This window comes from Erythranthe guttata, chromosome 2 (genome assembly GCF_056151865.1).
Source record: "Erythranthe guttata isolate IM_541 chromosome 2, IM_541, whole genome shotgun sequence".
Lineage (NCBI taxonomy): Eukaryota > Viridiplantae > Streptophyta > Magnoliopsida > Lamiales > Phrymaceae > Erythranthe > Erythranthe guttata.
In genome coordinates this window covers 5,796,616-5,868,704 of record NC_142534.1, presented here as the reverse complement: position 1 = coordinate 5,868,704, position 72,089 = coordinate 5,796,616, and the positions used below count along the sequence as shown (strand labels likewise).

Genomic DNA, 72,089 nt, shown 5'->3' with positions numbered 1-72,089 from the left:
AACATACCGAGATTAATGCAGTCAATTATGTCTCTCCTAGAAGTTGGTTAGCTACCTCTCATTTTGTTCTAGGATTCTTCTTATTCGTAGGTCATTTGTGGCATGCGGGAAGGGCTCGTGCAGCTGCAGCAGGATTTGAAAAAGGAATTGATCGTGATTTTGAACCCGTTCTTTCCATGACCCCTCCGTTTATTTCGACTATAAAAAAGCCACTTGATAATATTAGTACTATTAAAACAACAAATTCACAGATTTTTTATGACTTATCCTACGTGTCACAAGCATATATATTTTACAAATTATCACAAATCCAAGTTAGGAACTCGTCTAAATTAAAATCTGTTTTTCAATATCAAAGAATCCCCTTTTTTCTTAAGCCTGAAATAAAGGATTTTTTTGAAACACAAGAAATGGTTCATTCGAAATTAGGAGATAATAAACTTCCGAGTTATGAAATAAATCAATGGAAAAACTGGTTAAGAGGACATTATAAATATGATTTATCTCAGATCAGATGGTCTAGATTAATAGCAAAAAAATGGCAAAATAAAGTTCATCAGCGTCGTGTAATACACGTTTCCTCTATTTTCTTTGTGAGTCCACCCAAAACTCCAAAAGTCTAGCAGCGACGGCGGCCAAGAACACGAGCAACAATGGCGAGCGGTTCTCTTATGCGATGACGACTTATACATATTTTTTACATTTTATAAATGTACCCCTATATTCTTATATTTATAAATATAACCCTATAATTTTATATCTATAAATATCCCCTGCGTGTCCGTATCCTAGTTTTTTAGAAATGACGTATCACCGTGTCCGTATCCGCGTATCGTTGTGTCCACGTTTTTGTGTCCATGCAGCGTAGATAGAAAACATTCGATTACCTCCATCCACTATCAAAACTTCAATTAACTCCTTGAATTATATATATGATATACCTATCACATCCTTTATTTTAAAGCTAAATATCTCCTCCTTTATTTTCAAACCCAAACTTATGTAATGTTTTTTTTCTCTTTTAATTTCTACTCCTTTTTTGGCTCAATTTTCTAACAAAAATCATTTTTTTCTCTTAAAAATAAAATATGCCAAAAAACAAAATAGACTATTTATTTCTTTATCTTAAACTTTCACACATATACTATTTTAAAATCTTATCTAATTAAAGTCAAGTGTAGGCATTATATCCTATATGATATAACTTATTAGTTATTTAATAATTAATTATAACATCAATAGCTAAGAGAAAATAAAAATATAAAACCTTTTTGTGAAAGTGTCATGCATGTGTCTTGAATATGTCAAAAATAATCTTCTTATGTTTAATAAATATATTGGGCATGTCTCATACTTTTACTACTGGAAGTAAAAAGTTATGTGCTCAGATAAAATTAAAGAGTTACGCCACGAGAAAGGATTAAAAATAAAAATGAACAATAAAAAGTAGACAACTTATAGATGGCGTATCCATGATGTCCATAATCCAAAATACATCTTATAAACTTAGCCAAATACCCACTAAGTTTTGGATTGGAATAATAATAGAAATCCAATTTTCTATTTATGACAAATTAGATATATCACCTAAATAAGCTAAAAAAAATAATTTTTATTTGCAAACACTATAACTTATCTAAAGTTAATTTTGATAGTATTTGCAAATATCCCCAAATTTTTGAAATAACTATTTGTCCTCGGACTAACAAAGAACCTACTTTTTTAATTGTATAAAAATGTTTTTACCACCACTCAGTGGCGAATCCAGGATTTTTTGCCAAGGAGGTTCGAAATTGTAGAATACAAAATTTAAATATCACTTTATAAAAATAGTGGACCAAAAATTTACAATTTACAAATTTTGGGTGAATTGTGGAAATATTTAAAGAGAAAAAAGGTGAAAATGTTAAAAATAGAGGACCAAAAATTTACAATTTACAAATTTGGGGTGAATTGTAAGCCGGGGGCGGATATAGGGGGTGGCCAAGTATGCTATGGACCACCCCAAAAAATGAAAATAAATTTGGGTTAGTGGCAAAGATCTATAAGTTGTTAAATGAGGTCATGAGTTTGACTCCATTAAAAAAATATTGTTTAATTTTTTTGTCTAAATTTCTTTTGAGCCCTTCTCCCATAAACACATTATATTATATCTATATTATTATTTAGTCCACCAAAAATTCAAAATATACAAAAAAAGTCCTAAATTTTTTATTGTTTTTTTAGCCCCTCTCCCCAAAAACACATTATATTATATCTATATTATTATTTAAGTCCACCCAAAATTCAAAATATACAAAAAAAGTCCCAAATTTTTCTTCTCCTAATTTATCAAAAAAAAAAAAAAAATCATTTTTTCCCTTCTCCTAATTTACCCAACAAAAAAAGGTTCAAATTTTTTTTCCGGGGGCGCTGCCCCTGAACCCCCAAAAAATTAACCCCACTATACAGTAAATTCTTGGACTCGGCACAACTGCTTTCGTCCTGGATCCGCCACTGTTATAAGCTAATCAGCTTCATATAAAGAAAATGTTGGTTGATTGAAAACATTTTGACTTGCTTCAAACTGTTCCATCTCCGTCAATCGTTTGAAGCATATATTTATCGTCATTCAAGCCAGGTTTTTGATTATCCTTTCAATCAAACTTCTACTAAGTTTCACGAGAGTAAAATCAGTAACTGCAAAAAGAAGAAATAAAAAAAAAATCACATTGTGTACTTTTGTGTTATAGGATATTTCTAAATAAGTGCACAAATAGTGTCTAGTAATATCACCGAGAGATATGGTTTTGGGTGCATCAGGTAATCGACGTAGAGTCAAGAGATCGATGAAGGCAAAATTGATTACCTTTAAATTCCCTTGAACAACTAACAGTCCCTTCAATTTCTTATGTGGACGTTTTTCTGGATTCAAATTAATGAGAGTAAGTACCAAATAAAAGCTTAAAAATATAATTAGAAAAGTATGGTTGAAAAATAAGAGATTGATGTTGAAAGAGTTCTACACGGTTTGATTTGAATTTTGAACTTTCTATAATTAAAAATTTAGAGAAAAACATAATTAAAAAAATACCATTATTAGGTTTACTTACGTTACCCTAGCGTTTCTTTCTTTTATGCATAATGTTAAGTTTATATTTTTACACTTAATATCTTTTAATTGGAGCTTTTGGTGTATTTTATTGATAATTGATGCTTAAAGTTGTGATTTATTGTGTTTCATGCATAAAATGAAGAATTGAATAAAGTGGGGGTCAAACTGCAAATAAGAAGAAAATGTTGACAAAAAATGAAGAAGTCAAAAGTTAGACGGTCAAGATCTTGGACGACCGTCCGAGAAATACACTAGAAGTTGAGCAGAAAAATATTGGATTTCTCAAAAAATCATATCAACTGAAGCAACCGGAATCAGTTAAAGAGAAATGTGAAAACTCCTTAAACCGCATTTTCCCAAGGCCCGAGCATGTATTAATCATAGGGATGGGCATGGTCGGGTTGGGTAATTATTGGTCAATTTCCTATCCAACCTGACCACCCGATTTTGCTAAATAATGAAAACCATTACATGTCCGATCATGTATGGGTCAGATAATGGTTGGCAACCAACTTTATCGGACAAACAATGGGTTAGTCAGAGGTATTATCGATTATTTATTTATTTATGTTTTTATTTTTTTCTTATATAATAATTAAAAGTTTTTTCAGAAGATATTTAAAAATTTGGGAAAATTTCTATTTCAAAAACCTTAACTTTAAAATTTTGAGTCTTTTTATTTATCAAAATTCTACAATAAATATACAATGAAGAATATGACATAAGAATTATAAAATAGAAATAGTACGTACAAATTTATAAATTTGTGTTGTGAGTTTTTGAGTTTCAACCTTTTATATATTATTTCAACCTTAAGAAAATAAGAATTAAAAAAGTCGGTTGGCCGATATCACCCAACCAACCGACTTTTAAGTAAACTGAAAACCACCGACCAACCCATTTATATTTGAGTTGGTTAAAATTACCGGCCCGACAATCAAATTATCGGCCAAAAAAATTATCGATCGATAAAAGCTGATCGAAACAGGGTCAATTGGCCGATAAAATCGATCTATACTCATCCCTAATTAATCAGATTAAACTGCTTGTCATTGAATGTCAGCAGAATTTGAAAAATATATTTATTTGCAAACTCCAAGTGCTCTTCTCTTCTATATGGTAAATGATATATTTATGAATAGTGTTTTGACACACCATTTCTTTCAACTCACTTCAACAGTGATTATTTATATTTTAATAGAGCACTTTGAGAAATCACTTTTGATTCATTTCAATAATTGTTTCTACATAAATATTATATTTTATTACTCCCTCTGTCCCATATTATATGTCTTTTTAGAGAGTTTTTTTTGTCCTAAATTATTTGTCATTTTAGATTTTCAATGCACCATTAATTGCATTATTTTCAATTTTACCCTTTATCACTCCTAATTAGTTAGTTGCAAAATAATTAATGTCAAGGATATATTAGTATTTTCCTATGTTTTTCACTATAATCTATACACATTTATTGATTTTCTTAATATGTGTGCAACAACCCAAAACGTCATTTAAATTGGGACGGAGGGAGTATTATCTTTCCTGTATTTAATTATTTTTAAAGAAAATGAAAAACAATGTATTTGTAATTTCAAAACACTTTAATATATCTTTTTATCTTAAAAATCATATATTAATGATATTTTACTAAAAACACTATAATTAATAGGTTAATTATAAATCTGATAAGGGCATATAAAAAAAATCAGATTTTATAAATCCAAAAAATTCCAGGTGAAACTCTTGCTTTGGATTTTTGTGAAAAACTGAAGTTTGGAATTATCGCGAGTTGTGCTAAATCTACTGTTTTTGCAAAAGTAATTTTACCATTCCAATTTTTGGCTTGTCAAATATTTAGCAAGCGATACAATAGCTCTTGGAGCTCTTGTACGTGCTAAATTATACAAGTTTTGTGAGAGTTTAGCCAAACTACATGCAAAGACTAACAAAAAAAAAAAGAAATGAAAAATAATAATATTTTTGTGGCTGATAGTACTATAATTGTCAACCACAATAATATTAGTGAGGTTGTCACCAATATGACTGTCAACCACAATAATATTACAATATTAGATAGTAATATTATTACGTTTATCGGTCAACAAAGTAAACAAAATCAAATAATCAAAAATAATATTGATGTAGTTGACAATAATTTAGTAATATTATTGTGGTTTATAGTAAAATTACTGTCAACCACATTAATATTATTGCCAACGGTCAGCAACATAAAACTATAAAAAACATAAAAATTTAAATTAAAAAGAAAAAAGTCAACGCCATCAAACACAGAGAACTAAGAAAACTATGTGATCACATCATAGTTGTTGCAGTAATTTGAGAGTAAATATATCATGATCAAGAGAATCTGATTACATCATAGCTGTATGCATATGGAATAATAAAAACAAACAATCCCGGTAGGCTCAAAAGTTTCAAATTCCCACCTGAAGTGTTTTTCATATGGGATAATTAGCTGGACATGAATTTATATGGATGGAGATCTATTTTGTTAGATGATTATAAGTATAGGTTTCTTGACCAATAAATATAATATAAATTAAATTAAGGGATTATTTTGTAGACCCCCTCATTTCCAAATTATATAGAACTAACTATCAAGTGGATTACACTCTAGGGGAAACTCCCTTTATTTCGAAAATATTTTGACATATCCCCCTCGGCCACCCTGAAGTCCCTATAATAACCTTTTAAAATCAGTTTTAAACCCTAGTCACTCACAATCGTGTCTCTCTTCTTCTCCCAGATTCAAATCCCGCCTCCATATATCTCCAATCGGCGAAATTGCTTTCCGGAGTCATAATTCTCTCTCCGGTGGTCGGATTTCGATGGTTTAACTACCGTTGGATTCATCTCGCCGAACTCTTTCTTTTGGTGGCGATCTCATTCAGTTTGGAGCGTTGATATGTTTCTGCAATTTTTTCATTCAACGACGGTGGTCTTGCCGGAGGTGTATTTTATGTTCCACCAGTCGAAATTTGATGGGCTACCCACCGTTGGATTCCGCTCGTCGAGATCTATATTTTGATGGTAATTTCGTTTATTTTTATGTTTTCAGATTTATTTCTATAAATTTTTGCATTTGTGGGCGCGCGGAACCGTGGGTGGTTATTAGCGGCGGCTAGGGTTTTGTTAGAAGGCGAGGGGGATGAAGAGTCACTGTCTGTTTGATTTAAAATCTGTAGCATTTCCCAGCAATAACCTCTCTCTCTATCTCTCGATCTCTTAGTGTTTGTTGATTTATGAGTGTTTTGATGTTTCTTCAAATTTTATTGATTTGCACTAAAGTAATTTTTATTTTTATTTTTATTTTGGAATTGCAGCTTAATGAAAGCATTGATCCTCTCCTTGAAGGTGTCAAAAATTTGGTTGAAGTTATATTTGCTTCTAGTTACTGTGTTCAATAGACTGTATACATTACTATACTTTACTATACATTACTATACATATAGTAACATGTAGTTACATATGCATATATGTGTGTATTTTCTATTTGTATTTTACTGGTTTTGGGGTGATTTATAATCAAAATATTGAAATGTGTAAATTTTTGTGGGGGTTTATGAATTTCTTTTGTAAAACCCAGTATTTGTGTGTGTATACAATTGATCGACTAAAAATATAGGATAAAAAAACAAACATAACTATGAATTACCATAGGTACTATAGTTACATGTAGTTATTTTCAGTACAGTAAACATATTGTTTTGAAAATTAAAAAAAAAGTTAAAAAATTAAAAAAAAAATATATATATATATATATATATATATATATATATATATATATATATATATAAATTTAACAAACATGTTTATTATTAAAAAAAAAAAAAAAAAATCAGCGAAAATGATAAATGCAGGACCAGAAATGTTGAATGCAGTTTGGCCGAAAGTGCATATAAGGGTAGTATAGTACTCTCGCTTCTTCAGGGGGGGCATGTCAAAGGATGATTTGGGCTTGCGTTTATCCCTAGTTTATTTGGTGGCTGGGGTGGGGGGTATGTCAAATAACCCCTTAAATTAAAGGGGTTTTTGTGCATAAGGCCCCGACCAACCATCTTAATTATTCTTGGTTCACTGACTATATCTCTTTCGCCAATAAACTCATCCTTTTGATATGGCAAAAATTAATGTATGTGTCAAAATTACCCACAACCATTTACACTCAATTCTTAATGACAACCCCAATTTAATCAACTTAACCACAAAAATCCATTTTTGACCTTTTTTTTAAACATTTTTTTTTTCAGAAAATATTTTTTTGACGCCGGTTTCCGGCGTTGACGTTTCGAATTTTTTTTTTCTGGTCTATTTTTTTCGCCGCCGGTTTCTGGCGTTGACTTTTTCATTTTTTTTTCTTTTCTTCGCTTTTTCCGCCGGCCGGTTTTCGGCGTTGACTTTTTATAGTTTTTTTTAATTTGTTTTTAAACGCCCGCCGCTAGACGTTGATCGTAATTGTACTGTCACTGACAGTAAGTTAATGTAATTATATATAATATCATTGATAGTACATTAACGTAATTGTACTGTCGTTGACAATACATTTATGTAATTGTACTGTCACGACAGTACAATTAGAGTCAGCGACAATATTATTATTTTTTTTTGGTTTTTTTTTTTAGTTTGTTTGATTTGTTGATAAGTCAACGTAATTATATTACTGTCGTTGACAGTAAAATAACTGTAAACACAATAATAATATGTTTAACAACATCAATATTATTAGTTTTTTGGATTTTTTGTTTGGTTTGAGTTGTTGACGGAGTTACGTAATAATATTACTGTAAACACAATAATATTACTGTAGTTGACGGTAATATTAATGTTGTTACAGTAATATAAAATATTACTATCAATCACAATAATATTAATTTTTTTGGCTTTTTATTATGTTTACATTTGTTGAACGGTCAACATATTAATATTACTCTATTATACAATTATAATGACTTTTGTTGTGTTAATATTACTGTGTTAAACTGTAATATAGTTAATTTTACTGTGGTTACTAGTAATATAGTTAATATTACTGTCAACCCCAACAATATTGTTGTTTAAACCGGAGAGGGGGGGGGGGGATGTTAAAGATTTTGTTTTTTTAAAACAAAATTGAAAAAGTCAACGCCGCAAACCGACGTCAAAAAGATCAGGAAGAGGAAAAAAATCGAAAAAGTTAACGTCGGAGACCGGCGGAAAAATCAGGAAGTAAAACAAAAAAGTGAAGGCGGCGACAAACGAAATTGGACTCAAAATTGTGTTTTGAGTCAAAATTGAATAATTTGTGAAATTTGGGGTCAAATTGAGGTTAAATTAAATTAAATAATGAAATTGGAGCATAATAAATTGTGAGGGCTATTTTAGTCTTGTACAAACCTCTGGACAATGTGTGAACTTTTTTATAAAAAAGTGTTTTATCTGGACTATTTATGAATAAGTGCCCATTAATGGGTTTATTTGTAAAGTGTTATAAATTAAGTTATTAGTAGTAAATACCCTCGATTTATATTTATATAAAAATATTTAGTTATGAAAAATAAAAACAAATCTCATATTTGATATTTCACTCTACCCTCTTATAACCTAATCTATATCTCTCTCTCCCTTCCCTCACGCATGTCTCTCATTTTTTTTCTCTCTTTATATATATATATATATATATATATATATATATATATATATATATATATATATATATATATATATATATATATATATATATTTGGATTTTGCTTCTTGTAGAAGATTATATTTTTACATATTGCACTTACGTTTTTTTTTTTTTTGCCATGATATTATTTGCACTTTGCTTTTCATTTTTGCAGTTTGTGTATATGAAGGTAATTGTCACTTTGCACCCTTAAATTACATGCCATTGGCACTTTGCACCCTTAAATTAAAAAAATGGCAGAATGCACCCTTCAATTATATCTTGCTAGCACTTTGAACCCTAATTCATTTTTGGCTAGAAAAGTGACTTGCTACATGTTACGTGAGATTTGAAAAGGGGCAGTAGATTTATTTTTCTTTTATTTCTCACAAACTTCCTTTTTTTTTTTTTATATATATAGTTTCTTAGACAAGTACGAGATTAATGTCAATTACATCAATCCAACAATTAATTCAACCATCTCTTTGTGCCAAGGAGATAAACCAAACATTAGACTATTTATTTGTGGATTTTCTCTTGTCTTTTTAGCTAAATATCTACTACATAAGATTAATTATTAAATATAAAAAACAGATTTTTTTATGATAGTAATTACAGTGTGTTTTGATTATTCTATTTGTCATTTTAATGTTTCTCTTATTTTAGAAAAAAAAATGTGAATGCAAAATAGAATCAAGGTGTCTACTAAACCCAAAAGCTATGCTCGTAATTGCAGGAAAGGGGAACTTGCTTTGCGGGAATTAGCAATATTTTCACACACATTCACACCAGACTGTGTGCTTTCTTGTCTACCTCAAAATCTTCTTCACGATCTTTACATGCGTTTCTTGGATTTTACTAAAACCCTAAGGCATTTAATATTCTAACCAATTTATGTAACGAAAACAATAAAAGTAAACACTTTTTTTTACACAAATAACCATAATATATACATAATTCTCCTTTTAAGCCTGAAAACGAAAAATTAAGTTTTATTATCTGTTGAAAATACTATCAGAATGGTGAAAATTTATGGAATTGCAGATTGCATGACCTTTATTTGCATATAACATATGCTTGTTTTTAATTGAATAAGTATTTATTCTAGAATAAATAAAAATAAATTTATTAAAAATTGGAGTAAAGTATCTTCAGACTCTTGATAAAGAACAATGAACATTAGTTGTTCTTGGTCGGGTTTGGATATGTGAAACGGAGAAGATGAAATATATTTAAGTATGTGAGAAATAATGAAAGACCAATTCACCCCTCTTCAACAGGTATCAGATCACTTTTCTAACCAAAAAATGAATTAGGGTGCAAAGTGCCAAGCAAAATGTAATTGAAGGGTGCAGGAGCATTCTGCATTTTTTTCAATTTAATGGTGCAAAGTACCTATATCATGTAATTTATGGGTGCAAAGTGCTAAGTAGCATGTATATGATGTGTTTTTCGCTTCAAATATATTTTACACTTTTGTTGTTTTTATTTGTTATTTTATGTTATTTTTATACTTTGTTCCTCTTAATCTCAGCTCATTAAATAGCAAACTTCAAACATCAATTCATAATGCAAATTTCAAACAACAAAAATTATAAATTGACAATGCATAGAAATACACAAAATAGCTTTGAAATATGGAATTTATTAGCATAATAATGCATACCAAATTTCAACAAAAGTATAAGGCAACAAATAAAAATAATGTTTGTTAAACATAAATATCATGAATTTGTTTTTTAATCATATTCAATGGTGTTCTCATCGTTTAAATAACTTATGGATAAAAGTTTTTCAAAGGTCAATAATCCTACTTTCTGCAGTCTTTAACACTAACATGATTGTTGCAGGCATAATTGTCTTGCAATGTCGAAACAAAATCAATATCTTGAAGGTTCAATTTATCTATTTATGTTGGTTCTTCCACATTGTTTCTTGCTTCCGCGAACAGATTCAACATGATTCGATCACGGCTTTTCACTTTTTGAAGAGGACATTGATTCATTTATTTTTCTCTTCCCCTTCATCGAATCGACTGTTGAAATAAAAAAAAAATATTGCACGTGAGGTTAACACAAAAAATCCGTGTACATATAATCGCACATACATCATACAAAATGCATTTGGTAATATCAAATACAAATTGTAATAAGAAACATAATAATGCAATCTTAAAATCACAAACTGACTACAAATATTGTACCAAGACAAATGTAATCATTTTTATGACACTAAAGTGCAAATGAAATATATAAAAATAAAATACACTTTATATACGCAAAATACAAAATAAACAGCTAAGTGCAAATACTACTATACTAACAACAAAATACAAATATGTTAATAACAAAGTGCCAATTAAATCAAATCCAAACAAAAAACATGAAAATCATAAAAAAGTTGCAATCGCCATGAAAAAATAATGTAACAGAAAACAATAAAATCCAAACAAAAAATAATGTACCAAAAAAAGAAAAATCTAAACAAAATATAATATAAAGTGAAACAACAAACTTCAAACAAAAAATCAATGAGCTTCACAGGAAAAAAAGACAAAAAAGTTACATGGGATCAAAAAGCACAAAAAACTACAAAATCAAAAAAAATGTTGCAATCGACATCAGAAACTAATGCAACAAAAAACAGCAAAATGCAAATAGAAAATAATGTCACACAAAACAGCAAAATCCAAAAAAAAAATAAATATTCATTTCCGCATAATGCAAAAAAAAATTATTTGGGCGAAACCTTAAAATCTTCATATTTCAATACTTTGAAAAAAAATACATGGCCTTACGTGAATGAATCGCCAATAAGAATATTAAAAAAAATAAAAAAATTGTGCAATCGAAAATTATATGTACTTTGCCGATTCACACCATCTTCTCAAATGTTTTTATATGTTGTGATTTGCATCTACAAAACAACGAGAGTGTTACATAGTTTTGCATCGTTGTAGAAGAAGTGGGAGAGAGCTTAGTTTTTGGAGTTTCACGATCAATATAAATGCGGCCCTATATTTGCTAAAACTTATTTAGAGAAAGAGTTTTGAATATATGAATTTACGAGCAATTTTCCTATTTTTCTCAAAGGGCAAATTAGCCATATTAAACTATAGTGGGTCGTAACAATATTGGACTTATGACTTGAATTAATACATGGGTCCATTTGATATACTCCCCTTAAATGGAAAATATATAGGGATAGGTTCACCCATAAAAATCTTTCTTTGAGATACCCCTGGAGAGGCAAAAGTACCATTGTGCCCTTATTTGCAATTTTCGACCAACTGCATTCAGTATTTTCACTAACTGCATTTAACATTATGGCCAACTGTATTTAGCATTTTGGACCTGCATTTATCATTATTACAGATTTTTTAATAAAAAATTATAAATGTTTATTTTATTATTATTTTATTTTTAATTTTTTTAATTTTTATTTTTTTAATTTTTAATTTTTTTTAATTTTTATTTTATTTTAAAATAAAAATTAATTAAATTTTTTTTTTAATTTTTTTAGTTTAATTTTTTTTAAATAATTTCTAATAAGTTTCTTGTACAGAAAATGACTATATATGACTATAGTAGAGTACATGCTCTATAGTCACGTAGAGTTATATATCGTCATTTACCTTCTTTTTACCCCAAAGTTATATATAGTCATGTGTAGCTATATATAGTCGACCGATTATATAGACCACTAATTATATACCAAAAAGAACTTCATCGACACCAACAACAAAAATCACAATTTAAATCTTGATATTATAAATAAATTTGTACAAATATAGATCGAAATACACAATCACATGCATATGTTTTCAACAAAGAACAAATCATCATCATCAATTAGTACTGAGCAAAAAATTGAAAAAACACAATTATCAACATCACTATACATTAGAAAAAATGAATAGTTACATATAACTATATATTACTACATTTTATTGCACGTGACTGTATATATGACTATATAGTATATGACCACATGTGACTATATAAGACTGTATGTATATCCACATGTGACTATATAAGACTGTATGTATATCCACATGTGACTATATATGACTATATGTATATGACCACATGTGACTATATAAGACTATATGTGTATGACCACATGTGACTATATATGACTATATGTATATGACCACATGTGACTACATGAGTATAGTCATATATAGTATTGTTTGTAGTCTATAGTTTCAAATCCCATTTTTCAATACGACAACAACTCCGATTTATCAATTGCAAAAAAATATTTTGAATTGACGAACACCATGTCCTCTCGACAAAAACTTAGTGAATAGAAGTTGTTCAAACACCGAGACCTATGACAAAAAAAAAAACACCATTGTTAAACCAAATTAAAGAACCCATTGGTTCAAGAAGCAAATTAGATAAGAAAATCCATATGTAAAAAAAAATAATAGTAAAATAAATAAACATAAGAAAATAGAACTAGGTCTTGGTGTGATTAGAACATGTTCAGTAGCTTACTTGATCCATTCCATCTCATAAGTATCGAGAAACGGAGCCAAAATTTCTCTGCATTTGTAATGGTACTTATTCAGCCATTCCACTTCTTCAGGCACAAAGAGGCTAAAAATCCATCAATTTCGTTTGCTACAGTGCCTGAATTTCCAAAATATTAAAATAAATTAATTTCGAACGCATAAAAAAATGAAGGCATGGCAAAAACAGGGATGAACCTTGTTACAACTAACAAGTAATAAATCACATTTAACAGCAAATATATATTAACATAGACCATCTAAAAGGAGAAAAGAACCCAACATAGACCAACAGAGAAAAATACAATAATTGAAAAAGCAACAACAACGAAACTCCTTACGACAAAGATGAAAATCGCCAAACTCCGACAAAAATCTCGTATGAAATATTAATTGACTCAATTAATTTAATTTCTTCTAAACAAAACTAACAATTCTGAGATTTTAATCAAGTTGTACATTTTTTTATTTTTGGTATATTTAAAATGCATACATGATTTAATTATGCATTTAATATAAAATCTATAGTAAAAAAAACTTGTTAACTAACATTGGCATCGGAAACGTTGAGGTCCTCATCGGAGGCAACAACAGAGTCGAGGCTGTTACCCGCGTAGGTGGCAGAAGCGGCGGCGATGACCCGCGTCGCCTGAGGCAGGCCGACGATTTGACGGCGGTGAGGGCGTCAATACAGTGGATCTCATCCTACGATTTGACGGCGACGAGGGCTTCAATACAGTGGCGGAGGAAGAGGGGGACGATTTGACGGCGGAGATGACAGTGGCGGAAAAAGAGGGGAACAGAGCGGCGGTTTGCCTAATGAGAGAGAAAACATCGAGAAAGAGAAGACTAGGGTTTACACGGGAGTGGGGAGAGAATGCGTACAAACGTGGTGATTAAAAGCAGATTCTATAAGGTTAAAACATGTATATCAATTTGTCTAGGGGTGTCTACCTAATTAAGTTCAGAATTTGGGTTTTTGCCTTAGAGAGAAAAAACATTGGGCCTTCTCATATATATTTTCAAAACTAGGGGGTATCCCACATTTTCCCTTAATACATATATATATATATAATCTATTAATTGTGGACCTATAGAAATTTGTCCATTTTCATATACACCTGTCTTAGTGGAAATTTAAACTTAATATTTGTATTTGAAGCATAAGTGACAAATTTTGTAGAGTTACAAGATCTAGAAAGGGGTTTGATCGCTGCAGTCCAATTTATATTATGTGACATTTATAACCAATTGTAAGAATTATTTTAATCTAATGGATGACTATCTGTTACCTATTAACTATCCATAAAAGTATTCAAATACTTTAGAATAAAATAAAATATCTAGATGTTTTTTAGGGGCTTAAGATATAAGTATTTGGAGACAAAATTTATTAGAATTAAATTAAAATTGATTAATTAAATTTTTGCTTTATATACTTTATTAAATTTATCCCAATATTTATCTTTATACACAAAATTAAATTTACACCAAGTAATAGTTTTTATTAATTTTTATTCTTCATTTAATATATTCATTTTTGCATTTGACATTTTTGTTATTATCTTTTTACTTGAAACACATTTCTCTTTGTTTTTTTTTTATTTTAGTATTTTTTTCATTATTATAAAAGACTAATGTTCTCCCTTTTTTTCTACATAGTATTAAAGATTATGGAACAAATATTTTTTTTTTCCGACAGTGGTTACCTATAGGAACCCGTAGGAACCCATAGTAATATGTAGTCACCTATAGTCATTTGTACTCACACACTTCGAAAATCATATCTTCCTCTTTGAACTCTAGCCGCCAGCCAGTCATAAATACTCACAATAATTCATAGCCACTCGTAGTCATCCACGCTTATCTAAGAATAAAATCCTAGATCTACAACCACCGTCACCATAATCTCACCGCCACCGCCATAGCATCCCCAATCGCCGTAACCATCCTCACCATAACCGCTACCATCACTGCCCTAACTGTCTCCAAAACCACCCCCACCATATATGCCCACAACCTCCATAGCCACCGCCACTCATCATAGTTGCCTTCATAATAACTCCCACCACGCCTCGATAGCCGCTGCAATTTACCATACCCACCTCCATAACCACCCCCACCGCCGCCATAACCATCCCACCATAACTGGGAGTGAGCGAGATAGAGAGCAAGAGAACGAGAAAGGAGCAGAGAAAACGAGTGCAAGAGAGAGAATAAAAAAAGAGAAATAGATCTAAGTTGAAGAAACGTAAATATATATTACATTAGGCTATATTGGCAAATTGTGGATTAAAAAATTGGGATGTTGGTCATATTATATTTTAAAATAACGGTATATTTTAATAAAATATTTAAAGATTGTCTTTTAGTAATTAATTTTGGTACGAGGGACCCAAGGATATTAAACCTTTTTTTAGTAAGAATATAGACTAGGTTTAGAAAGATTGGGCTTGAAAAGTATGAATTGAAAAATGAAATTGATTTTATCGACGAATATATGCAATTTGCCAAAGAGTGGTTCTATTTACATCACATGAATTCCCACAGCACCACCAAAATTATCTTATATATAAAAGAAAGAAACGCTAGGGCAACCCTAGGAAACCCTAATGTCATATTTTAATTATTAGTTTTTTCAATTTTTATCTCCTAAATATTATTGAAGTTTTATTTTAAATTTTTATCTCTTAAATATTATTTTTAATTTTTATCAATTTTTATCTCCTAAATACTATTTTAAATATTATTTTCGAATTTTATCAAATTTATATCTCCTAAATATAATTTTAAATGTTATTTTTGATTTTTATCATATTTTTATCTACTAAATATTATTTGCAATTTTTATCACCTAAATTTTATTTTCGAATTTTATCAAATTTATATCTCCTAAATATTATTGTAAATATTACTTTAAATATTGTTTTCGAGTTTTATCAGATATTAATCTCCTAAATATTATTTTCGATTTCTATCAGATTTATTACTCCTAAATATTATTTTTTATTTATATCAAAAAAAAAATCTCCTATATATTATTTTAAATATTATTTTTCAATTTTTATCAAAATTTTATCTCCAAAATATTATTTTAAATAATATTTTTATTTTTATCATATTTTTATATCCTAAATATTATTTTAATTATTATTTTCTTATTTTATCAAATGTACTAGCCTTTTTTCCCCGTGCAATGCACGGGATATTATTTCAAAAGTTAAAAAAAAATAATCAATTTAATACATAATAAGAAAATATATTACACTAACATAGTAAAATACTAAAATTTCACAATGCAGTATTATTCATATTTTATATAGCATTAGTTTTTTTTAAACATACATATTAAGATTTATAATCCAAATATCTTATATATAAAAGAAAGAAACGCTAGGGCAACCCTAAGAAACCCTAATGTCATATTTGTAATTCTTTTTCAATTTTTATCAAATTTTTATCTCCTTAATATTATTTTAAATATTATTTTCGAATTTTATCATATTTGTAGCCCCTAAATATTATTTTAAATATTATTTTTTATTTTTATCAGATTTTTGTCTCCTAAATATTATTTTTTATTTTTATCAAATTTTTATCTCCTAAATATTATTATAAATAATATTTTTTAATTTTATCAAATTTATATCTCCTAACTATAATTTTAAATATAATTTTCAACTTTTAGCAGATTTTTATCTCCTAACTATTATTTTCGAATTTTATCATATTTATATCTCCTAAATAATATTTTAAATATTTTTTTCGAGTTTTATCATGTTTTTATTAGTTTTTTATCTCATAAATATTATTTTCGTTTTTTTATCAGATTATTGTCTCCTAAATAATATTTCGATTTTTATCTAATTTTTATCTCCTAAATATTATTTTAAATAATAGTTTTGATTTTAATCATATTTTATCTCTTAAATATTATTCTAATTATTATTTTCATATTTTATCAACTTTTATCTCATTAAAATTATTTGAAATATTATTTTCGATTTTTTATCAAATTTTTATCTCCTAACTATTATTTGAAATTTTATTTTCGATTTTTATCAGATTTGTATCTCCTAAATATTATTTTTTGATTTTTCTATCAAATTTTTATCTCCTAAATATTATTTTAAATATTATTATCGATTTTCATCAAATTCTCCTAGATATTATTTATAATAATCTGATTTTTGATTTTTACAGAAAAGGGTAAATAAATCTGATTTTCATCCCTAGCGGATTTTGTGACATCGTTTTACAGAATGTCTGCAACATTTGAATTTTAATTCTTCCATACCTAAGGCTTCTTCTTTTGGTAACCCGACTTTAGATTTTGTTTCTTATATTCTTCTTCATCCAATTTACTGTGTGGCAATTAGTTTACATTTTTTTCCATCATGGCTTATAGGTAATTTCAGTTTGTTAAATTATGTGTTTCATTAATTTATACCAAAGTTTTCAAATTTTATGTATAACAATTATTTCATTTTATATGTTATTGGACATGTTATTGAAAGGGATGATTTGAGAAAATTGACCAAAAATGGGCGGAGCCACAAGCTTATTGGAAGTCGACCTTCAAGACTTATTGTTTGTATGCGATATTTAATTTATTGTTTATATTTATTTTTGTTTCTTAATTTTTCAATTGTTAATTCCAGTGGAAAAACAACCTTAAAATGAGGCAGTGGAGAAGGGCTTAGTTCCGATGCAAGATGTATAGATCGCCTTTTACGATGGTATGTTGTCGATAGTTTAGTTTTGATTATGTTAACTTAGTTATTAAATTTAATTACTTTTAAGCTCAACATGAAAGACATAATTGATGATTTTTTTTCCTGGTTCAAATTTTCAATCTACTGGTATTAGCTGATTCAATTCATTTGGAAAATTATTCAACAGTAAAGTTATGTCCTTTTTTTTTGTGTGTAGTATGCTTAATAATGTTCCAGTATAATAGAATTTTGATCATACGATACATCAAACATTTGTTTATATTCTTACAACATCAAAACAATACAATTTGTTGTCCCGTGCATCGCACGGGTACAATTACTAGTAATTATAAATAAAACTATTCAAAAAGTCTAAAACTCTCTTAAATTTTAATATTGTAAATTTGCGGTCTTTCATCTAAGAGCCCCTAATTTTGAATTAGTCTTATTAACACATGTATAAATTATAGGGGTTTTTGTGCATAAGTTCACAACCAAGCATCTTTATTATTCTAGGTTTAGGGGCTATATTTTTTTTCACCAATAAGTTCATCCATTTAATATTTATCATAAGTAAATGAAACATTCATGTATATGCCAATATTACCCCCAATCCTTTATACCAAATTCTTAATTGTAACCCCAATTTAATCAATTATGTCCACAAAAGTCCAATTTTGACCACAAAAATCCAATTTTCACTTTTTTTTTCAAAAACTCTTTTTTTCAATTTTTTTTTTGCCGCCGGATTCTGGCGTAGACTTTTCGATATTTTTTTTTCTTCCGGATTCTGGCGTAGACTTTTTCTTTTTTTTTCTTTCTTTTCTTTTCTTCCGGATTTTTCCGCCGGTTTCCGGCAGTCTGCGGCGTTGACTTTTTTTTTTTTTTTTACATCTGCCGCTAAACGTTGACCGTAATTGTGTTGTTACTGACAGTAAATTAACGTAATTATACTGTTAATGACAGTTAATTAACGTAATTGTACTGCCGTTGACAATACATTTATGTAATTGTTCTGTCGTTGAAAGTAAATTAATGTAATATTTTTTTTTTTTTTTGTTAAGAAGTCAACGTAATTATATTATTGTCGTTGAGAGTAAAATAACTGTAAACACAATAATATTACTGTCAACAACATCAATATTTTTTTTTTTTTGTTTTGTTTGAGTTATTCACGGAGTAACGTAATAATATTACTGTCTATTATTGTAATATTACTGTAAACACAATAATATTACTGTGGTTGGCGGTAATATTACTGTTGTTATAGTAATATTGTTGTCAACCACATCAATATTATTATTTTGTTTTGATTTTTTTGTTTGTTTGAGTTATTCACGGAGTAACGTAATAATATTACTGTCTATTATTGTAATATTACTGTGGTTGACGGTAATATTACTGTTGTTATAGTAATATTATTGTCGATCACAGTAATATTAATTCTTTTGGCTTTTTATTATGTTTACATTTGTTGAACGGTCAACATAGTAATATTACTCTATTACACAATAATAATGAGTTTTGTTGTGTTAATATTACTGTGCTAGAGATTAATATAGCAATATTACTCTGTTAAACTGTAGTTTAGTTAATTTTACTGTGTTTAACAGTAATATAGTTAATATTACTGTCTATCACAGCAATATTGTTGTTTAACCGAAAAAAAAGTGACAGAAAGAAAGAAAAAAAAAATCGAAAAAGTCAACGCCGGAAACCGGTAAAAAATCCGGAAGAAAAAAAAATTTTGAAAAGTCAACGTCGGAATCCGGCAGGAAAAAAAATTTGATTTTTTTTTTTTTGAAAAAAAAAATTTTGGGTCAAAATTGAATAATTTGTGAAATTTGGGGTTAAATTGAGGTTAAATAAAGTTAAGGATGAAATTGGAGCATGTTAAAGTATGAGGGGTTATTTTAGTCCTTTACAAAAATCTGGACCATGTGTGGTGTTATTGGTAAAGGGGTTTTTTGTCTAGATTTCATTATGAATAAGTACCAGTGTTCTAAAAATCGGCCGCCTCTCCGAGGCGGAGGCGGTCCAAAACCTTTACGATTTTAGTGTAAAGGTTTGAAAAATCGGTTTTTTGCCTGTGAGGTGGTTTTAGGCGGTCTGAGTCGGTCCGACGCGGTCAAACCTTTAAGGCGGGTCAAACTCGGTGGCAAAAAATCGGTCAAAAATCGGCTAAAAATCGGTTTTTTTTTTTTTTTTTTTTTTTTTTTTTTTTATAATTCAATATAAAAGTTGGATTTTAATATGAGTTTATGCCTTATTTTGTTTATGTTAATTGTTATTGTTAAACAACTAATGATGTATGCCACGAATGTTCAAGAATAAATGTAAATTCAAAAAAATTGTTTTTTTATTTATATTTCATAAGGATATTTATGTATTATGATCTTATGATTATTAAACTTTTATTATGTTATTAGGATATATACATGATGGAGATATAACTATGTTTAAATATCTTTTTACATATGTTTGAAGTATTTATAAATAATATTTAGAAATATATTATATTAAATTTTAAAAACCGATTTATTTCCGATTTATCACCAATTAATCACCGCCGCACCGATTAATTGTGAGTCGGTACCTGACCGACTCGGACCCGATTACCGATTTTTACAACTTTGATAAGTACACATTGATTGACTTATTTGTAATGACCCCTATATTATATATAGAAAAGGGGAAATGTAGGATACCCCTAGTTTTGAAAATATATATGGATATATGGATAGGTCCTATGGATTTTCCTTTTCTATTTAAAAACTCAAATTATAATCTTAATTTGACAGAACCCCATGGACAAATTGAAATAATTGTTTTGCCCTTTTAGTTACAATTTAAAACACTAATATTTTCTCTCTCAACTCTCGTTCTCTTCTCCTTCCTCCCACCGCCGTTTTCCTTCCGCCACAGCCTTGTGCCGGCCATCGTTGCTGCTCCCAGCGCTTTGAACTATGTATTAAACCATCTACTTTTGTTTGAAATGTTTTCTACTTGTTGGTTTAGTTTCTTCTCTTTTTTTGGTTAGGGAAGTGGCTCAAATCAGATCTACTATTTCTTATAAAAAACCAGATCTACTATGTTTTTTAAGATCTGTGAACAATTAATATTAAAATCTTTATCTTTGGATTAATTTAATTTTTTATTTTGTTTGATTCTTATCTTGTTCATTTCTATTGTAAATTATATTTAATTTATTTTTTGTATTTAGTTGAAGATGATTCGAAATGCCTCAAGTGTGAGAGCTTTGTTTGTCTCTAGTAAAAATTTAATCAGTAGTGGTTATTTAGATGAGTGATTTGAGTCAGGTGAATATACAGTTATATTTAGTCATATACAGTCATATATAGTCATGTATAGTTATGGCTATATATAACTATACATGACTATAGGACTTGTAGTATACTATAGTAATTTGTAGTCGATTTTATTTCACTAAATTTATAAAAAGAAAAACAAAATCATGTTTTTTTGTATTTTTCATTTAATCTAACTCAAATGTTCCATTTTGGTCTTGGACTCGTATTTTTTTGTCGCAGGTTTTGCTTTTACAATCTTATTTAGTCATATGCAGTCATATGTTGTCATGTATAGTCATGGCTACATATAACTAACTATACATGACTATAGGACTTGTAGTATACTATAGTCATTTGTAGTCGATTTTATTTCAGTAAATTTATCCAAATAAAAATCATGTTTTTTTGTATTTTCATGTAATCTAACGACCATGTTCCATTTTGCTCTTTAACTCGTATTTTTTTGTCGCAGGTTTTGCTTTTAATATAATTTTATGACATGCAGAGAATAAGATGCGGTGAAGTGCCTTGTAAAGTTGGATTCATGCTACACTAGTCTAGACTTTATGTCACTATATATAACTATAGATAATTGTAGATAACTAGTCACATGTAGTAACATATAGCTATATGTATGCTATAGGTTTTTTAATGTACATTAATGCTTGTTCATATTTGAAGAATATATGCATGTGATTGTGTTTTTTTCATTTTTGTTTGTTAGTTGATTTATAATAGCAAGATCCAAATTTGAATTTTGTTAGTGTAGATCAGATGAACTTTGGGGTAAAAAGACAGTACACGACTATATATAACCATACATGACTATTGAACTTGTAGTACACTGTAGTCATGTGTAGTATACTTTCAGTACCGTAATTTTACCAAAATTTGAATTAATAAAAAAAATTAAAAATAAAATTAAAAATATAAAACATTAAACAAATTAAAAAAATAAAAATATTAAAAAACAATTTATAAAAAATACTATAATAATAAAAAAATAGTACAAAAATTATTAAATTAAAAATTATGATATATGCAGTACAAAAATACTAAATGCAGGTCCAAAATGATAAATGCAGTTGGACGAAAATTGTACATAAGGTCACAATAGTACTTTTGTCTCTCCAAGGCATATCTCATAGGAAGATTTTTAAGGATGGACATATCCCTATACATTTTCCATATGAAGGGTGCATACCAAATGGACCCTATATAAAAAGTACGTGGCACCTTAAACCCTAATCCTCCTTTAACTCCTTGTTAATTGACTCTTTTAGCTTTAATGTTAGGTTAATTATGACGTAATCTCACTTTGCACCCTTGAAAATAATAATAGCACTTTTCATTTCGAAGCAGAATAAATCATTCACAGTGCACACTTAATTGAATAATGAAGGATAATTCATCCCTCATTGGAGTTGAAATTTCCAAACTACGGGCTGCCAGAAGTTGATCCTACGACCTTGTACCAACTTACCACATCCGGAACCAGTTGAGCTATACTCCGCACATGTATGTAATTACTTATCGATATAAGAAAGGAACAAAAATTGGAGAAAAAAAATCCTAAATCCTAGTGAAACACCAATTTCTCAAAGGCTTCGGGCTATATGCAAGACTAATTCCACTTGTGCAAGACCAAATTAAAATTTTCAATGTATAAAACTTAAAATGTGCAATACCAAAAACTCAAAAACACAAAAAACCCTATCACAAAACCACAAGACCAACTCTCATCTTCTTCATCTTCCAAAACTTACAAAGCTTTTCTCATTCCTCCTCCATAAACCCACAAAACCTAAACATTTAAAATCATCAAAACTCAAGAAATCTTATAAAGATGGCAAGTATGGAGTCAGAAGACATCAAAATAGAAGATTCTACGGTGGAAGAACCCAAGAAAGCATGCATTTATGTGTTTTTTAGCTAGAATATCGTTTTCCAAAAAAAATCCCACGCAAACGCGGTCGACATGTACAGGTCGAATTTTATAGGTACAAGTCGACATTGAGATGTCGATTTTGGAGTACAAAATCGACACCTTAGTGTCGAAATTTAACTGTTAGCAAATTAGTCCAAATATACTAAATTTCGACATTAAGGTGTCGAATTTATGGACATATATTCGACACCATAATGTCGAAATTTAGTTGTTTCATATTTTTTTTAACTTTCTATATTCCAATTGCTTTTTATTTCAATATTCATTTATTTTTATAGCAAAAGGCGAATGCGAAGACGCGGTTTATTGTCCAGATTCATCCAAAGTTTCAAAAATATGTATAAGACATCAAGAACGTCGCATCAAGAGCGGCGGTCGGCGGCGGAGCTTGGGGGCAGAGTTTGGCGGCGGAGCTAAGGCAGGGCCGATTCTGAGGAGAGGCGAAGTAGGCGTTCGCCTAGGGCCCCCGGATTTTTATGAAAATTTAGGCCACAAATATTTTTATATACACTTTATATATTCGTACTTAATTGTTTAAAATTTATTATATATAATATTTTTGAACATCAATTCTGAAGTAAATTTAAAATCAATAATCAATAGATATTTTGACAATTTTCTTAATCTTGGGCCCCTAAATATTAAATTTAAAATGTGTTAAATACTTTTTTTATTCCTAAAATTTGAATCAGTATTCATGAGTTTATTCAAGTTCCTTTTTATAAAATATTTATAATGTCTATTTGTTGTAAATACTATATGTCACAGTAGGAAGTGAACCAGCAAATCATTCGGTTAATGTTGGAATTTTTCCATATTTTTAGTTCTTTTATATTAATGCATTTCAAAAAAATATCAGGGGCGCTACCCCCAAACCCCATCATCTTTTAGTTCATCACTTTTATGAAATGTTATTTATATTTTTTGAGTATATTCAATTCCGAACACCCTTATAAACAAATTGTTTTTTTTTAATAGGGGCCCCATCTAAATTATTCTTTAAATCTCGCTTAGGCGGATCATCCTCATGCTCGGCGCTCTTCCGGTGGTGCTTTCGTACTACTCGAGGGTGAAGTTGCTGGAAACCGACAAGTACACCACCTTGGTTGTTGTTACAGGGGTTAATTTATCACCGAAATTTTCCCTTGTACGGCCTGATTTGCCCACCAAACCAGTCAGCCTTCCTCACGATTTTCTTCGCACAAACACAAGTCTTTTCAGCCACGTAAACGAACACAAGAGTATGCAGCGGAAATCAAACACACAAGCACGTTTACGGGCAATGCTCAACCTTTATATTAATTCCCACAACGAATACAAAGGAGACTAAGGTGCACACACAAAATCCTCACTCAGAATTGCCCAACAATTGCAATCTGAACTCTCATATGCTAGATGATACTAGATGCCTCGGATTTGTGCACTCATAGCCAAATAAATACAAGGAAAAGGTAGTTTTCACACAAAACTACCTAAGGACACATGGCAGCATACAAACATGACACTTGGCTAACTATTACAAGTAATAAGGGGCAGTTTTCTTGCATTTTCAGGCCTCAACCGCTCCGTAACTTCCTCAAATCCGCCCACAAGGCTGATTTCCGAAGCCCAACTTGACCGTACGCGCCCGTGCGCGCCGAACGGCCCAAACAGCCCGGCCGGTTGCTAGGCAGCCCATCTGCCTTGCCTTTTCCGCACGTTCGCCTTCCTTTACCGATTACTTGCCAGTCTTTGCCCACACGGTCATCGGCACGCCCGCTCATCGGGCTGCCTTGCTTGCCTTGCCAATTTTGCCCACACTTGTCAAGTCGTGGTCGATTTTCCTCGAACGTTCGTTTGCCCACGTTATCGGCCACATGCCGATTATTGCCCACGCTTTGTCCGTCTTTGCTGCCGAGCAACGCCCGTGCCAGCCACAAGTACTTTCGATCACCGTTCCCACTTGAATCAAGCCGATCCTTGCTTTTCTCGGCCAAGCACCCCAAATGCTTGCCGATCACTCGACCACTCATTGGCCGATTGTGTGGCTGCCTTGTGCCAATCCCCACTTGGCACCATTTATCGGTCATGGCTCGGCCACACTCGAGCCATTACCGATATCACCGATTAAGGGGGTAACAGACCTCCCCCACCAACGGTGTTCGACGCCCTCGTCGAACCGACACCATCGGCTTCATCTGTTCCTCGTTTCCACTTGTCTTGCCACCGTTTTCAATTGTGCTTCAGCACCAGCACTACATCGAATCCCAACTCCCAAGTCTGATCCCACGAACATCCCACATGTTCTTTCAGCCCTCGGAAAAACGAACGCCAACCACGTTCAAACGGCAGCACCCAACCACAAGTGAAAATGCTAGCTTTTGGCACTACTAGCATTTTATCTCGATTGCCACACCGATCGAGAAAGGAGATCACCAACCCACGGAAATCACCCAAGCACGGCTTCCATTTCATCCACAACAGAAACCAGCCCAACAAAAACCCAACATGCCACAGAAATTCAGAGAATACCACATTTCGAACCCACGAGTTGTGCCACGCACGGCAGCAACTTGGAACAAAAGTAAGGCCACAATGCCCATTCATAAACCCAAATGAATACCTCAACTTGCCTTCTGCCCTCGTCCCATTTCTCGGTAATGCACGTACAAGCAAACCAGCCCGAGAATTCACCGTCTTGTTTCGAACGGCTGCAATTTGGCTCGATGACTCCTCGTCGTTCGATTCTGCCCCCAATTACACCGCAGCCAACATAGCCACCAGTTTCTTTCCCGCCTTTGCTTTTGTCACATACGAGCATTCGACAAAGCATGGACGCTCTTCGTCCATAATCATCAACCCTCCGAGAAACGGTATCACCGCAGCCTTGGCAGCAAGTAGGAACTCTTGCCCCAATATCACATCGAAATCATCTAGTGGTACGGCAGTCAGTCCGCACTGTCCTTTCCAAGAACCGATCACAAGATCGACATCGGTTCTGCCTCTCACCGGCCCCGCCTCTGAATTTACAGCCTTGACTTGGCTTGCATGTTTTGAGAGAGTCAAGCCCAGCTTCTTGACTTCTCTCTCGGCAACGAAGTTATGAGTTGCTCCCGAGTCAACCATTGCCTTCACTTCTTTGCCATTGATCAGCACCGAAGCATACATCAAGCCCTTGGTGCCGTTGGGTGCCTTGTCCACGACCAAAGCACTCAACAATTGGATCGGATTCGCACTCCTCGTCTCGTCCGACTCCTCACTATCCGACTCCCGCATCAAAGCATTCAACTTGCTCCTCTTAGGGCAGTCCCTCATTCGGTGGTTGCCATCACATAGAAAGCACCCACGGTTCTGTTTGTTGACGACGGGCTGTCCACCGGTCTTGGCATGCACCGTGGATCCCTCGCCATCACCGCTTTCTTTTTGCTTCCAATTTCGGCCACCCTTGCCACCGAACTTCTTCCCCTTGGACTTATCCCTCTTCGAGCCTTCCTTATCGGAATCATCGGCCCCCATCACCTTGTAATCGACAAGTCGGTCCGCTGCCGAGATAGCACTTGGCAGATCCTTCACACCTTGTCTCCGCAACTCAGTTTGGGCCCATGGCTGCAATCCAGCCATGAAGTTGAACAGCTTATCTTCATCGGACATGTCACGTATGTCAAGGAGCAGAGAACTGAATTCCTTGACATACTCCCTCACGGTTCCCTTGTGCTTCAATTGCCGAAGGGATTCCCTTGCAAGCCAGCCCACGTTGCAAGGTAGGAATTGCTCTTTCAACTCCCGTTTCAGCACCTCCCAAGTCTCGATCTTGACTCGGTTGGCACTTGCATCGTCTGATAAACGAGCACGCCACCACAATTTTGCATCCCCCACTAGATACATGCTTGTAATGGTAACTTTCTCGCGATCCGGAACCTTCGCTGCCTCGAAGTAATTCTCCATATCCCACACGAAGTTTTCGACTTCTTTGGCGCTGCGTACACCATCAAACGCAGTCGGTTCCGGCACACGAACCTTGGATCCCGATGTTCTGCCCTCAGAACTCGAGCCTTCATTACGAACAGCCCTCTTAAGTACCGCCAGATCTGTAAGCATCCCATCAAGCTTCGTCTCAACGGCATCAATGAGGAGTCCCATCTCCTCGGCAACGGACGTGAATCTGCCCTCCACAAATTCGGGCAGATCGTCCAACGATCTTGACAAACGATCGATATCTCGCTTCCCATCAGCAAGTCTTTGTAAGATCGGTGGATCCGTTGGATCTAGGGGCGGCCCAACCAAGGCTTCAAGACGTTGCAGTCTTGATTCCATCTCTAGCATCATCACACGAGTCGGATTTGGATTTGTCGAAGATCCAGAATCGTCAGCCATGCCGAACAGCAACACGTTCAGAACCCTTGAACCTGGCTCTGATACCAACTGTTACAGGGGTTAATTTATCACCGAAATTTTCCCTTGTACGGCCTGATTTGCCCACCAAACCAGTCAGCCTTCCTCACGATTTTCTTCGCACAAACACGCACAAACACAAGTCTTTTCAGCCACGTAAACGAACACAAGAGTATGCAGCGGAAATCAAACACACAAGCACGTTTACGGGCAATGCCCAACCTTTATATTAATTCCCACAACGAATACAAAGGAGACTAAGGTGCACACACAAAATCCTCACTCAGAATTGCCCAACAATTGCAATCTGAACTCTCATATGCTAGATGATACTAGATGCCTCGGATTTGTGCACTCATAGCCAAATAAATACAAGGAAAAGGTAGTTTTCACACAAAACTACCTAAGGACACATGGCAGCATACAAACATGACACTTGGCTAACTATTACAAGTAATAAGGGGCAGTTTTCTTGCATTTTCAGGCCTCAACCGCTCCGTAACTTCCTCAAATCCGCCCACAAGGCTGATTTCCGAAGCCCAACTTGACCGTACGCGCCCGTGCGCGCCGAACGGCCCAAACAGCCCGGCCGGTTGCTAGGCAGCCCATCTGCCTTGCCTTTTCCGCACGTTCGCCTTCCTTTACCGATTACTTGCCAGTCTTTGCCCACACGGTCATCGGCACGCCCGCTCATCGGGCTGCCTTGCTTGCCTTGCCAATTTTGCCCACACTTGTCAAGTCGTGGTCGATTTCCCTCGAACGTTCGTTTGCCCACGTTATCGGCCACATGCCGATTATTGCCCACGCTTTGTCCGTCTTTGCTGCCGAGCAACGCCCGTGCCAGCCACAAGTACTTTCGATCACCGTTCCCACTTGAATCAAGCCGATCCTTGCTTTTCTCGGCCAAGCACCCCAAATGCTTGCCGATCACTCGACCACTCATTGGCCGATTGTGTGGCTGCCTTGTGCCAATCCCCACTTGGCACCATTTATCGGTCATGGCTCGGCCACACTCGAGCCATTACCGATATCACCGATTAAGGGGGTAACAGCCAACAACGCCGAGAAGGCCAGAAAAGACATGGAGAAAGTCCTGAACGTGGAAATCACCATGCAAGAAACCACGACGACTAGTAAATCGAAATTCGGGCTATTTTCGAAGGAATTTGTACGCAGGTACGGGCTCCACTTGATTGGAACAGCAAGTACGTGGTTCTTTGTCGACATGGCTTACTACAGCCAGAACCTTTTCCAGAAGAAGATATATATTCAGCGCAGTGGGGTGGCAGCCCCCGGCAAAAACCATGAGCGCACTCGACGAATTATTCAAGATCTCGTTCGCCCAATTCTTGATCGCATTCTGCGGCACAGTTCCAGGATATTGGGCCACCGTACTTGTCATCGACAGAATAGGAAGATTCACTATCCAGATCATGGGTTTCTTCTTCATGACGGTGTTCATGCTAGCTCTGGCGATTCCTTACCACCACTGGACTCTGAACAAAACCGGGTTTCGGATAATGTACGGTTTGACTTTCTTCTGTGCCAACTTCGGGCCAAACAGCACCACCTTTATTGTGCCGGCGGAGATATTTCCAGCGAGGCTCCGATCGACTTGCCACGGGATATCGGCAGCGGCGGGGAAGGCAGGGGCGATTGTGGGAGCTTTCGGATTCTTGTACGCGGCGTAGAATCAAGACAAGTAGAGTAAGACAGATGCAGAATACCCTGCTGGAATTGGAGTAAGAAACTCTTTGTTTATTCTGTCGGGAATAAACGTGCTTGGATTGTTGTGCACGTTTTTCGTGCCGGAGGCGAAAGGAATATCGCTTGAAGAAATTTCCAGAGATGATGATGATGATCAAGAAGAACAAGATCATCAAAGCCCTGTTTAGGGTTTATCTTGCATGCAGATTAGTTGATTATTATTATTTCTAGTTATTTGATAGATTCAATTGTGTATTTCCAAAAATACAAATTAATGTATTCTTTATGTTATAATTTGCAAATTTTATTAGTTGTCGTACCTCAATTTTCTTTTTCGTTTCTTCCGAGCTTCTACCAAATTATTCGATGAATAACATATCATATACAAATTCTAAACTATAAGTTTTATATGATTTTTTACGTTTTTCTCGGGTTCACAGTAGATCATACACAACATAAAAATATGATAGACAATGTAACATGCATTCGAACAATATAACTACATTTTTTACTAGTTTGAGTAAAACATTGTTACTCCATAATTTCATAGCAATTGAATATTAAGTAAAGTATAAAACATAATAGTAAATTAAAGAAACAAATATAGAATAGTATTGTAATAACAAATTAAAACAAGTATAACTATACAAATAATAGAGTACACTTCATATCAAGAGATAGTGGTAGATGTAGATATGGGTGAAAATTGGAACAAAATTTCCAATTTCCGGTTCCAGGGTGCTTGTAGATCAACTGTAAAAATCCACTCCATTTAACCTTCTACAGGTGTAGCATAGAAATAATCATAAAATACAATAATTAAATGTGTCTTATAAGTATTTCGAAAGCGAAGGGACAAGTAAGTTATAATAACATAAAATGTTATAGTTTCATATATAAGGTGTGATGAAATTATATTTTGTGTCGTCCAAGTCAATGCATCCATGCAAAATGTGCTAGCACCATAAGTTAAAATAATGACTCCAAAATTATTCTAATCGTCAACGACATGAACAATGCTAGGGGAAAAGTGTGACGCTCACTATCGAAATACACTGTATATCTGTAGCGCAACTTTTGTGTAACTCTTTCAACGATCTTGTTCACTCTTTGTTCTTTCGTAAATCGAATTTTTATAATAGAAATGGCCACCCTTAAGAATTTAGCAACTTACAAATTTAAGGGGTGTTACATTCTCCCCTCATTGAAAGAATATAGCTTTAATCAAAAAAAAAAAAAAAGAATATAGCCCAAAGATTCTCACTGAATATTCTAATATAGGGAACATAGTTGTCGAAAATTGTCTTCTCGCACACTTGTGGCTTCTTCAACTTAACAAATTTCCCCGTACTACATTTGCAAAAAGAATTCTTCTACCCCATAAGATATTTGTTGCATATAAGAAGCGACCTATATTCATATGATAGGTTACTTTCATGGAATGCCATTTTGAGGCCTTAGACCTCGTTTGGTTGACAAGCTAAGATTAGCTAAGATAAGATTAAATAATCTAATGAAAACCCAATTATTTTATCATACCCTGGGACGTCCAACAAAAAGCTCCCTAAAAAGCAAGATAAGGTATGATAAGATAATATTTGCGGGTCGACCCGGTAAGTTATTGGGATACCAAACATCAAACAAAGTCCAATTATTTAGTTAATAACGGCTAATCTCCCCAACCCAACGAGGCCTTAGAGTAGAGGTCTAAAGTTCGACTTAGCATGTGAAAACAAACAATATGTTTCTGCAGAGCCTGGTGGTATATAATTACAAGTTACAAGTCAAATCAAATATCACAAAACGGCTTCATGTCGTATTGAAGTTAAGCCTATTTTAGGTAAACTCGAAATTATCGCAAACAATAAAGCACAGCATTTAGAACGTAGCTTCTTCAAAGAGCCCCATGTTCACCTCTGCCATTCATTTTGTTGCTCTAGTTTCATCTAACTTCAATAAGGACATTTACTACGTAATAATATGAAATAAAATAAAATATATATATATATTCTACAAAACCAAGACGAAAGCTTTCAAGAAAATATATTGACAGCATCATTAAAATGCGAAATAATGTATTTCAGGTAACGAGAAAAACTTTGCAGATAGTAAAATACCAAAACTACCCCCAATCAATGAAGGGCATGGCCGGATATCCACCTTCTGGAGGAGGCCACAGCGATGGAGGTAGGTTTCTAAGTGATGCTCCCGTTCGATTTCCAGAAAGTACAGCTGTCGTAAAATAGTTCTAATTGATCAAACAGAACTTATAACAAGTAGTGAGAGAAACTCGACACAGTTGAAAGGGTAGAAAAAGACACTTACCAGGCAGAGAAGCTTCCCTCTGAGACTGGATATTATTGACAAAACTTGTTCCTGCAAATTATTAAATACAAACATTGGCTACCATGTCGAGAAAATATATAAAAGCCGCATGGAAATAACGCAACGCATTCACTACCTTCCGTCCCTTGAGAACTCGTCATGTTTGGCAAATTCTTATTGGGATGATAATACTTGCAAGAATTTCCATACTGGCACGATCCCTTTCCGTTAAACAAATTAGTTAGTAATCAGATTCGACAGTGAGAAAACTAATTCACAAAACCTTCAGAATATGTATTGAATAACCACCTCGTGTTAAGTAAAAAAGAATAAGTTATTTTCATTAATACCAACAAGCACCATCACGTACAGAAAGTTTAGATCCGTTATTTTTCTGTGTGAAACGACTGATCAAATTTTCTAAATTGAACTAGTTGTTTTCCATCCCAAAAAAAACTAGATAAATTTCCGAAAGTATTCCGGCTGTGTAGAAATATTCTTGATAATAAGTCCCAAAAAATTATCGGCATTCCAATGTATAGATATCTAAAAACGGGCAAATCTAACTTCCATGAACAATCAAAAATCAATAAGCTGGTAGGATTAATCTCGGGGCGGATGGAGTAGAGGTTCCCCTCCGCCGATAATTCTCTGCATTCATTTTTTTACGAGTATTTCGGATAATTTGAATAGCATTTTTCCCCAAGTCAGAAAACATTGTAGATTAACGAGAGAATTCAATTCCGATCACCTCAAGAAAGTCGTATGTTCGACAGCCAGTTTTATAAAGAAGAAAATTTTAAACTACAATATCCAAAAAACAATGGAGCCTAGGTGCACAAACACACAAACACACACTACACACACACACAAAATGCATATGCATACCGTACGGACAAACCGATTGCAGACTCCTTTGCCGATAGACAGGGGATCTTGAACCTGATTCAAACCTGCTAAAATGATGAAGAGGAAAAGAAAAAACAAATTAAAAAAAAAAAAAAAATGCATGCTCGTAATGTGTTTGTGCTTGTGCCCCAATGAAATTTCTTTGAGAGACATACGTTGGGTGGAGGAGCGGAAGGAGTCGTACCAGAGGGCTTTGGCTCTCTGGTGGGCGACGCCTTGAAGGTGGCGCCGCCGTGCTCCGGGGGTGTCCTGGAATTGTTTGTCGCAGTAGTCGCAGACGTATTTACCCAACGGCATTTGGCTTTGCGAATAAATTTAAGTGCAGAAGAAACCGACTCAGCTGCGGGAGAAGAAAGCAGACTCAGTTGTTGCAGTATTCCGATCAAATTAGAAACGCCGTCGCCGCCGCCGAGAGAAGGATCCTCAGGATTATTTTACCAAATTCGGTGAAGAATTGCAAATTGCAGAATTAGCTGTGTCATCGTCTAATTTGCAGATCGGGTCACGGTCGGATCCATTCAACCGAGTTCGACCCGGGTTTTCTAATTTTCTTTTTATTTTTTTTTATTTTTTATATTATGCATATAAATACATCAAAACAAACATTTGCATCATTTAACCACATATCAAAAACTCTAATTTAATCCGAAAATCGTCCATAACAATAATGTATCTTATCAAAATTATCCTCGCCGTACAAACATAGAAATTAGTCTTAGAAAGTACAAAGTCGCAAAAAATCACGTACGTTTATCAAACACAAATTTTAAATATAACATATAATCATCATCATCATTCATCAATATCATTCGCATCTACATTGTCATCTCCATTTCCATCTATATTCCTCTATATCATGCTCATAGATAAAATTCGCATCAAGCCAATAAATTATGATTATTATTGTTTTGAAATAACCAATTCAATACAACTTTAAACTACTTTTAGATCATTATCATTAAATTTTAATTACACAAAAATAAACTTTGTGCACTTTATTTCCCACGTCTCTTGCAAATTCCTCTGGCAACATACTTTTAAGTTCATCAAAATCAAGCTTTCATTTCCTTTTCGACAATCCAATAATTGGTATTTCAAGGGATTCATAATGAATTGGATGATAGGGTCTTTTGGAATTTGTCAACCTAGCTAATTACAAGCAAATGGTATAAAGTTGATACTAAGAATAAAATATAAAAAATAATAATTTATTGAATATTGGAAAACTCACCTACTCTGCAATCGCAGTTTATAGTGAACATAGACAAGATCATTCAATTTTTGCTCATTTTTTTTTATTTGTGTGAATGTATTCAAATACATTCGAATTACGTTCGCATCCATAAAAAGAAGCAGTTTGACCAAAGATCTTTATATTGCAAATCTGCCACATCAAAACCAAATAAACTCCAACATTCATTTGTTAAATAAAGTACAAATATAAACTCCAACATCAAAACCAAATGAACTCCGACATTTGTATATTAATAAATTAAAACATGTACAAATGCAATAATTGTAAAAGTTAAACAGTAAATTTAAAAAAATTATAGCATCATAAATTAATATTTACTCAATCTAGTGATTTTACAATAGGTAAGCAGCACCTTTAGACGAGCAAAGTTCATCTCACGCTCTCCAAAAGTTCTTAACTCATCCGGTATTGTTCAGTTATCATCGCCTTCCCCTTTATCCAACACATTTAGCACTCCACGCACTATCTCAGATATTTCCATTAACAAGATTGGTCGTATTGAAAAGCAGGTTTGAAATAATATGTTATTGCATGAAGACATCATTGCAACATACGATCCCATCTACTGTCTATAATATCACTAGGTAGGATGGGTAGAGTATTTTCTTATGTTTAAAAATATTCATAATCCCCAAACGTGCCATGTGCATGCCCTCATATATATAAGTCAAGGATGGTTTCTCATTATGGTGAAACATGCGATCTCCCAAGTTCTTCTCATAGAATTCGTGATAAACTTAACATGCTTCTTAGCATGACTCAGTAAGTTTACTCGCAAAACATGATAAGAAAGATGTTTATAACCAAGACCCATATTAGCTATTTTATCAATAGCAATTTGAGAGTAAGGTGAATTGCAAGCATTAAATGGGATACATGCATCATAGACCCATAATGTAATGGTCTAATCAGTCTCTTTCCACCCTTCCTTACTTTGCATGCATGCTCTGATAGAAGGTTGTGAAGAATGAGTTACCTTTAGATCTTTTTGACAAAATGATTCAATCCCAGCAAATGCTTTTCCTTTTTTCCTTTGGCGGCTCGTTTTGAGAAGGAATGTCGTCACCTTCACTTGATGAGTCTTCAAGCACCTTGTTCTTCTCCCTTACTTTTTATACATTAGAATCCAAAAAACCTTTTCATTTCAAGCCGAACTTCTACGTCAACCTTATTGCAAGAAAAAGGGATTTTCTGGAGCTCTGAAAAGATGTTGTTTTATTTTGTTAATACATCCACCTTTTCTTTGTTGCAGAACAAACAAATCAATGTATTTTTTTCCTTTTGCATTTGTTCCCTCCAAAACATAATTTCATGTTGTGTCCTTTTTTTCATTTTTTTTTTTTTTGCGAATTGAAGTAAATGAAGAAGCTTGTGCTTGTGACGAAATTAAATTACTTTCAAACTCAACCATAATCTCTTAAAGGGGAAAAAAAACTTGAACAAAAACCGAAATCGAAAATCGAAAAGTCAGCAAACTTGAACCATATAAATTTCTTAATTATAAAGAGCTTTAATTAATTAACAAAATATACCAACGGATAATTTTAATGTTTAGTTCATAAAATAATCCCTCTCCTCCCATAGCCATTCACCCTCATCCTAATTTTCTATTTTTCGGCCGTATGGCTGCCATATACACCGGCTAACAAAGGACATAACTCTCGACCATCTGATGTGAGAAATATTTGTAGGTATTGCACCTGCAAACCCTAGTCCGCCACCAGAATGGTTTAATCCTTAACCGATTGTTCTGCCTCCTAAGGCATTAATTGATAATAAATATTTCTCAAACACTAGAGTGTTGGATTCCCTCCCTATCTTTTGACTCCCAAAAGTCCTCTCCCCAGGCTGCAAGGGTCTGGGTTTGGTATGTGCATGGGTTCGAAGTTGTAAACGCATTGTTTACAGAGACAAAGAGTAATTTGGTCTCCATTTCATCTACATTCTTCTTCACCTTGGCTCGTGCTTCCTCAATTGGTTCCATTTATTCGTACATTCTTTGCTTGCTTTCATTTCTTCATTTTCGCTATTTCTAATTCATCCCTGCATGGCCCGAACCTTGTTTCCCACTCGCGTATTTCTCGCTCTTCAATTTTGAGACGTTGTTGTTCCATTTATACATACCTATGAACTGCAGAAGTGATGTTCCGATACGGTCTTTCTGTTTCATCATCGGTGGCTTCATCCCCCAATGTCGGGGGAAACCAAGATCATTTATGGTTAAACCATTTTTCAATATAAACTCATGTGCTATATAATAGCTTCAATATCAACGTAAAGATCGACTTCATTGTAATCATTGTAATCTTGAGTCTGTCAGCCCTAATATCCAATGATAAGCAACATATGTTTGGTCATCATACACATAAAAACAATAATTCTCGCAAAATAGGTAACTCGTATGTTGGTTGATGTAATAGTCATCATCTTTCCTTTAACAAAAGTTGTCCAATAAAAGTCTTATTTCTACTCGTACGGAATGTACTTACTTGGGCAGATACCTAACAAGTCATTCTTAAATTGTATTGACCAATTATAATTGTGTTATCAACACAAAATTCAGAAGATAGTTCCCCACAACTTGGTCTCTCCAAGTACCTTTTAAGTATGAACCAATTGTCATGCCTCCTTCATCTTTCTGTTAGTTTTCAGCTATTGAGGTGGCACACACATCAAAATAGGTTGAGAATGCTTTAATTATAAATTTTTCTAATGGGTGACCGAGTCTGCATGAGACATATTCTCATATTATTGTTAAGTCAAATTTGCTTCAGAAGCCAGTGGTTGGATTGTTTGATCCACGTCAAGTTTTAATTGAGCCAGTATTGGTTCCGGGCCGGTTCTGATTCGGGACAGGCGGTTAGGGTCCAAGTTTCAAGTGAACGTGAACCGGACCGTGAATATGAAGGTTCAAGGTTGGTTCAAAACCGCCGGTCCGGTTTGACGATTACTCGCTATTATTAATTTATTTATTTTAATTATTCTTATTTGTATATAAATAATTTCGAAAAATATATTGTCTTTTAAAACCTCTTAAAAAAGTATTTATACTAATAAATATTATTTATTTATAATTGTAGAAAGTAAAAACTTAAAAGAAATATATAATAACTTGTAAAAAAATATTATTTATACTTGTAAAAACTCTAACAATAAATTTATATTTGTAAAAACACTAGAAAAAAAGTAGAAAGAAAGAAAAAGTTATATTTACTTTTTTTCATGTTGAACCACCGATTTGGAACCGCCGCTTCCGGTTCAACATTTTTATGAACCTGGACGGAATCGTGCTATCCTGTTCCGGTTCCGGTTTGCGTTGACCCGGTTCCGGTTCCAATTAACCAGAACATTGACACGAGCCGCTTCCGGTTCAAAACAGGAAACGTGATCAGGTCTAGGATTGAAGAATCTAAAGAAATAGATTTTTGGCAAAAAATAGAGTATGAAGGACATAACTCATGTTGTTCCCATTGTGAATTGTTGGTTCATTTCAAGAAGGACTTTCGAAAATTGAATAATAAACCAAAGGAGACAATGGTGAAAGACCGCAAATTATGAACCTTCGGAGAAAATGTTTTTTTTTTCACTTTCGAAGTGGCACTGTTGTTTCTATTCTTTGAAACAGTTTATAAAACATTGTTTACCGAATCGGATATAGTTTTACAAGTTTGGAGCTATTATGGTGGTATTTTTCAGAAGCGGGCTCAATATATATCAGTGAGGCATCTATATTCATATTGGATGGAGTCTTTCAGTCCGAATTTACAATTAGGATTGGTTGCTCTCGGCATATTAGTTTATGGAATGTCGGTATTTGGAAATGTAGGTGTTATGCAATTCTTAAGATCACCCCATGGTATCAAATAGTATAATCACAACGATATATATACCAGTATATATCGATCTTGTGTATTATAATGAAAGCTCAAAGCAAAACTAGCTTATGGGGGCAAATTATTGTACAAAGGTTGAACCTAAATATCAAGCAGACCAAGATCACAACGGGTTTATATGTTTGTTAGTTTCCACCTAGATTAGACCGAGTTAATGTGTTTTTTGGTTTCAACTTGATGAGGATTATGTAAAGTTAAATGTGGATGACTCTATAAAGGGTGGGTTTATGTGTTTGTTAGTTTCCACATAAATTAGACCGGGTTAATGTGTTTGTTGGTTTCCACCTGATGAGGATCATGTAAAGTTAAATGTGGATGGCTCTATAAATGGTGCAATACCGGGGAGATCATCAACGTGCTTTCATTTTGATTTTACAAGTTATTAAGAGCAACACAATACATTATATGTGGAAGTGCGGGCTCTATTGGAAGGGATTCAAATATGTCGTGCGAAAGGTTAATTTAGAGTTCCCATTGAAACCGACTCTCAACTCATTTGCGGAATGGTCACTAGTAGAAGTAACATATCATAGGACGTGAGATACCTACTCACAAACTGTCGTGGTCGGGTGAAAGATCAATGGAGCATTGTGCATATACATCGGCAGCAAAAATATGGTTGGGGCTCTTTTTCCTCATGTTCATCAAGGAAGACGCGAATATTCAATTATATATGGAATTACCTAATAGAGTAAAACATTTACTTTATTTAGATAAGATAGCAAAACAAGGTTTTAACGAGACTCTTTTGTAATTGTCCGTCATATTATATAATAGGGCGAATGGCAAATAGGCCCATCACATGGGACTTAAATGCACATTGGTCCACAAAAAAAACAGTCTTTCAAGTAAACTCATTCCCATGCCTTTAGTCTAAAATACCCTCCATAATATAATTCTTATCAATTCCATCAATTATGCTCTAACTTTCTTAATATTACACATTGACCCCGTATTTAAACAAATATATCACATTAACCCCCAAAAAATATTCTGTTGAAAAAATATTTTTTTTCTGAAATTTTTTTTTCCAGCCAGATTCCGGCGTTGACCGCCAGTCTCCGGCATTGACTTTTTTTTTTTTCTGAAAACCTTTTTTTTATTCTGAATTTTTTTCCGGCCGGTCAACCACCGTTGACCGCCGGTCTCCAGCGTTGACTTTTTTTTTTCTTTTTCCGAATTTTTTTTCTTAGAAAAAAATATTTTAATTAATATTACTGTCTTGGTTACTAAATTAATGTCTCAGACAATAATATTACTGTTTGGGACAGTAATATTATGAATATTATTTTCCCGAACAGTAATATTATTAATATTACTGTCTGAGACAGGACAGTAATTTAGCAGTCAAGACAGTAATATTAATTAAAATAATCTTTTTTAAGAAAAAATTCAAAAAAAAAAAAGGCAATTAACAGTTAAATAATTGCTGGAGACAGTAATTTAGCAGCCAAGACAGTAATACTAATTAAAAAAAAAGTCAATTAACAGTTAAATTACTGTCTCCGACAATTAAATAACTGCTGGAGACAGTAATTTAGCAACGAATACAGTAATATTAATTAAAAAAAAAAGCAATTAATAGTTAAATTACTGTCTCCGGCAGTTAAATTACTGTCTCTGACAGTTAAATAACTGTTGGAGACAGTAATTTAGCAGGCAAGACAGTAATATTAATGAAAATATTTTTGAAGGAAAAAAAAAAAAAAGGTCAATTAACAGTTAAATTACTGTCTCCGACAGTTAAATAACTGTTGGAGACAGTAATTTAGTAACCAAGACAGTAATATTAATTAAAATATTTATTTAAGGAAAAAAAAAAGTCAACGCTGGAGACCGGCAGTCAACGGCGGTTGACCAGCGGTCTCCGGTGGTGGCGGGTCAAATTGGGGTCAAAATTAAGATTAGGGTTAAAATTAGTTAATTGATGAAATTGAGCTAAATTGGGGTGTAAATCATGAAATTGAAGTTAAATTAAGTTTCAATGAATTGGGGGTAATTTTGGTATATATAAAAAGATTTTCTGTATTTTCAAATAAGTTTTAATGGGTTTAATTTATTTGATAGACATAAAAGTTGAATGTCCCTCTTTTTATTAAGTGCCCTGTCATGAGCCTATTGCCATTTGCCCTATATAATAAAGCTAACTTTTTGGCCAAAATAAATTAATTAACAAATCAATACTTAAATAGTGCATATATTGTTTAATGATCACAGATCATATATTTACTCAACGACAAGTTAAATATTTCCAATCTAAACTATCAAATATCAAAATGACAAAGAAAACAAGGGTAGCTTGCATTCATTGGCTAACAGTAGAAGCAGAATAAGTGATGACCAAACAGTGACTACAAAATAACATTATAGACATAATACAATTATTACCAACAAAATTTGCCTTTTTTCCATCAAATTATACGAATCTTACCAACCTCAGAGGACTCGGAAATGCACAGAGAAAACGAAGAAAAAGCTAACTTGTGCAAAATGTCTGCATTTCATTCGGTTTCAGCGCAGATTTACAATGTAAGTCCTAATGGCGTAATAAACTCAATCCGTTGAACATCATAGAGCATCGAGAGTATGTTTGTCGGTTGTTTAGCCTCCACTCTGAGTAGAGAATTGAGGAATTCGGCCAAGTGGAATAATCAGATCCTTCATTATCTCAAATTCTTCGACGTTAATCTGTGCACCTTCAAGGACCTAATTATTCATATTCACAAACCTCCGATAATCTCAGAATACAAAAGAGCAAAAAAAAAAAAAAAAAAAAAGGAAGAACGAACATATAATGCTGAATTATTTGCATATACAATATCAGTAACACCAATCTTTTAATGTCACTTATTGCCAGCCGACTCCGTCTCTATTTTCATGGAGAGATGATCGATTACAATGTTCGATATTCAGCAATCAAAACCTTAGAAAGTACAAACCAATAAACCTCTGCGAAGCTTCTTAAAAAAAATCTAACATGCACTAAAATCTTAATTTCAAGGCCTATAGCACTAATTATAAGGCTCAAGCAAAGCCTCGTTGCCCAAATAAACAATTTATATTTTACGCAAAGAAGCATAGACTCCAGAAAATAAATTCACAGAGTTAATGCTCAAAGAAACATGAACCCGGACGATCATTATCCCCACATTACGTAAAAGTAACATACTCAAATTCCCACTCCGAATCACGTTTCCCCGGAAATTAGAGCTCGAAGCCGAGCAAGTAAACAATTCTCATCATTCAAAAAAGCAACTTTATAAAACAAATGCGACAAGTTAGCAAAGTCATAAATAGTGAGGTCGGAATCTCAGTGCCTCACCTTGGGAAGCAGAATTCTTCGACCCGTCATGTATGGTGAGAGGGCGGGAATTCTACTAACGGAAAGAGCATCGAGAAACAAAAGGGCAATAACTTGCCACTGTTTCATTCTGAATCCAGGAAGTGCATCCGTAAAAGACATTGTGTCTAGTAAGCGTCCCTGCACAAGATTAAACAAATGCCGTTAAATCGAACTACGGCAAGATAATTATCAGATAAATTTTACGAACTATGACACAAGATACATATTTACATAGGTAAATTACAACCACCCCTAAGGTATGGTAAAATTACGGAAAACTCCCTCTTGTTTGGATTATTACATCTACCCTTCAACTATGAATCTTCTTACACTTCCACCCTTATGGTATCAAATTCAACATAATCATCTAAATTCTGTGGAATGTGCTCTAGTTTGTACTCGTTTTGTGTAAAAATACAGTTTCTGATGCACCACAATTTGATATATACAAGCCAAAAAACACATCTTATGATCCATCTTGCTTCATTATTTGGAGCTCGAATGAGATAAAACGGGTACAAAAGTGATAATATTCCATATAATCAAGAAGATTCCACAAAATTTGAAACCACAAGGGTGGGCGTGTAAAAAAATTTAAAGTTGAGAGGTTGTTGTAATTATCCAAACAGGAGGGGGGTTTTCCTAATTTAACCATACCACTGTAATTTACCCTATTTACTTTCGGTAACAAAAATCTCCAAAAACATACCATTCCTTGCTCGATAGTTGATACCGGTGTCGGAATCCTTATTTCGGAAACAAGTCCAGGCAAAGCCCGAGCTAGGCAGCCAGCTAGGGTATGCTTGACTTCGGCGGATCGACCATCTATAATAATCTTGGGTGGGTACTCCCTCCCATTGATCGACAAATAATCCTCGTGAAATCTTTCTTCCTTGCCATATATATAAGCTAAAGATGATGACGATATCCAGGCAAAGAGTGACATAAACATTGTCGAGAAAGGCGACAGCTGAAATAAATGTCAAATATTTTTGCCAGTAAGAGATCATTAAAACTATAAGGTAGAAATGTAAGAAGTGAAGTCGCTTTTAGTTAAAAGGCCAACTTACGGTTAAGTTAAACCCTTCTGGTGGACTGTCGTACCAAGAATCCTCAGAATCGAAGAGATCTTCACTTGAAAAGCCCGGTTTTGGAGGCCATTTTAATTCAATAGGGTCTACATCTACAACCTCACCGATCTGTTCATATTTAGCTTCATCTACTTCATGAGGTGGAGGCAATATTATCACACCTGCTTCAGATACTGTGTGGAAAATAAAATGAGAACCGAAACGAACAAGAATATCGAGAAACATTAAGGAATTATATGGTAAAGACTCCCTCGCCTGTCTAAAAAAGGAAAGGAAAAAACCAAACGAATACTTTAAATTAGAAATACGGAAATACCCCCTCGACACTTGTTTCTATTTTATAAATTGAAGTAGTATGAAACAAAAACAAACCTCGACTAGTATTCCCGCCGTACCTTGTAATATCTCAAAGGGGTATTTTCGCACTAAAATTATAATTAAAGCAAACCTCAAGTATTTTCTTGAATTCGCACTAAATTATATTAGTAAAATTCAAAACCGTGAAGAGGAGATTACCAGCATCGGATGCATCGGTTTTTCCCGATGCAACAGCTTCAGAAGCTTGGCTTAATGCCCTCGCACACGCTTCAGCGGACGTAAATCTATACGACTCGTCGCCCACATCCTCATCTGTCAAATGAGGCATCACCACAGCTCCTTTATTATCTCCGATTTCTCTGCACTCTGAAATACTTTTCCCATCACCATCACTTTTCTCGTCAGCCCAAGTAACCGAACGGGTTTCTTTCTTCGAATCTAAAGTCTTTAAAGATGACTTAAGTAACGTAGTGTCGTTTTGGCTAGGACCAGCCGTATCATCTAATACACTAATCTTCTCTGCCTTAACACTTTTCCTAATCATTTTTCCTTTTACTTTTCCTTTTGCTTCTCTCGGAACAGCAGTCTTTGAAACGCTATACTCGTCTTGCATAATAATCGTACTCGTGAAATTAACGTCAAACGGCAAAGTGTCCGCTAAATTCGGCTTAGCGTGATTGGATTCTGCGAAAAGCACAATACGAGATCAAAAACCGCATGAGTATTTCCCAACAACATAAACAAAACAAAAACGATAGCAAAAAATATTCAACCAAACCTGTTTTCTTCCTACTCGGTTGTTTCCTTTCCGAATTCTGATCTCTCCGGGGCACATAGCCGTCGATCGCGTTCGACGGACCAACCCAATCCTCCAACGACATTTCCCCGCTCTCCGTAACCGTTTTCTCCCGAATCGTCAACCCAGAAAACCCCAAATCGCCACTCTTGTCCAAACCCATAACGGAATCCAAACTCAACCCATCAAACATCTTCAAAACCGCATTGATTTTCGCAGGATCAAGAGACGAAGATCTCTCCTCCTCCAAACTCGCGCCGAATGCTCGGCTGCGTATCAAACATTCAGTCGAGCAGTACATATGCGTTTCGTGAAGGTCGTATACTTTGTGCTCCTTGAGTGAGATACGATAGTGGCCCTTCCGAGGTGGCTCGGAAGGTAACGAGTTGACACAGAGAGGGTAACCGCATACGTGGGCTATTGTGCGCTCGGTCACTACATCCTGGTAATCGCCCTGAGATATTAAGGAACCGGCAGCGATTAGCTGGCTCTCGTGTTTGATTCCTTCGAGGAGAGAGAGTTGAAGCTTGTGAACTGCATCCTTCACCCCCAGTATTTTTCCGTCCTTCGTCATCTTCAGAGTTCAGTTGTTGTGGCCGGAGAAGAAGAAGTGGATTTGGGGGAAGAATGGACCGTCGGAACCCTAGGATTGATAATCAATTGGAGAAATTCTCAGAAGGTCGTGGAATTGTATCAGTTATTCAGAACGACAGCGTTTTGCAAGAATTGGATACTGGGCTTTAAGTTATGGGTTATGGGCTGGTGCGTCACTGTACTCACTCTGCGCGTGAATTAGGTTAATTCTCGGCTGCCAAATTTACTGCAGTAGAAGGACAGATGTCACATTTCTATTAGTTGATGTAATAGAGTAGTCTTTATACTTTGGGGCCCTTTTGGTTGGGTAGTTTGGATAGATAAGTGTGTATGGGATATGTAATATTGAGACTAAATTGAGTATTAGGAATAACATACTAGGCTTTTGGTTTGAAGTATTGTTTCAAAACTGCTAATCCCTTGATCAATTACATAATGTTTTGTTTTGTTGATATTTCGGTCTAAATTAATAATACTTGGCCAATGTCTGAAATGTCCTTCAATTATAATATACAATTAGCCATTTTCATCTTCTTCGTAACATCGAATTGCAGATCTCCAATATCCTACCCCTCTCTACTGTAGCCCTAAATTGAATCTCTATAAAGTGCAAACTCATCATAATTTCGATCCATTCTTCGGTAGTTTTTGTAGAATGAGTACTTGTGGTAGTAGTTCGAGAAGGGAATCGAGCAGCAATGAACACGGTGGATTCGACACAAATCAACCTAATACTTGTGAGTGTGGTTTCAAGCTTCGTTTACAAACTTCTTGGACCCCAACGAACCCAGGGAGAAGGTTTTTATCTTGCCCACAAAGGGTAACTTTATCTTTTTTTTTTATCAATATCAATCTATTACAATTCATTTTATAATACCCTGTATTTTTCGCAAATACTCTCTGGTTAAAAAATGTTGTGGATCTTAAATGAGGTTCACATGGTGTTTTAGTCAAAATTTATTGAATATGGATGTTGCTAACTTGTATTTGCCTTTGTGTTGAATTTAACATCGTGCCCTCTGTATAAAGGTAATCTCGATCAGGCATATTGGAAACTTATGAACAGTTAACATCTAAACAATATGTTGCATCTTATTTAAAGTGTATTTCCAAAAAAAAAATGTAACTGTAATGTAAATAACATAATGCAGATTGAATAATATGTGTTTGATAATATTTTTTTTAGATCAAGGGTTGTGGAACCTTCTATTGGTGTGATCCCTCAATGTGCGACATGTCAAAACAAATAATACCGGGATTGATCAAAAGAACAAATGCTCTACAAGCCCAGGTTCATTTGGAAGTTCCGGACTTATTGAAGAAAATTTCAGATTTGGAGTCTGAAATGGCGCTAATGAATGATTTGAAAAATAAAAAAAGCCATGACTAAATCGTATGGTTGGTTTGTTTCTTATGTTGTTGCAGTTGTATTTGGTTGCTTTGTTTTATGTATATCTTTTCCTTAGTAAGTCTTATTTGTATGTGTTTTTAACTAAATAGGCAAACGACTACAGTAATGATCCTTTCGAAATGCTTTTGTTATTTGGTATCCAATTCGATTCAGCATGTAAGTTTTGCAGATGTTCATATTTGTATTAGCCTAAACACTGTTTAAACTTCAGTAATTTAATTAGATTGTGCAAATGTTTTGAGATACAGTGGTTTAACGGCTATTACTTAATATTACGTACATATTACTTAATATGTTTGATGTGTAATGCAGAACTGCATAACAATGGAATGCGCAATAAATTGTAATTAGAAGACTGTGCACAGCTGATGTAAGCTGAAATCCATTTAAATTCGATTGAAAATTAGGGAACTAAGTCCCTTTGAACAAGCAAGAGTTAACAAAAGACCATGCCGGGAGATTTTGAAAATTTGGAAACTTAGTCCCTTACAAACTGTAAAGAACAACTGCTGCAAATAAGTAAAAACATATTTAACGAAATGAACATACAATCACTTTTCCATAAAGACCCTACTTTAAAACCGAAGATACTTGTGAATCGGAATCATCACTGGACTCAATGTGATCACTGAAGCTGACTGCAGGCTCATCATTAAAAACTTGAACAAGTTCATTGTTATTATTGACATTGTTCTCAACTTCGACATGAACAATTTCTCCAGCATTCCCCGGTGCTAACAGTTGAGGATCTTCGTTTTGCCCTTCTTTTGCCTCTCCTTCATCATCAATCACAAATGCATAGTCGGAATCATATCCCGTAATGCCTCGAAAGTTGACCGCGGTGCTTGTTTGTCTTCAAACACAAATTTGCATTCATCGTAGAACGGAAAACCGTTGACCCTAAACGCCATCTCTTCCTCCGTCTCCTACAATTTGCACGCGTATTTTGTTAACATGTCTTGAGATAAATTAATAAAAAAAGGGAAAAACTACAACATATTTTTTCTTAACTATCTCACCCCGTCGATTCCAAGACCATGCACTCCTATCAAGAGTAACCTTTTTTTGTAGAATGATTGAACACCACACCATCTTGCGCAATGTAAGTTTTAAAAGATATGAAGCGGTTTCGAAACCACTCCAACCTCGTTTTGATATCAGCATCTTCGAAATTTCTTTCAAAGGTGAAACTCATGGTCATCTAAACTTCAAAGATGATATCTTCGTAGACTTCGTTGTCTCGCAGCGATTCAACGGCTCGTGCACAACTTGCTATAGATTCCACTAAACATTCATCGTAAATAGTTCATCCTTGCCAAAATCTTCTGATTCCGTGTCCTTGGTCTCACCATTTTACTTGTGACAACGTCAAAACAAATAAACGAAAAGTTAAACAAAAAAAACCAACACCAATATCACAACTCCAATATTACATAGGAAAAAGTAAACTGTATTAGCCGCTCCTCCTTGATTGTCTGTTGATTTTTCGTATGCTTGTGAAGAACTGCAAATTACAAGACTAATTTGCATTTATAACCAGGAGTAAATTGGATTTGATTGGGTAAGGCCAAAGGTCTATTTCACTATTGTTTTAAGCAACACTGCATTTACTCCAATCAATTGAGTGGGTTAGGCTTGCAATTATTACAACAATTAAATGTGGGAAGAAATACAGTTCAATGAACATTTACCAGTCATTATTCCTTTGTGCAAGTTCCAATTTTGTATACATTGAATGCATTTGTAATATGGTATTAAAGATTACCATGCGCACCTACAAATGTTAATAAATGTTGCACTACTTAGTTTTATATACGTTTTCAAATGTGATGACTGATAAAGTTCAATTATAAGTATTAAATGCACCACGAAATTTAATTTGTGATCAATTTACTGTTTTAATATTTCTTACAACATTGTGCATTAATATTTACCATATCATTTTGACTTGATATTCGGATATTCTGTATTGATTTGCCCCATTAATTGTCTGTCAATAATGGTTGTTGAGCATCAATGCGTATACATAATATCTCCTACACCTAAGGGCATCTCCAATAGAGTCTCCAAATTGGGTCTCCAAATTCTGTTTTGGAGACCCAAATGGAGACCCGGTAAAATTTTGGGGTCTCTAAAAAAAAATTCCACAATGGGAGGGCTCTATAATTTTGAGTCTCTAAATCATGTTATGGATTATTTTGTGTAGTAATTTGCTTATGGCTCAAATTTTATTCATATACGAGATTGTAGACAATTAAATTTTATCTGAACAATCTGAATTATTTTTAATACACATTTTGATCCTAAAAATAAAAATTTCTGAAAAGATATGAAATATTGAACTACAACCGTTGGATATGATTTTCAATTGATCTCGTCCATTAAATTATTATCTAATTACCTTATTCACAATCTCCTCCATGAAAAATTCTGAAAATATCTGAAATATTGAACTACAGCCATTGGATATGATTTCAATTGATCTCGTCCATTAAATTTTTATCTAATCATCTTATCCACATCTTGATGATCTTATTCAGATTTTCATTATCTTATCCAACTATGATCCATTAGATTGAATTTTCATGTTCAATTTTGGCCATCCAATTCTTATCTATTATCTAATCATTTTCTTATATAATGGTACTCCTCACCCCTTACACAATCACCACACATTCTATACACAATCACCTCACATTCTATATACAATCCAGCTTCTGTTTTATAAAAAGAAAATGGCACAGCTAGGAAGTGATAATTCCTCCTCTGACGATGACAACCAAGGCCACACAATGATGACGACGATGTACATGGAATACCAATCACTCATGTTGGCTTTACACGGAAAGTGCAAAACACAACACGGATGAACATCATCACGCCGGACTTCCATAAGAAGGGATCGAAGAGCTGCGCATGAGGGACTTATGAATGATTACTTTGTAGATCGTCCTTTATATCCTCCTGAATATTTTCGAACTAGAAATCGTATGAGGCGTAAATTATTTTTACGAATTATGAAAGATATTGTGAATTTTGATGATTACTTTAGGCAAAAGTCGGATGCCTCCGGAAATCAAGGTTTCTCACCCCATGTCAAGATGACAGCTGCACTTCGTATACTCGCTTACAGATATCCTGCAGATGCAATTGACGAGTATCTAAAAATAGCAGCGAGCACATCTTCAGATACTTTGAAGCATTTTTGTCGTGTTGTCAATGCAGTGTATGGAGAGGAGTATCTTCGACGACCTAACAATGCAGACATGGTTAGACTACTTAGAAAAGCAGAGCAACGGGGATTTCCTGGAATGCTAGGAAGTGTGGACTGTATGCATTGGGAATGGAAAAATTATCCCACCGCTTGGGCTTGTTCAATCAACCATGCTTTCCTCTCCGGAGTTTCAACTGAGGACCTGCTCGTCATCATAATTTTGAAATGTGTTTTAATCTCAAATTTTTCTTGGTACCTCATTAGTTTTGCCATTGAATTAGTTTGTCTCGTGCTATCATTGGCAGTGCCCTTATCTTTTTGTTTTTTTAGTTTTTTTAGCCCCATCGACCTTACGTTGGTGTTTGATGATTCAGATAAATTTTGGGTCTCCGACCGAATCCTCTCATTCACTCGGACTAGAAAATAGGTTCGGACTTGAAGTGATATTTGCACTTTAGGAGAATTGAACTCCGATGATAGCCCTTCATTTTTTGCCATCTTGTAAAATTGTCCAGCAATGATCCAAGTTGAAAATTTTGCGCTCACTACTATGGTATAACAAAAATAACAAACATTTAGTATATAAAATATTAAATAAGAAATAAAAAAAAACACAACATAAATAACACTCACATTGTCAATGGCACTTGCCCCGCTTCCTGGCCTCAAAGTTATTTGAGCAAAACATTCAGCAAATCTTGTACAACTTTCATTGATTTTCGTCTAGTGGGACTTCAGACTTTTTGCTGTTTTCTTTTCACCTCCATCAGGAACCAACTCGTGAAATTTTTCTTGTATTATCTTCCACATTGTAGTTATTGATTGATTTTTTCCAATAAGTGAATCTTCACTAATCGCTATATAAGCTCGGCACAAAGATGCATCCTCTTCAGAAGAAAAATTACGGCCCCTTGAACTTCCTTCAAGATCTTCCATTACTGTTAAAAAATAATTAAATAGTAAGTTATTAAACTAAATATAAAAAAATTAAATTTATTAAACCTAAAAATAAAATAAACTAATTACTCAAAAAAAAAAAGAAAAAAAAAAAGAAAAAGACTAATTAAATATTTTTTTAGTAACATATTAAATATAAGATTTGTAATCTCCACTAATTGTACACCGCTTTGACATCCACACATTTTTTTTCCATTTTTTTTCTTTTTTTTTTCCCTCTTTTCTCTCTTCTAAACCTAACCCCTCTTCTTCCCCAATTTATCCACGCAACCATGACAAAGAGAAGAAAAAAAAATTTGTGCTCCTAATTTCTTCAAGAATTGAAGTAAATCCCATCCCCCTACTTCTAATTTCTTCATTCTCTGAGCCATAAACCCAACCAAGTTTCCGATTTCTACAAGTATTGAAGAGAAAAAAAAAAACTCAAAAGATGGAGATTTAGAAGTGATGAAGAAGATGAAGAACAATTAGAGGTATTTATGTTTTTTTCATTATTTTTTCTTACCTTTGAAAACCAACGGTCATATTTGCAAATCATTCAAATTTTAATTTTTATTTAAAAAAATTAAATTCAAAAGTTAAATTCAAGAAATTTTGTTTTGTTTGAAGCGGATCCCATTAAAACAGAGTCTCCAAAGCAATACCTAAATAGTAATATAGTTAATTACTATTTTTATCAATTGAAAACTATGAAATATTAATTAAAAATAGTTACTACAAAAATGCTTATTTCATTCATCAAATAAAAATAATAATTTGATGGTATATTATATTTCCAACCAAAATCATCCAAGTCATTAGCCACATCACCTAATTTATTTTTAATCTATTTATTTTTATATTTTAAATGACAATTCATTCAACCAACCATCAGATTACCTGTTATAGCAGGTCATAGGACCAAAATTCCCAATTTTTGTAACTTACAGGACTAAAATCCTGATTTTGAAACATGGTGGACTAAACTCTCAACTACTAAACTTACAGGACTAAAAAACTCATTTTGCCTTCCAAATTTTTAGGAGTCTAAAAATTCATTTCAATAAGGTCCGAAAAATTTCGTAATTTCGGAAAGAAATTGATAATCAAATAAATTTAAAATTTCAAAATTTAGCAAAAATTTTATGAAAATTTCATAATTTTTCAAAACTAAGAACATCCACTTCGATGAAAGTAAAACTAATAACTATTAAATTTCAGTTTAAAAAAATAAATAAAAATAAAACACATAATAGTACTTGATATGCCTAATTGGGCCAACCCAATGGGCCTACAAATTATTTACCTACTGGGCCACAAGCCCAATATCGAAGACCACTATCACCGAGGCCCAATCACCTTCAAGTAAGGTTTGGGCCCGACAATCTCAACTAAGCTATAAATAAAGGTTTGAACTCATTCCTTAAGGTACATCCTATTAACTGAGCAATACTATCAATTGTATTCTCTGCACTATTTCTATGATCAACACGTCTGACTTGAGCGTCGGAGGGGTTCCCGCCAGATCAACCCCCGGCTTAGTTCATGTGTTCTATGATCGCAAGTACCTCAGGATCATCAAGTTGTCAAGCTACTGATCCGCTTTGCTCTCCCAGTTCATTTTCTACACTACCCCAGGTGATCTAAGTAATTAACATCATCATTTTGGCGCAGTCTTTGGGAACGATGCAAACCAGATCACGTAGCCAACAAGATCCTCCTGAGGCGTCAGCTCGGAGAAAAAATAACACAGCTAATCAAGATCCTCCTGAGGCGTCAGCTCGGAGAGAAAATGACACAGCTAATCAAGATCCTCCTGAGGCGTCAGCTCGGAGAAAAAATAACACAGCTAATCAAGATCCTCCTGAGGCGTCAGCTCGGAGAGAAAATGACACAGCTAATCAAAATCCTCCTGAGGCGTCAGCTCGGAGAGAAAATAACACAGCTAATAACCTCCCAGTCCGTGGAGGATCTGGCATGCCACCTCTTCCACGTGCCGCGGAGCCACCTCATCCACGTGTCGCGGAGCCACCTCCTCCACGTGCCGCGGAGCCAGCTCCTCCACGTGCTGCAGATCCACCTCGCAAGGTTCAGGTGATCCCCCCTCGGGACCCACCACTCGCCGATCCACCACTCCCTGCTCCTCGAATGGTTCAAATAACCGAGGATGCACTCCAACGCATGATAGCAGAAGCTTCAACTCGCGCTGCCACAGAGGCCGTGTCCTAATATATCGCCACGATGGGAGCAAATGCTCCCGGCGCGATACCAGCACCTGCTCCACATGTGGAGCCACCTATGGCACCACCGCCAAAATATTTCGCTCGCCAAGGGTTATCGACTCCCTGGGGGCTTACATATGCCCCCAAAATATTTCGCTCGCCAAGGGTTATCGACTCCCTGGGGGCTTACATCTGCCCCCAAAATATTTCGCTCGCCAAGGGTTATCGACTCCCTCGGGGCTTACATCTGCCCCCAAAATATTTCGCTCGCCAAGGGTTATCGACTCCCTGGGGACTTACCTCTGCCCCCAAAATATCTCGCTCGCCAAGGGTTATCGACTCCCTGGGGATATACAGTGCCACCAAAACATTTCGCTCGCCAAGGGTTATCGACTCCCTGGGAGCTTACATCTGCCCCCAAAATATTTCGTTCGCCAAGGGTTATCGACTCCCTGGGGGTTTATAGTGCCCCCAAAATATTTTGCTCGCCATGGGTCATCGACTCTCTGGGGGCCTACTTCCGCCCCCCCCCCCCCCCCCCCCCCCGAACGGTTCAGATAACCGAAGAGGACCTTCAGCGTATGATCGCCGAAACTTCAACAATATCAACTGCTACTGGTTCCTCTAACGGTTCAGATAACCGACAAGGACCTTCAGCATACGACAACGAAAGCTTCAACTCGTGTTGTCACTGAAGCAACGACACAATCGTGTGCATTCACCTCAGACCATAGGTCTCGAGCGCCTTATCCTACAGTGGGTGGTTAACCCATCCCAAAGTTGGGCATCACCCTTACCTTTCAACCCCAAGTGGGTTCACATCACATCGCAAGAGACGAGTATAATTTTCCTACTCCAAAAATAGAACATCCCAAGGGGTGAACATCAACCACCAAGATAAAAAAAAAAAAAAAAGAAGATAAAAAAAAAGAAGAAGATGATAAAATAGAAGAAAATAGAAGAAGATGAAAAAAGAGAAGAAGAAAGAAGAAGAAAAAAGAAAATGAAAAAATACAAGAACAAGAAGAAGAAAAAAGAGAGTAAAAGAAGAAGAATAAGAAAAAAAAAAGGAGGAGATGCAGCCGAGCCGCGCGCGGCTCATTTCAAAAAAAAAAAAAAAAAAAAGAGGAAGCGCCCGTGCACAACACGCGCTGACGCGCGCGCGCGTTAGCAAAAAAAGAAAGAAAAAAAAAAGGAGGAGGAGGAGGAGGCGCGCGTTCACAGCACGCGCGCGTGGAGCACACGCGCTGACGCACGCGCGCGTCAGCAAGCCAGAGAAAAAAAAAATAATAAAATAAAAAAAAAATATTATAGCGCACACATGCACGCGCGCGCGCTTTCCAAGGCACCCTTGGACCGCGCGCTCCCATCAAATCGCGCGCAACTTTGCCTACTTTTTACCAAATTGCGGGTATATTTTGACTCGTTTCACCAAATCGCACGAGAATTTCAACGCGCTTCACCAAATTGCGCGAGCTCTCCACCGCTTCTCGCCAATTCACGCGCGCTCTCAAACGGATAAATAAAAAATATTATTTCTCCACACTACACCAACAGTTATCGGTACACCACGACACCGATATACTCTCGACACGATCCGGTACCATTTTTTGACTTGACTCCCACATCGTATCGAGAGTGGGGAGCTTGCAAGACTCCCACGAGGAGCAAACTCGCTCGGTACTCCAACCCGCAGCGAGACAACTCCCACGAGGAGTCAACTCCCTCGGGTCTACGAACCCACATCGAGATAACTCCCACGAGGAGCTAATTCGCTCAGTACTACCACCCGCAGCGAGATAACTCCCACGAAAAGCCAACTCCCTCGGGTCTCATAACCACAGCGAGATAACTCCCACGAGGAGACCACTCGCTTTGTCCTACAACCCGCAGCGAGACAACTCCCACGAGGAGCCAACTCCCTCGGGTCTACGAAACCATAGCGAGATAACTCCCACGAGGAGATCACTCGCTCCTTCCTACAACCCATTGCGAGGCAACTCCCACGAGGAGCCAACTCCCTCGGGTCTACGAAAACACAGTGAGATAACTCCCCCGAGGAGACCACTCGCTCCGTCCTATAGCCTGTTGCGGGACAACTCCCACGAGGAGACAACTCGCTCGGTCCTACGACCCACAGCGAGATTATCCCCACAAGGAGCCAACTCGCTCGGTAATACCAACCCGCAGCGAGACAACTCCCACGAGGAGCAAATTCGCTCGGTCCAACAAACCCGTTACAAGGTAACTCCCACGAAGAGCTACCTCGCTCGGTACTACAACCCGTAGCGAGACAACTCTCACGAGGAGCTAACTCGCTCGGTACTACAACCGGCAGCAAGACAACTCCCACGAGGAGATAACTCGCTCAGTCATATAACCCGTTGTGAGGCAACTCCCACGAGGAGTCACTCCCTCGGGTCTACGAACCCACAGCGAGATAACTCCTACGAGGAGATCACTCGCTCCATCCTACGACCCGCAGCGAGGCAACTCCCACGAGGAGCCAACTCGCTCGGTACTACGAACCTGCAGCGAGACAACTCCCACGAGGAGCCAACTCGCTCGGTACCACAACCCGCAGCGAGACAACTCCCACGAGGAGCCAACTCGCTCGATACTCAAATCCGTTGCAAGGCAACTCCCACGTGCAACCACCTCGCTCGATAATATTACTCACCGCGAGACAACTCCCATGAGGAGACAACTCGCCCGAAATTCACTATATAATCGCAAGCTCAAGTTAGCACAATTACAACCCTAGAAGCACTTAGAGATATTATGAGAATCTATATAACCTGGCCAGCTTGATTACTCAAATTTATCTACTTGTTTTCGATGAGTCATTCATTAAAACGTGGCCACGGTCCAAACATACTTAAGTACATCATGCACAAGGCTATATGTAAACACATATAAGCAACGCGTCAAAACATTGACAATGTCGAAAAATAACAACTCCCACGAGGAGAATACTAGCTCCGTGCTACTACATTATCGTGAGACAACTTCCACGAGGACATAACTCGATCAACTCTATTACCCCAGAGACAACTCCCACGAGGAGATTACTTGATCCGTGCTACTACATTATCGTGAGACAACTCCCACGAGGAGATAACTCGATCAACACTATTACCCCGCGACGATACAACTCCCACGAGGAGATAATTCGCTACTACATCGTCGCGGAACAAAACCGACGACTCAATTAACTTACATCGCGACAACTTGGTCGCGCTATGCACCAATGCGCATTCACGCCACTCCGACACACGCTCCAACGCGTTTTCGCACACCATCGACTACTACAATTTTTACTCTCGACACGATATGTCACCCATTTCAACATGGCCCCCACATCGACTCGAGAGTGGGGGGCTTAATGATATGCCTAATTGGGCCAACCCAATGGGCCTACAAATTATTTACCTACTGGGCCACGAGCCCAATATCGAAGACCACTATCACCGAGGCCCAATCACCTTCAAGTAAGGTTTGGGCCCGACAATCTCAACTAAGCTATAAATAAAGGTTTGAACTCATTCCTTAAGGTACGTCCTATTAACTGAGCAATACTATCAATTGTATTCTCTGCAGTATTTCTATGATCAGCACGTCTGACTTGAGCGTCGGAGGGGTTTCCGCCAGATCAACCCCCGGCTTAGTTCATGTGTTCTATGATCGCAGGTACCTCAGGATCATCAAGTTGTCAAGCTACTGATCCACTTTGCTCTCCCAGTTCATTTTCTACACTACCCCAGGTGATCTAAGTAATTAGCATCATCAGTACTCAACAAAACTTCTAACAAGAATTCAATTGATCAAAATTCTAATTTTATATGGGGTTAATGGACTTCTTCGACCCTATACCCGTTAATAAAGACCGGATAGGTCTTTTGCTATCACGTGTCATTTTGTATTTTATAATATATTTCCCCCCTTGGGTTTACCTTTAGGGGTTTTAGAAAAATAAATGAAAGGACACGTGGCAGCAGAAGACTCACTCGGTGTTTTTCATCGGGTGTAGGGTCGAAGGAGTTGGGTTATGTCAAAGAGGTCCATGACAAGGGCACTTAATTAAAAAAGGGACATCCAACTTTTTGTGTCTTTTAAATAATTACAGTTCATTCAAACTTATTTGCAAATAAGGAAAACTCTTTTATATATACCAAAATTACACTCAATTCCTTGAAACCCAATTCAACTTCAATTTCATGATTTACATCCCAAATTTAGCCCAATTTCACCAATTAACCAATTTTGACCATTATTTCAATTTTGAGCCCAATTTTGACCCGCCACCGGCGTTGACTTTTTTTCAGCCTAATCCGGCGTTGACTTTTTTTTTTAATTTTGTTTTTTCTTAAAAAAATATTTTAATTAATATTATTGTCTTGACTGCTAAATTAATGTCTCCAATAGTAATTTAACTGTTAATTGATTTTTTTTTCTATTTTCTAAAAAAACTATTTTAAATAATATTACTTTATTGGCTGCTAATTTACTGTTTCCAAAAGTAATTTAACTGTCAGAGACAGTAATTTAACTGTTAATTGACTTTTTTTTCTTGAAAAAAATTATTTTAATTAATATTACTGTCTTGACTGCTAAATTATTGTCTCCAACAGTAATTTAACTATCAGAGACTGTAATTTAACTGTTAATTGATTTTTTTTTTCGAATTTTTTTTTTCTTAAAAAAAATTATTTTATTTAATATTACTTTCTTGAGTCTTGACTGCTAAATTACTGTCTCCAACAGTAATTTAACTGTCGGAAACAGTAGTTTAACTGTCTGAGATAGTAATATTACTGTCTGAGACAGTAATTTTATTGTATTAATTAATTTTATCGTCTTAGCCTGTAATTTTGTTGTCTTCGACTGTAATATTACTGTCTGAGATAGTAATTCTACTGTATTAATTAATTTTATCGTCTTAGCCTGCAATTTTGCTATCTTCGATCGTAATATTACTGTCGCATGCAATAATATTACTGTTTGGGACAGTAATATTATTGTCTGAGACAATAATTTAGCAGTCAAGACAGTAATATTAATTAAAATAAATTTTTATAAGAAAAAAATCAAAAAATAAAAATAAAAAAACTCAACTCCGGAGATCGACGGTCAACGACGGTTGACCGGCCGGAAAAAAAAAAATCAGAAAAAAAAAGTCGATGCCGGAATCTGGCCGGAAAAAAAATTCAGAAAAAAATATATTTTTTCTAAAAATTATTAAAATTGGGGTTAATGTAATATATTTGTTTAAATCTGGGGGGTATTTTAGACTAAAGACATGGAGATAGGTTTATTTGAAAGATTGTTTTTTTGTGTGGACTAATGTACATTTGAGTCCCTTGTCATGTCCCTCTTTGTCATTTGCCCTTTTATGGGTTTTATATAAAACAAAACTTAAATCAAATTACTATTTTAGAAAAAAAAAAGTATTATTATAATATATATATATATATATATATATATATATATATATATATATATATATATATATATATATATATATATATATATATATTAATATTATTTGTAGGTGTATTTTTCGGAAAAAAAAAATGATTTTTTTGGAAATAATTTCAGAATTTTAATTGGATGAGAAATCGGAAATTCCATTTTTTTTATAATTCTAATTCCAATCCATGAAAATTGGAAAAAGTCGGAAATCGCAATGAAAAAAGTTGTTCTAAAATCGAACTTTTCGGATCGGAACCGACGGAAATTAAAATTCCCGTTCCAACTTGCACCCCTAGATCTTGCTAATAGACCCTTATTTATATGTTACATAACTATAATATTTATACGCTCGAAGCTTATTTATATGTTACAGAGAGAAGGATAGCGGAGATTCAGGAAAAGCTTCATGTGCTTCACATAGGAACTCAATCAGAATCTAGCAAGGCCGAGATTCATGCCCTATGGGCTGAGCTAGAACAATTATATGAGGATAATGATATGTATTGGCGTCTAAGAAGTCGGATACAATGAATGAGTGAGGGGGATCGAAATACTAGATTTTTTCATGATAAAGCAACATTCATGCAACAAACTTACAGAGTTGAGAAAATTAAAGATAGCATGCGTGTGTGGAAGGATAAGCCACATGATAATTGAGCAGGTTGTTTCGAACTATTTCCGCGAGATCTTTCACACAACAAACCCTATTGAAGAAGAGATAGATAAGGTGATGAGTCAAACTGAGCCGAGGATTTCCAGCAAAGCGAGTCTGAAGCTTAACCCGTGCCATTCACAAATGGCCCCTCTTCAATCACCTAGACCTGATATTGTCTTGATCCCAAAGGTGAAGCAACCGGAAAAAATAATCGATTACCGACACATAAGCCTTTGCAATACAATTTACAAATTTGGGTCAAAAGTGATTGCAAACATACTAAAATTGATCTTGAAAGATTTAATTTCCCCTACCTAATCAACTTTTGTGCTTAAACGTCTTATCACGAACAATGTCCTTGTTGCTTTCGAGATAAACCACTTCATTAAGCTGGATTCTAATAATCATAGAAATTATATGGCTATTGTAGGGATACTTAATGAACAATAATAAATATTTAAAAAATGTGAATAATTAGAAATCATTTAAAAGATATTTAAAAGAATTCTTACATATGAAAAAATACTGATAATTAATATTAAAAAAATTACAAATATGCTATTAGAGTTTCTCAGGCTGCCCTAACGTTTTTTTTACTTTTATATATAAGATTTGAACAATTCATTCTTCTTTATATTTTGTAATCTTACTTAACTTTTTTTTTTAATTATTTTACTTGTATATAAATATTTAAAAACAACATAAGTGGTGATTTATTTCATATGTTTTGCATAAAATTAAAAAAATGTATATAAAATTTCTAATTTAATTTTAATTTTCAAGTGAATTCAAAAAATCATAATTTACTATGAAATTAATATATATTAAATAAAAATAGAATGAGAACTGTTGGACATTATCAACTTTTTAAAAAACGTGTAGTTACATAGATTAATTAAAATGAGGCTTTACAATTTAATTTTTTTAAACTAAAAAATAAGAACTATAATATTCCACCAAGCATTATAATCCTTTCAAAAGTTAAGAATGGTGCTATTTCCACCTCCAAAGTATCTCAATTCACCACCAAAGATATATAAAATGTCATAAATACCCATCGATTTTATAATCCACCCCCTTCTTTATAGTCGCTTAATCCTCACGTGTTCTAAGTTATTTCTATTTTATTTTTATTTATTTTTATTTTTTTTTTTAATTTTTTTTGCAATGAAATATTTATTACAAGATATTTAACCTTCCATAGATGACTTACATATTATGTAAAAAAAATTAGGAAACAAAATTATATTAAGCCAAGATGGTCAATTTTGGAGGAAGTTCAGGACCTTCCATACAAGCACTCTTAATTTTCTCCAATAACGTGAATTCCTACTCTTTTTGACATTCGAAAATATTTTTCTTTGATGAAAGTATTATTCACTTAAAGTGGAGATGGTGAGATTTTGACGTAAAGATTCCAGTGAAAATGGTGGATTTTTTTTATAAATATTTTAATTAGTTTAGTGGTGGACGATTTATAAATTTGTAAAAAATATAAGTAAAAGAATAAGAAAGGGGTAAAATGAGAAATATGTTTAATTTGATCGTGAAATAAGATATTTTAAGGATGAAAATAGCACGTCTCACAATTAATACTCTATATGGTGATATATTGATTTTTGGGTTAAAATCTCATAAGGAATTGATGTGGGTGTGCGTTGTGCCATGAAAATTATAATTTAATGGTGGACTTTGCCAATTTTGAAACATTGGGGGTGCAAAGAGCCAATTAGCGTTAATTATAGGGTGCAAAATGCAATTCACCCTTAATTTGCTAAATTATTTCAACCGCGGTGCAAGAGAAACTGGAATTCAGAAAACCCGCTTTTATTTCCAATTCCAAACCTAAAAACTAAAAACTACCGCCTCATTTATGTGGCATCCCCGTAATTTGGTGCAACAGAAAGGGCAATCCAAGTAATTATCCAGACCTCTTATACTTTCTTCATCGTCTATCTAACCCTAGAAATATCTGAATATCCCCTTTCTCACAGAAAAAAAAAACATTGTTCTGCCATTAATCACTTGTCCTCCAAATTATGCGTTCGCTGTTTTCTCTTCGCCGATCGATCTTCGCAGAGACTTTTGATTAATGTAAGCTTCAATTCAATTTAATTTCTGTTGTTTCAGCTTTTCTCCCCCAAACAATTGATTGAAAGTCAAAGTAGATTTGCTATGAAAATTTATATTTTATTTTTTTCCCCCCAATTTTGACCTAGATCGGAAATGTAATACCCATTGGAAGCTTCATCTGGTGAATGAAAGTAGTTCTTTATGAGTAATACATGTTTATTTTCTTAGATTTGCGCTTTTTAAGCTTCTGTTAAGTTGCTGATTTCCGCTGCAAATTATGATGTTCGGAAATTTTTTTCTTCCGTTCTGTGAAATTGGTGGGTTTGATGCTGAATTAGAGTTTGTGGTATGTGAATATAATTTTCATGCTGTAAATTGAGTTTGTAGAGTGCTAATATTCAGATTTTCGTTTGGGAGGAAAAGGGGTGAGTTATGATGAAATCGATTATTGTTTCCAACAGCTTCGTTTTTTGCCGGAAATGATATTTTTATTTTTATTTTCTCAGACGAAGAGTAAAAGGGGTCAAAATTGCAGTTGTTTTCGATGGCTGCAAAGGCATCAGGAAATGCGGCCAGTGCGTACACAATCAATCTTGAAAACTTCAGCAAACGTTTACAAGCACTTTACTCGCACTGGAGCAAGTACAAGGATGATCTATGGGGTGGTTCTAATGTTCTTGCAGTGGCAACTCCTCCACCTTCAGAGGATCTTCGATACTTGAAATCCTCAGCCTTGAATATATGGTTAATCGGTTATGAATTTCCGGACACAGTCATGGTGTTCACGAAGAAAGAAATTCACTTCCTATGCAGCCAAAAAAAGGTGTCGTTACTCGATGTTGTCAAAAAAACTGCCAAAGATGCCGTGAAAGTGCAAGTCGTAATGCACGTGAAGGGTAAAAATAACGACGGGGCATCACTAATTGAAGAGATATTCAGAGCTGTTCGTTCAGAGTATGATACCCCTGTTATTGGGCACATTGCTAAAGAAGCCCCCGAAGGGAATTTTCTTGAAATGTGGGACGAGAAATTGAAGAGCGCAAATTTTCAGCTCGCTGATGTCACTAACGGTTTCTCCGATCTTTTCGCCGTGAAAGACACTGCTGAAGTTACAAATATCAAGAAAGCCGCTTACTTGACTTCTTCAGTGATGAAGCATTTCGTGGTTCCGAAATTGGAGAAGACAATCGACGAGGAGAAAAAGGTCACCCACTTTTCGTTAATGGACGAAACTGAAAAGGTGATACTCGAACCTGCAAAGATAAAGGTGAAGCTGAAAGCAGATAACGTCGATATTTGTTACCCGCCGATTTTTCAGAGTGGAGGAGTATTTGATCTGAAACCGAGTGCTTCGAGCAATGACGACAGTTTGTTCTACGATTCGATGAGTGTGATCATATGTGCAATAGGGTCTCGTTACAATAGCTACTGTTCGAATGTAGCCAGGACTTTTCTGATCGATGCAAACTCGGTGCAAAGCAAGGCTTATGAAGTTCTCCTAAAGGCCCACGAAGCAGCGATTGGTGCTTTGAAGCCAGGGAATAAGGCTAGTGACGCTTATCTGGCAGCCATGTCTGTAGTCGAAAGTGAGGCACCTGAATTTGCTCCGAATTTGACGAGATCTGCAGGAACTGGAATAGGCCTCGAATTTCGCGAGTCGAGCCTTGTTTTAAATGGCAAAAACGAGAGGATACTGAAAACTGGGATGGTCTTCAATGTGTCACTTGGGCTTCAGAATGTGCAAACAGAGATGAAAGATCCCAAGACAGAAAAGTTCTCTGTGTTGCTAGCGGACACAGTTATCGTTGGCGAAACTTCCCCAGAAGTGGTGACTTCCACTAGTTCGAAGGCTGTCAAGGACGTGGCTTATTCGTTCAACGAGGGAGAAGAAGAAGAAGAAGTAGAAGAGCTGTCGAAGGTGAATGCCGCGCTGCCCAACGCCGCCAAGGCAACGCTGAGATCGGTCAACCACGAGGTGTCAAAGGAAGAGTTGAGAAGGCAGCACCAGGCGGCACTCGCGCGCCAGAAGAACGAAGAAACCGCCAGGAGACTCGCTGGACGTGGCGCCGAAGGGTCGAACAATGGCCTATCAAGACCCTCCGGCGACCTCGTCGCGTACAAAAACGTCAACGATTTGCCTCAGCCAAGAGACTTGATGATCCAGGTTGACCAGAAACACGAGGCCGTACTTTTGCCTGTGTACGGAAAGATGGTACCTTTCCACATTGCTACTGTGAAGAGTGTGACAAGTCAGCAAGACACTAACCGTACGTGCTATATTAGGATAATCTTTAGTGTACCCGGTGCTCCCTTTTCACAGCACGATCAGAACTTGCAGAAGTTTCATGATTCTATATATGTTAAAGAAGTCTCATTTCGATCTAAGGACCCGAGACATATCAGTGAAATTGTTCAGGCGATCAAGACCCTTCGTAGGCAAGTTGCTTCGCGTGAATCGGAAAAAGCAGAAAGAGCTACTTTAGTCACGCAAGAAAAGCTCCAACTTTCCGGTGCGAAATTCAAGCCGATTAGACTATCCGACTTGTGGATCCGACCTGTTTTCGGTGGTCGTGGGAGAAAGCTTAGTGGCACATTAGAAGCCCATTCGAACGGGTTTCGTTACTCAACCTCGAGATCGGACGAACGTGTGGATATCATGTTTGCAAACGTAAAACACGCATTTTTCCAACCCGCTGAGAAGGAAATGATAACTCTTGTCCATTTTCATCTGCATAATCACATAATGGTCGGAAACAAGAAAACAAAAGACGTACAGTTTTACGTTGAAGTCATGGATGTAGTGCAGACAATCGGAGGTGGAAAAAGATCGGCTTACGACCCAGATGAAATCGAGGAGGAGCAGCGAGAGAGGGATCGAAAGAATAAAATCAGCATGGACTTCCAAAACTTTGTCAACAGAGTCAACGATCTTTGGGGTCAACCGCAGTTCAAGTCGTTCGATTTGGAGTTCGATCAGCCATTGAGAGAGCTCGGTTTCCATGGGGTTCCACACAAATCTTCGGCTTTCATAGTCCCAACTTCCAGCTGCCTTGTCGAATTAATCGAGACCCCTTTTGTGGTAATCACACTCGCCGAGATTGAAATAGTCAATCTGGAGAGAGTTGGTCTTGGCCAGAAGAATTTCGACATGACTATTGTGTTCAAGGACTTCAAACGTGACGTAATGCGTATAGATTCAATCCCACAATCTTCTCTAGACGGGATTAAGGAGTGGCTCGATACGACGGATCTCAAATACTATGAGAGTCGTTTGAATCTCAATTGGAGGCAGATATTGAAAACAATTACCGATGATCCGAAGCAGTTTATAGATGATGGCGGATGGGAATTCTTGAATTTGGAGGCCAGTGATTCCGATTCCGACCACTCGCAGGAATCCGACCAAGGGTATGAACCGTCGGATGCGCAATCGGAATCTGTATCGGAGGATGACGATGAAGATAGCGAGTCGCTAGTTGAATCAGAGGATGACGAAGAAGACGAGTCTGTGGATGGTTCAGAGGAAGATGAAGGAAAAACGTGGGAGGAACTGGAGAGGGAAGCTAGTAACGCGGATAAAGAAAAGGGCAACGAATCGGATAGTGAAGAGGAGAGGAAAAGAAGGAAGATGAAGACGTTTGGGAAATCTCGACCGCCGGAGAGAAGACCTGGTGGTGGTGGTAGCCTTGCTAAGAAGGCCAGGTTTAGGTGAAACGGGGCGGCAAGTAGGAGGTTTTAAATATCGTTTGCTTTTTTATATAATCACTATGAATTAGGACATGTGCATTTCTTTCCGTGTTAGCGAGTTTTATGGGAAGAACTTATTGATATTACGATCCGTGTTGCTGCTTTGGATATTATTAACTTTGTTCTTAGCTCTGTTAATCTGGTGAAGTAGAAGAAAGAGACCTACATGTATTTGTGTTCTGGTATTTCTTTATTTATGCCTCTAGGCCATAATATGGTGTCTTCGAACAATTTCTCTAATGCTCAACTTTTTTTCTTTTTTTTTTTTTTTTTTAAATTCTGAAATTTGATATTATATTATTGTGCCGAAGTCGTTTAGTTTTATCTTCCACGAACACCCTGCGCATCGATAAGTTTGTGTTTGTGGGTAACAAGTTTCTTACATTCTCTACATAGGAAGATCTTAATCTTATTTGGTACGACTAATGCCCATAACCTTCAACCTCCGTTAAGGATACGAGAATGCTCGTCTGACCCTTCATTTTTCTCTTAATATTGATTTCCAGGTTGTCAGCATTACGGATACGAGTGTAATGCCTATATACGACTCTCCTCTTGCATTAAACTACATAATGCGATAACGAGTATAGTCTTACAATATTCTCACCAAATTAGTTGAGATTAGAAATACATTTTCCTTAACGAAGAAAGATCTTATATTTCAATTCCTGTAACTAAGTACGTATCAAAATTCTCAAGGTTTCGTTTGGTTGCCATAATAGGATTAGTCAATATAAAATTATATAACATAATGAAAATCCAATTGTTTTATTAGACCTTTGGATGTCCAACAAAAAGTTCTCTAAAAGGCAAGATAAGTCAGCTATGATAAGATAATATTATCAGGTCGACCTGCAAAGTTATTGTGTTAACCAAACATCAAACAAAGTCAAAATATCTAATTAATCATGGCTAATTTTCCCAACCAAATGAGGCCTAAGAATATTAATTTAATGCATTATCCGGTAATATTTATTTTAATGGCGGTAGTCTAGTTGTGCAATTAGGTGTGTTCATTATCCTGTAAATCAATTGAATAGAACCGAAATCATGTATGTTTGTATACCAAACCACAAAATTTGATATTCGGGTGCAATATACAATATTAACGGTCGGTACATCATATCGTACCGAGATGTGTTTTTTTATATTTATGGGCAATTTTAGTTTCAATCTCTATAGTAACACTTTACCCCCTTTAATATACGTAACAAAAGTAACATTTTCCCCTTAATATCTCTTTTTTGAATTTTCATGTGGAAAATGCGCATTCTGGAAATCTTTGGAGGTCGAAGTGCATTTTGTCCTTAATTCATCGACAAACTTTTCCTATTTAATTCCGGTGAACATCGACTTAAAGACCTGCCGTCTGAATTCGCGGGAGCCAGCTATGTTGGTCCAAAAACATGAACACATTGATGTTTTAAAACAAAATTATGAACATGAACATTATTGAAGGTACAACATTACTGGTGTTTATCAAGTTTTCATAATCGTTTTATGCTTCATTTGATTGTAAATATGCGAATAAGATTATTAATCTACCGAAATCTCAATTGTGTAATTGAAGAGGACATCCATTAATCCATAATTTCTTATATATAAACTAATGAGCTTAATTTTCCACGATTTTCGGACGACTAAAAAATTATTTGATTAATCAAATGTATATCGAACTATTTAATTATTATAACTAATCTTACCAACCAAACGAGGTTTTATTATTGGCGGCGGATATATGCAAGCCCATTTTGTAATTAGTTCAAACCCATATAAAGGAGTTTATTAGTTCAAGCTCGTAAATTAATTTAATTTTATTACATCAAGACCAAACAGGACGAATATACCCTTATCAATAAATAATACCCAAATACAAACAAACTCTATTTTTAATTTGTCCAAGATCAAAAAAGAAAAACAAAAAAGTAAAAAAGAAAAACAAAAAAAAAAAAAAAAATTGAAAAAACTCACACTGCCGCCACCAGACCGCCGAGACTCCGACCAACGAGACTTTCACCGCGCCGACGACGACCAGCGACCCATCCACCGCACCACCTCCACCGCACCATCACCACCACCCCACCACCACCAACAAGTTGTTTTTACTAAACTTTTGTTTGTCATTTCAAAAACATTAATCGGGCATCGATTCTTGATAAATATGTGTGGATGAACATTAATCTATGCTTGCTTCTTGATAAATATGTGTGGATGATCATTAATCTATGCTTTAGCGGATTTTGGAAAAAAAATTGAGATTGAAATTGATTTTTTTGTGTGTTTTCGTTGGTTTCCCAAATCGGTTTATCCAGACCGATTTTGTACACGAAAATCGGCGTCGCAGTGCCGATTTTGTTAACCAAATCGGCGACACAACGCCGACTTTACAAGTCAAAATCGGCGTTGTAACGCCGATTTTTTTTCTTTTTTTCTTTTTTTTTATTTTTTATAATTTATGTTTTTTTATTTGGTTTTGAATTTCATTAAGGGTAAATTAGTATTTTTATGTTTGGGGTCTTGTACTAATAAAAAAATGGGCTTGCATATATCCGTCGCCTTTATTATTTTGTGCAATTCAACAAGGAAATTAAATATTATGCTACTCATTTAAGTTCTATGTATTACCACACATTATAGTCCACTCATGTCAAAATATTAGCCATTTGGGAATTTTTTTTTTCAAATTATTTGAAACTTTAGAGTTTCAAGAATTAATTTCATTTCATTTTTTGAATTTTGCCCTCATTACTTTTAATTAATTAAGAAATAATTGACGGAGGGGCATTTATTTTTGTCACCTTACTAGGATAAATTGCACTTCGCCCCTTCAAAAGAATCATTTTTTGCACTTTCCCCCTCAAAATACAAAAATGAGACTGTCCCCCTTCTAAATATACAACTCGGTGCACTTTGCCCCAAATATGTATTTCCAGTCTAAGTATTGCCGAATTAAAGGTGGATATGTCATTTTACTTTTTCTGCTTGAAAATCCTCCATTCAGTTACTTATGGTTCCCAAATTATAGTTAACAAAATTCTCTTCCACATTTGATGAAATTTACTTCCAAAATAGATGAAATTCTATCCAAATTCGACCAAATTTGTTCTTTGTTCTTCATAATTATCGTAAGGTGGGTTAAAAAAAAAGTTACAGGACATTTAAAGCCTTAAAAGATGAAACCACCCTTCAAATTTACTCAAACCCGTCAAGAATTAGACCGATAGTACACATTTTATTTGGAGCAAAGTGCACCGAGTTGTATAGTTTAAAGCGAGACAATCTCATTTCTGTATACTGAGAGGGGAGGTGCAAAAAAAGATTCTTTTGAGGAGGCGAGGTGCAATTTGAACCTTTTCTTATAATCCATGCACATTTTATAATTTTTTTTTGTATTTGTGCAACACCTAAATGAATTTTTTTAATTAAAAAAGTAAAAAAATGACTACAAAGAAGCACGTACAAAAACTTAATTATGGTGTACCATATAAAATCAACAGAGAGTCTTAAATGATTATAAATTTTAGTAGTGCATTTAATCACATGCATCTACCACAACCGCCATTTAATACACCATTTCAACATAAGGAATTTTTTTCCAAATTAAATGAATTTGATATGTAGATTTGATTAATAACTATTCACTACGCACATACACATAAGTGTATATGTGATTGTCTGAAAATTTACAGTTTAAATCCACACAATGTAAATAACCAGGTGTAACATTTAATTTCCGATATTATATATATCTCCTCATGCAACACTACAACGCACACAAAAAAGTGAGAAGTAGTGATGGAGGGTTTTGGTAAGGTGCTCTTCGTACTCACGGTGCTCCTCGGTGCACTCTCAGTGGATATCAACGGAGGAAGAATTCTCAAGGGAAAGGATGAGATCGACCATCCACAAACCTTTGGAAGTATTAATGGTGGAACTTACCCAAGCCCGATTTTTGGTGGGTCGTTTCCGAGCCCAGGCTTCGGTGGTTTTACTGGATCCTTTCCCAGCCCGAAGTTGGGATTCGGGCCTTCGACCTTTTGCTCATTTCCTGGGATCCGACGTGCTCCGGGTCAGCCCGTTAACCTGGCTGGATCCAGCGGGGGTGCTAGCGTGAGTGGCTCCCCATGATAAGGAAATATGGGGATTTTCTAAGAATTAGGGTTTTATTGTATTGGTGGCTAGTTTAATTAAGTTGGATAAGAGGTTGTATTATGTGCTGGGATAACTAGGTTGTTCTTTATGAAGTCATTTGAACTTGGAGAGCATATATAACTTTTAATGAATGATGAAATATAGTTTGGATCTTAATTAAAAAAATATATTGTGCAAATTGAATAATGACGTACGGTTATATCAATAAATATCTATGATGCACGGAAACTTCTACACAGATATGTTTCCATGTTTTGAAAACGTTTCGGAAACCAAAGCTCCATGACACTAGTGGAAACATTTTGAGGCCGTTTTCGTAAATATTTAAAAGTTTCAGAAAAGTTTCTTACCCGAAACCAAAGCTCCATGACACTAGTGGAAACATTTTGAGGCCGTTTAGGGAAATATTTAAAAGTTTCAGAAAAGTTTCTTACGTCTCATTTTCACTTTTAATGGTGTTCTAATAGTTTTTATAGATGTTGATTCCATACTAAAATTAATTTATATGCCCCGAATATAAACTATGGAATGATAACTCGAATTGAAACTTATAAATAATATAAGACGGAAGAATGAGGCAGAAGAGAAGAGAGGACCTTGTGGTTCTCTTGTGTATATCACATATATATAAGTTTGGTGTAACCTAACCTCTTGTATAAGTATTCTAATATAAACAAATAACTAAGAGATAAATGTGTAAAGAGATAAATACAAACTCAATTACAATCAATCGGATATATGCTAATAAATAATATATAATTGTAGATAAAAAATTGTAATTGACGACAACTTTATAATATTTTTTAAAATTATGAATCTATACTTTTTTTTTTTTATTATTATTGACACGTCACCTCATGTTCTCATATTCAATTTTTTTTGAAAAATGAAGTTTCCTTGCTTAGCGGTATCTATTTTCCTATGTCACTTTCACGTAGATAAATATTAATTTATTGAGGTTGTGGTCCAATGTGTTTGAGCCTGTAGTCCAAGTTCTTATATAATACACACACACCTACTAAATGAACGGCCCAACAGCTGATAAGCCCATTTATGGGAATGTGCTGGAAGGCTTAATCCTAGCCCTTGGATTAAGCCATGTGATTCTGGCCATTGATTCTATCTGACTCTCCCTCTCCCTTATACTCCATTTTGCCCGTTTTGTGCCCTAGACAATCTCTGTCCTCCATCTTTACCCCATTATGCTCTTTAGTCTTTTTGCTCCAACAACCATGGGTCAAACGCCGATGTCCTTGGCCGTGCTTTTCCCAGTGGTGGTCCCTTCAGTGGTTACCTTTGACTGGAGCTCCTATTTAATTCTGGGAGTGGAGTGGCAGAGGGCAAGACCTAGAGAAAAAACCCTAGTTTGTAATGTCTTGTCCCTCTCTTCTGTGAGTTGGGTCTGTGATGAGTGGGTGAGTTGTTGAGTGCCTCGTTTTCTTGGTCTTACCTCTGATCTGGGTGGGTTGGGGTTGAGAGTGAGAGATATGTTCTCTGTTGGTGCAATCTTAGTGGTGTGTGTGTGTTAGATTGAGACCTATGTGGATCTCTAGTGTGAATCGGCTGAACTGTGATTTGTTCACTTTTATTTCAATCTTTCATTCTTCTATTTATTTCTATTTATTTATGTTTGAATCTTATTCTAACAAGTGACACATCTTTGTGTTTCTGAGATCATCTGTTTTTGTAAGATTTTTCGAGTGGAAACACATCATAATTGCTATATTATTAAACCTTTAGAATTGTGACTTATGAATTATCATATAATTATTGATCTGATAAATTCAAATTAAAGGCACACTCCACGCACCCCGGAAGTGCTTTCATAATCAGAAGCCAAAATTTTCTTGCGTTTGAGGGCCAATTAATATTATTCATACCAATAAATATTTCCTATGGTGGGGTGAAATAAATAAGCCAACTTGGTAACTATATAATTGGATAAAGCACCTAACGACACAATTGTCGACACTCAATTAGCGTGGAACTCCAATATTGAATTATTTAAATATTAAGGCAATGTTTGGTTGAGTTTTCATTTTGTTTTCATTGATTCCCTAAAACAAAATTATATTTATTACACTTTCTCAAATAATTTTCTCAAAACAATCTCAAAAGTTTCTCTCTCCTTCAGACATGATGTGACTGCTACAGTAAAATAATTTGACGGCTACAGTAAAAAATGTCTTCACTAAAAAACAAATAAATATCACTTCATCTTTCAATTTTTTTCTTCTAAAATATTTTTTTCTAACACTTTTAAACATGATGTGACTGCTACAGTGTATTTTGTCTCCTTCCCGAATATAAACAAACATTACTTTCATTCTCAAATTCTTCCCCCAAAACACATTTCCTCAAAATGAAATCAAAATAAGTTCCAAAAAAGATATTAGGGGTCACAATAAAAAGATAAAAAGAAAAATCCTTTTCACATGCTAGGCTTCACAAAAATGGAAATTGTTTTCACATTTTACATTTGTACGTGCAACAATTGATTAAATTTATTAGGGGTTTTTGTGCATAAGTTCCCAACCAAGCATGTTTATTATTCTAGGTTTAGGGGCTATATCTCTTTCACCAATAAGCTCATCCATTTAATATTTATTATAAATAAAGGAAACATTCATGTATATCCCAATATTACCCTCAACCATTTATACCCAATTCTTAATTGTAACCCCAATTTATCAATTTTGTCCACAAAAATCCAATTTTGACAAAAAAAATGCAATTTTGACTTTTTTTTGGAGCATAATTAAATATGCTCCAATTTCATCATTAACTTAATTTAATCTCAATTTGACCCCAAATTTCACAAATTATTCAATTTTGACCCAAAACTTTTTTTTTTCAAAAAACAAATTTTTGCCGCCGGATTCCGGCGTTGACTTTTCAAAAAAAAAAATTGTTTTTTTTTTCTTTCGGATTTTTTCGCCGGTTTCCGGCGGTCTCCGGCGTTAACTTTTTTTAGTGTTTTTTTAAGTTTTTTTTTTTTTGTTTTTTTTTTGTTTGGTTTGTTTTTGTTTTTTTACGTCCGCCGCTAAACGTTGACCTTAATTGTGCTGTCACTAACAGTAAATTAACGTAATTATACTGTCAATGACAGTTAATTAACGTAATTGTACTGCCGCTGACAGTACATTTATGTAATTGTGCTCCCGTTGACAGTAAATTACTGTAATATTATTAGTTTTTTTATTTTTTGTTGTTTTTTTTATTTTGTTTGATTTGTTGACAAGTCAACGTAATTATATTACTGTCGTTGACAATAAAATAACTGTAAATACAATAATATTACTGTCAACAACATCAATATTATTATTTTTTTGGGTTTTTTGTTTTGTTTGAGTTATTCACGGAGTAACGTAATAATATTACTGTCTATTATTGTAATATTACTGTAAACACAATAATACTATTGTGGTTGACGGTAATATTACTGTTGTTATAGTAATATTGTTGTCAACCACATCAATATTATTATTTTGTTTGGATTTTTTGTTTGTTTGAGTTATTCACGGAGTAATGTAATAATATTACTGTCTATTATTGTAATATTACTGTGGTTGACGGCAATATTATTGTCACTCACAGTAATATTAATTCTTTTGGTTTTTTTATTATGTTTACATTTGTTGAACGGTCAACATAGTAATATTACTCTATTACACAATAATAATGAGTTTTGTTGTGTTAATATTACTGTGCTAGAGATTAATATAGCAATATTATTGTGTTAAACTGTAGTTTAGTTAATTTTACTGTGTTTAACAGTAAGATAGTTAATATTACTGTCAATCACAGCAATATTGTTGTTTAAACGAAAAAAAAGTTACAGAAAGGAAGAAAGAAGAAAAGAAGAAAAGTTCGAAAAAGTCAACGGCGAAACCGGCGAAAAAATCCGGAAGAAAAAAAAATTGAAAAGTCAAATTTGACCCAAAAAATAATTATTCATTTTTGACCCTTCCTTTTTTTTTTCAAAAACATTTTTTTTCAAAAAAAAATTTTCCCGCCCTTACAATTGCGGTATACAGTTATTCCATCCGTTCCTAAATAGGTGTCGCTTTTCACCTTGCCACAAATCTTAAGAATCTCAATAAATATGTCTTGATTTTAGGAAAATAGATATTGATGGACCAAAATATCCTTGTTTATTAATTAATGCAGGAAGAAAGCTATAGAGTTAATAAGGGTAAAATTGAAAAATAAGCAATTAATGAAACATTGGAATTGTAAAGTGACAGATAATATGGAACAAAAGAAATTCTCAAAAGAGACAGATATTATGGAACAGAGGGAATATTTTCGGTATGGTATAATCAGTACATGGTACTCTACCATCTTTTGTTG

General features: G+C 34.7%; 3 protein-coding genes and 1 pseudogene across 4 annotated transcripts; 2 read left to right on the top strand and 2 right to left on the bottom strand.

Moving 5' to 3' along the window:
• Positions 1-23,150: 23,150 nt before the first annotated feature.
• On the top strand, positions 23,151-29,381 carry LOC105978152 (putative inorganic phosphate transporter 1-8; annotated as a pseudogene).
• A 1,585-nt stretch (positions 29,382-30,966) lies between these two features.
• LOC105978148 (C2H2 and C2HC zinc fingers superfamily protein) lies at positions 30,967-33,241 on the bottom strand. 2 transcript variants are annotated; one of them, XM_013003568.2, is made up of 5 exons: positions 32,720-33,241; positions 32,544-32,608; positions 31,792-31,876; positions 31,656-31,706; positions 30,967-31,562 (listed from the first exon to the last, which is right to left on the bottom strand). In XM_013003568.2, exons 1-5 carry the CDS (start codon positions 32,859-32,861, stop codon positions 31,453-31,455), a joined length of 453 nt encoding a protein of 150 aa, XP_012859022.2. In that variant the 5' UTR covers positions 32,862-33,241; the 3' UTR covers positions 30,967-31,452. The 2 variants fall into 2 exon arrangements, with proteins under 2 accessions (XP_012859022.2, XP_012859021.2); XM_013003567.2 differs by having other exon boundaries at positions 32,544-32,611; positions 32,720-33,059.
• Positions 33,242-39,989: 6,748 nt separating this feature from the next.
• LOC105978177 (RNA polymerase II subunit B1 CTD phosphatase RPAP2-like protein) lies at positions 39,990-44,061 on the bottom strand. Its single transcript, XM_013003598.2, has 6 exons — positions 43,243-44,061; positions 42,663-43,148; positions 42,126-42,319; positions 41,765-42,025; positions 41,035-41,193; positions 39,990-40,418 (listed from the first exon to the last, which is right to left on the bottom strand). Exons 1-6 carry the CDS (start codon positions 43,832-43,834, stop codon positions 40,314-40,316), a joined length of 1,797 nt encoding a protein of 598 aa, XP_012859052.2. The 5' UTR covers positions 43,835-44,061; the 3' UTR covers positions 39,990-40,313.
• Positions 44,062-59,578: 15,517 nt separating this feature from the next.
• Positions 59,579-63,843, top strand: LOC105978160 (FACT complex subunit SPT16). Its single transcript, XM_013003577.2, has 2 exons — positions 59,579-59,858; positions 60,344-63,843. The coding sequence occupies exon 2, from the start codon at positions 60,382-60,384 to the stop codon at positions 63,547-63,549; it is 3,168 nt and encodes a 1,055-aa protein (XP_012859031.1). The 5' UTR covers positions 59,579-59,858; positions 60,344-60,381; the 3' UTR covers positions 63,550-63,843.
• The last annotated feature ends 8,246 nt before the right edge of the window (positions 63,844-72,089 follow it).

Excerpts from the sequence above, each read along its gene's own strand:
- LOC105978160 (XM_013003577.2), top strand. The coding sequence starts at position 60,382 with ATGGCTGCAAAGGCATCAGGAAATGCGGCCAGTGCGTACACAATCAAT.
- LOC105978148 (XM_013003567.2), bottom strand. The coding sequence starts at position 32,861 with ATGCCGTTGGGTAAATACGTCTGCGACTACTGCGACAAACAATTCCAG. Across the intron at positions 32,612-32,719 it reads CTTCCGCTCCTCCACCCAAC|CAGGTTTGAATCAGGTTCAA; the intron begins GTATGTCTCTCA and ends TCATCATTTTAG. Across the intron at positions 31,563-31,655 it reads GAGGGAAGCTTCTCTGCCTG|CTGTACTTTCTGGAAATCGA; the intron begins GTAAGTGTCTTT and ends ATTTTACGACAG.
- LOC105978177 (XM_013003598.2), bottom strand. The coding sequence starts at position 43,834 with ATGACGAAGGACGGAAAAATACTGGGGGTGAAGGATGCAGTTCACAAG. Across the intron at positions 42,026-42,125 it reads CAGAAGGGTTTAACTTAACC|CTGTCGCCTTTCTCGACAAT; the intron begins GTAAGTTGGCCT and ends CATTTATTTCAG. Across the intron at positions 41,194-41,764 it reads CAACTATCGAGCAAGGAATG|GGACGCTTACTAGACACAAT; the intron begins GTATGTTTTTGG and ends AATCTTGTGCAG.